This window comes from Xenopus laevis, chromosome 1L (assembly GCF_017654675.1).
Source record: "Xenopus laevis strain J_2021 chromosome 1L, Xenopus_laevis_v10.1, whole genome shotgun sequence".
Lineage (NCBI taxonomy): Eukaryota > Metazoa > Chordata > Amphibia > Anura > Pipidae > Xenopus > Xenopus laevis.
In genome coordinates this window covers 87,571,029-87,638,603 of record NC_054371.1, presented here as the reverse complement: position 1 = coordinate 87,638,603, position 67,575 = coordinate 87,571,029, and the positions used below count along the sequence as shown (strand labels likewise).

The 67,575-nt window shown below is 38.3% G+C and overlaps 2 protein-coding genes across 5 annotated transcripts; one reads left to right on the top strand and one right to left on the bottom strand.

Annotated features, from left to right (window-relative positions):
* The first annotated feature begins 11,748 nt into the window (after positions 1–11,748).
* cnot6l.L (CCR4-NOT transcription complex subunit 6-like L homeolog) lies at positions 11,749–49,139 on the top strand. Of its 4 annotated transcripts, XM_018244614.2 has the most exons (13): positions 11,749–12,224; positions 16,442–16,539; positions 28,052–28,173; positions 29,419–29,605; positions 30,097–30,182; positions 31,750–31,839; positions 33,072–33,140; positions 35,569–35,726; positions 37,600–37,754; positions 38,977–39,128; positions 40,764–40,991; positions 41,778–41,980; positions 43,426–49,139. In XM_018244614.2, exons 2-13 carry the CDS (start codon positions 16,505–16,507, stop codon positions 43,636–43,638), a joined length of 1,698 nt encoding a protein of 565 aa, XP_018100103.1. In that variant the 5' UTR covers positions 11,749–12,224; positions 16,442–16,504; the 3' UTR covers positions 43,639–49,139.
* A 7,475-nt stretch (positions 49,140–56,614) lies between these two features.
* On the bottom strand, positions 56,615–60,687 carry LOC108711250 (C-X-C motif chemokine 13). Its single transcript, XM_018252810.2, has 4 exons — positions 60,541–60,687; positions 58,335–58,464; positions 57,428–57,511; positions 56,615–56,825 (listed from the first exon to the last, which is right to left on the bottom strand). Exons 1-4 carry the CDS (start codon positions 60,602–60,604, stop codon positions 56,795–56,797), a joined length of 309 nt encoding a protein of 102 aa, XP_018108299.1. The 5' UTR covers positions 60,605–60,687; the 3' UTR covers positions 56,615–56,794.
* Between the last annotated feature and the right edge of the window lie 6,888 nt (positions 60,688–67,575).

Sequence of the window (67,575 nt, the reverse complement as noted above, 5' to 3'; positions counted from 1 at the left end):
TTTTCTCCAGAACAGGCACTCTGTACAAGCGATCAGGAAAGCTATATACACAATATATCAATGTAACCTGGAAAAAAGAAGACAAGGTTTATTAATCAACTTAGATGCAGATAAAGCATTTGATAGGATCTCACACACACATAAATGATGACTTCTGAAATGCCAACACTTTGGGATACACATGCTTAATCTTTTCAAAGCCTTATATGACTCACCTCAAACCTTCCTGATATAACTAACTATAAATTTAGAATTCAACAAGGAACCAGGCCGGGTTGCCCCCTCTCCCCTCTATTATTTAACATAGCCTTAGACCCTTTAACACAACATCTCCTTCTTAATAAAACCTTTCAAGGAATCCCTTAAAACAAAAAATAACAGCTTTCGCAGATGATATCTTATTATTTATTCAACATCCCCAAACAGAATTGCCTGCAATTTTAGATACCATCCAACGTTTTAGTACATTCGCAGGCTTCCGAATAAATCTGACTAAATCAGAAGCACTGGATATTGGTGTCGAAGGAACAAATAACAGGAATGACTTTCCATTTACGTTAGCAAGATCACATATAACATATTTTGGGTATTAAACATACAGAATTATACTCTGAACATTCGCCATACTATAGATAATATACAACAAGAACTCAAAAAATGGGAGACAACATTTCTAGGTAGAATTAATTTAATAAAAATTATTGTTTTCCCCAAAATACTATATCAACTGCAGATGCAGCATAAAACCCTCACATTGTAAAAGATTACTCAAAACACGTCGCACCTTTATATGGAAACAAAAAAGACCTAGGATAAGCCTGTTTAAGTTGCAACAAACTAAAGAAATGGGTGGGGTAAATTTCCCAAACATACGTGAATACAATGAGGCAGGTCTCGCAGGTTTCGAAGGTGATTGGATCTACAATAGAAATGTATATACCTCAATAGAACTTGATCAAGTACTGACAGGAGGCCTGTCTCTTAATTTCTTACTCCACTCTTAGCTAAAAGACATTCCTCAAGATATGCATGAACATCCCCTATTCATAGACACATACAAAACTTGGAATACAGTAAGGCACCGATTTAATCTCACATCAGGCAAATCCATCTATCTCACATGGATGGGTAACCCAACATTTCCAATGGGGAAAAATAATAGAACATTACTGAACTGGCAAAAGCAAAACTTGAGATTGATCAAAGATGTTGCTACTGACAAATTCACAATAATTACCAAAGGAAACTTAGCTCAGAAATTCCCATATCTATCTGAGGACTACCTACTCTCTATTCAAATTCTACATTTTGCTACAAAAGCTCTACAACATCTTTCTCGGATCGATAAAAATAACCCAATAAATACATTATGGCCCAGAAGCTGCTAAGATACTCCAATTTCACACAAAGACTATGCAAGCGCTTTGTACTAGTAAATATCAGGAAATGTCTCTACAGATACTACATCAATCGTATCTGACAGCACTTCAGAAACATCATATAGGTACTACAAATACAGACAAATGCCTGAGATGCCAACAACTTAGAGCTGACCTCGTACACTGTCTATGGCTTTGCCCTAGTATCCAAAAATTATGGGGAGAAGTTCAGGGATATTGGAAATCTCTAACACAACAAACTGCACCCTTTACATTAACATGGGCAAATTTTGGAATACCCCCCCCCTACGCACACACACACACACACACAATTAAAATGTACACGTTCGGAGAAACTCTTCGCAGAATGATTAACTGCTGCAACCAGGAAAACTATTTTACATCACTGGCTTTCGTCATCTGCCCCCCCCCCCCCCGCTCTCATTAGTCCATCACATTTTTCATATGGATTGGCTGGCTTCTCACACACATTAAACACCTAACTATTTACTCATTTAGACACACTACCTGGTTTGACACAAAATTACTATCTAACAATCTCACCGTACAGGAAACAGATCTATACATCCAGAACCTTTCTCATTCACGGGAACAGAGCCATCAATCACCCCCCAGGAGTCACCAGATAAACTGGATGTTATATTCAAATTGTTAATTATTTTCAAACTATGATGTAAGGAAATATTGTTGTTTTAATTAATCCCATATTCAAGATATCTACAATAACTCACAATTTGACAGGTTTTCAGATAAATCGCTAAGCTTATATTGACAATGGAATCTTTCCTCTTTGTATAATTTATGTACCTCCCAATTTCCATGTTGTTACTTTGTTATTTATTTGATTTGGAAAAAAAAAAAAAAATCCACTTATACTCTTAATGGGACTGCACTAGGCAAATCCATAATGGAGACAGAGCTTGGCGTGTTTTTATATAATAAACTTGGCTGTAGCAAACAATGCAAGTCAGCAGCATCAAGGGCAAATAAGGTCTTGAGCTTTATTAAAAGGGGCATAGATTCATTGGAGGAGGGGGTCATTCTTCCACTTTATAGAGCACTGTTAAGGCCCCATCTAGAATATGTATATATGTTGGCTACGCACACTACTATTTAAAATTATAGAAGCTTACAAAGCCATGTACGGCGGTGCGTAAGATAGATATAATTAGTTGCAACAACAAAAAGTTTTTAAAGATCTTATTTTCCGCACACTGTAGATTACTTCATGTAATATATTAATCAAAATTAATAAATCCTCAGAGAGCCCAAAAATGTATGATTTAATTTTTTGAGGTTTTTTAATTCCAAATACAAAAACCAGTGAAAAATGCTATACAAATATTAATTTAATAAATACAATTAATTATACCACAATTCATGTATATATGTAACACCATATATTGTTTGTACCATATTTTAAAAAAAAATAATTTAGCTGCTAATCAATTGATTATGCAGATAATGAGGCTTGGAGGAGACAATTAAAAACGCATCATCTGGATCAGCATTCCTTGTTTGTCAAATTGAATTATGTCCATGGTATTAACCTGCTTAAGTAAAAGTCACAATGAAGCGCTTGTTAGTGGTTTTAAACATTGTATGCAGGACATATTCACTTCGGTGCTGATAATAAGAAACAATGTAGCAGAGTGTGGAAATGTATTCAAAACACTTGCAGCCGTAGATACGAAGAGCTGTGCCTTTTGAAATACTTCGCTGAAAATCCAGACAGATAAGTAGTATGACCGGCTCACATAAATTTCAAGTAGTAAGTATAGGGTTGACTGTCAGTCGGCTACACGCCAAGCATACATTACCACCTTATCGGTGTAGTCTCTGTGGCGGTTACGTTGCTTGCAGAGCTATCCTGGCTTGCACTTCCAGCGCCGATCTGAAGAGCCAAAGGTCCCAGTCACTCCTCGTTCCACGTATCTGATTTCCAGATTGTTAAATGCGCTCAAATGATAGCGTTTCTCTCCTCCACATGGCCCTTCCCATCCCGTCTAGAATATACCATACAGTTTTGGTCTCCATCACTCAAACAGGACATTACTCAAACAGGACATTATTGAATTAGAGAGGGTACAGAGAAGGGCAACTAAGCTGGTAAAAGGTATGGAAAATCTTAGCTATGAGGAAAGACTGGCCAAGTTGGGGATGTTCACACTGGAGAAGAGGCGATAAAATCGATACTGACACAATCCTTTAAAAATCATAGGAACGTGTCAGTATCAGGTGCTGCACCCGCAATAGTTCCCCTCAAAGCAACCGCCAGCCCTGCGAACCTGCATTGTCCCGACCCTTTGACACTGCTAAAAGATCTTCTGTGCTATTTCAGTGACACTAATCTGGGGGCGGCACAATCCTTCCATAGGCTAATTACAAATGAAAACAGAACTTCAGCCTATGGAAAGATCACTCCGCCCCCAGCACAGCATCACGGAAGCAAGGCAGAAGATCCATTAGTAGTGTCAGAGGGTCGTCTGCTTTGAGGGGAACTATTCCAAGTGCAGCAACTACTTGATACTGACACATTCCTAGGATTTTTATAGGAACTTGTCAGTATCGCTTTAAGGGGTGATATGATACTATGTACTGTATAAATATATAAGGGGATCATATAATAGTCTCTGTAATACTTTATTTACAAGTAGGTCTTTCCAGCTGACAGAAGAAAGAGGTTCCGGCTAAATATTCGGTAGGGTTTTTTTACAGTGAGAGCTGTGAAGATGTGGAATTCTCTCCCTGAGTCAGCTGTACAGGCTGATAGATTAGATAGCTTTAAGAAGGGGTTGGATGGCTTTTTAGCAAGTGAGCGAATACAGGGTTATGGAAGATAGCTCATAGTACAAGTTGATCCAGGGACTAGTCCGATTGCCATTTTGGAGTCAGGAAGGAATTTTTTTCCCCCTCTGAGGCAAATTGAAAGGCTTTGATCAAAAAGGTTTTTTGCCTTCCTCTGGATCAACTGGCAGTTAGGCAGGTTATATATAGACTTAAAATGTTGAACTTGATGGACGTGTGTCTTTTTTCAGCCTAACTTACTATACTATATTATACCATGCTACTGTGTCAAAGATTTGTTGTCTGATCCTGCTACATGTTTATTTTTCAATAAAATTATAAATAAATTGACCTTTTTCAGTTAAATTTTAGAAGTTTAAAGGTAACTTTACCTACTTGGCTTGAAATAGACCCTGCACAATGTTACACTTATCAAAGTCAGCCTTAGTTGATAGTACAGGTATGGGACCTGATATCCAGAATTCTCGGGACCTGGGATTTTCCGGATAATGGATCTTTCTGTAATTTGGATCTTCTTAAAACAGGCCATACCTACTTGCAAATTCAGGGATAGCAATATACTGTAAGTGAACCAGTACCATAGCTGTCTGCTCATTTAGAGTAGTGTTTATGGAAACAACATAAAAACACCAGATCATAGGCAGGATGTTATGTTACCCCCAAAGGGCTGCCTCTGGACCCTATAGTTGGTGTCTTGGAGCAACTTAAAGAAATGTGAATCACAGTATTCATCCATTGGCAGCTCTAAACAAACCTTGACAGACTTAGAATTTCAGGGATTTTGTATCGACCAATAAACTTAGGTCATAACTAGGGATGCACCAAATACACTATTTTGGATTCGGATGAACCCCTGAATCCTTCATGAAAGATTTGGGCGAATACCGAACTGAATCTGAACCCTAATTTGCATATGCAAATTAGGGGTGGGAAGGGGAAAAATGTTTTACTTGTTTTCTGACAAAAAGTGACGTGATTTCCCTCACCGCCCCTAATTTGCATATGCAAATTAGGGTTTGGATTCGGTTCGGCCTGGCAGAAGGATTCGGCCAAATCCTACTGAAAAAAGCTGAATCCTGGCCGAATCCCAAACCGAATCCTGGATTCGATGCATCCCTAGTCATAACTGGGCAGAGGGAACCTGGAATTGGATATTTTTAGTAGACTGCTAAACCCTGGTACCTAGGAGCAGTACTATGATGTATGTCAATGGCTCTGTTAGAGAAGGTCCTTAGACAGGATAGGAATTACCTAGAATTACCCTAGTTTCTATCCCTTTACTAGACCTGTCAGGTATTTGCCTAATACAGATGGTCCTTGTACTTTTAGAAAAGGTCCTTAGATAGGATAGGAATTAGCTTGTTCATATATGAACTGACTGGTTTCTATCCCTTTACTGGACCTGTCAGGTATTTGCCTAATACAGATGGTCCCTGTACTGTTATAGAAGGTCCATAGACAGGATGGGAATTAGTTTGTATGAACTAACTAGTTTCTATCCCTTTACTGGACCTCATATGAAATAGCAGTAAAACAGTCTATCACAGATGATGGATTTCACACATCTTTTATATGAATAACTAAGTACTATCTCTAAAAATGGCAGAAATATGTCCTTTAATGAGTTGCAAATAGTTTTTTTATCTATTTAACATACCATAAGGTTAATATATTGTGAGGGCCTTTATACGGATGAGAAATAGTTAGCTCTATTAGAACAGACTAGAGTCTATCCTTATTTGGGACCTTACTTTGAAAGTCCTTGTACTGGATGGCATTTAGCTTTGTCATTATAGACTGGACTAATTCCTATACTTTCCTGGTACCTCACCACTAGAGGCATTAGGTCCTTTCTAGGGATAGAAACTAGCTCACTGCCATATGAATCATCTATTTCCTATCCACTAGAGCAGTGGTCCACAACCAGTTGCTCGTGAGCAACATGTTGCTCTCTAATCCCTTGGATGCTGCTCCCAGTGGCCTCAAAGCAGGTGCTTATTTTTGAATTCCAGGCTTGGAGGCAAGTTTTGGTTGTATAAAAACCAGGTGCACTGCCAAACAGAGCCTCAATGTAGGTTGACAATCCACACAGAGCTACCACATGGCCAATCACAGCCCTTATTTGGCACCCCAAGAACATTTTTCACGCCTGTGTTGTTCCCCGACTCCTTTTACTTCTAAATGTTGCTCACGGGTTCAAAAGGTTGGGGATCCCTGCACTAGAGGGTATAGGAACTAGTCGCTACCGTAACATTTACTGCAGCGGATGAGGTAAAATCACATTGGTAAATAAAAGATGAAAGTTTTTTTTTTATTGTTACAGGTGAGGACATTGTTTCATAAAAGCAATAAAGTAAATGGGTAAATACAATAAAAGCAATAATAAAAATGGTAAAACAATTTGAGGCCCTCCTGTAACAATTAATAAAAATTAGAGCTGCTCTGTTGTTTAAAAGATACTAACACCATCCATCAACGTTGCTTTGCATGCTATTTATGTACTGTAGGTATGGAACCTATTATTCACAAGCTTGGGGACCTGGGTTTTTCTTGATAAGGGGTTTTTCTGTAATTTGGATCTCCATACATTAAATCTGCTAAAAAATCATTACAAACATCAAAACATTAATTAAGTATAACATGACTGTTCTGCATCCAATAAGGATTAGTTATATTTTAGTTGGGCTCAAGTACAAGCTATTTATTTTATCATTACAGACCATAAGAAAAACAATTTGAAAATTCTGATCTATTGGCTTGCAATGGAGTCTATGGGAGATGGCCTTCCTAAAATCTGGAGCTTTCTGGATAACAGGTTTCAGGATAACAGATCCCCTACCTGTAGTGTTTAGGCAGTCTTAAAGCATACAATCTGTGGCAGCATGTCTTATTCTTATTTGAGCGGTCTGGATTTAATTCTAGATGGCACCAAATATTTGGTTTAGAATTAGCTAAATCACATTTTAATGAACATTCTTTTTTGACATGTTTTATTACTAAGTCCAGAATATTAGAATTTATTCCTTGGCTTTGAGTGGTTGGGACACAACCAAATAAAGGGCTGTGTAAAGTTCTGCAGTCTAAATTGAAAAGCAGGTTATTCTTCAAGCATTCCTAATACGTTAGTCTTCTACCATTTTTTCATGCAGTGAATGGGTCTAGGGGCAGGCATGTCCAAAGTGCGGCCCTTTTTCAAATTTACACCGGCCCTCAGACTCCATAATGAAATTAATAATAATAAGGCCCCCCAGCACAGTGCGATCAGAAATCCCATAGCAGTAATATTTGTGCACATCAGTGAAATGATCTGCCACTTGGTATATACTGCTGCCTATGTGCTGAAGGTGTTAGCAATAGACACGTACTGGCATGTAGAGATGCGCTGTTTTTGCATACTTCTTTAGACGTACTGACGTTCCAGTACAGTAAACTTAAGAAGTATGGTGTCACTGCGTTCCAGTACGTGTCTATTGCTAACACCTTCAGCACACAGGCAGCAGTATACACCAGGGGGCAGATCATTTCACTAATGTGCCCAAATATTACTGCTACGATTACTCGATTCCTGTAATTTAATGTTAATGGTTCAAAGAATGTCGGACTGAATGGTCGCCCCCACACATTTTCACCTCATCAAATCTGGCCCTCTTTGCAAAAAGTTTGGGCATCCCTGGTCTAGGGTAAACCTATAGGGGTAGCTCCTTTCCTTGAAACATAATTTGCACTGCTTACCAGAGCTGGGCCAAGTAATATTGGCGCACCCCCACTTGCCTGTTATCTCACTGTATTGGCGTGTCAGACTATTAAAATTTAACCCCTCAGTTGTGCTCTAGACACACATCTCTCATGCCTACCCCAGTTTAAATGCTTTAGAAACCAGAATACTACTTATTTTAGTACTATCTTCAACAATATTCACTTCTGGGACTGATAACGCCTCTGGGTCCTTAGTGTGTTTATGTATATGTGATAGGGACTGTTGTTAAAGGGGAACTCCACAAAAACATAACTTAAGATTTTTGAAAAGTAATAATTTCAAGCAACTTTGCATTATACAACAATTGAAAAATATGCAGACTTTTCATGATTTTTAATGGTTTCTGATAGTTCCTTAAGCCTAGCCTTTTGCTGATCTTTCTGACTACTTTGCTGAGCTGGCGGACTACTGTTACTTTGTATCAACTGCATCCTCCAAACCCCACAATTCCCTGCACATGTGATTTCAATAATGAATGGAACATCATAGTGCAATGAATTGTGGGTAATGTAGTTCCTGCATGCTGTCTGTAAGCTGTGGAGAAGTTGTTACAATTTGTAACATCAGTTTTTTAGTCCCTCCTTCCCTGCCAGGATTACAAATGATGCAGAAAGAGAAGAACTGTTACACAGCTGGATTTCAGCATAGAAAATGGCATTGTAGAAACAGGTAACTGTGATGGGTATATTAGGGGTTTCTGTGTTATGTGTGCCTCTTTATCAAATTTAGTTTGGAAGCCGGAGTTGCCACATCCCACTATTCCGATGTGCTTTTGGGGGCCTTCAGAAGGAAAAAAATACTTTAATGATTTATATTCTGAAAATATAACCGAAATATTCGGCTGGCTGCAGTTTTGTTTTGAGATGTATTTTTAAACTATAACAAGCTGTGGGTGCTTCAAACTACATGGTCTCTACAGGAGGCTCAAATGAATGAGTGGCCATGCACAGATATAATTGTACAAAACAAAGTTTCATACAATACTCGATATATATATGGTGGGACACAAGACAACCAATATCGGAAAATTACTTGGATATCGGTCGATTAGCCAAGCTTGAAATTTTTCATTGGCGACTTTGGCCAAATGTTAATGCAGAACTGTCAGATACAGGCAGCATTCTTTTGTTTCTACCTGTATGTCTGATGATTTAGTTCTTAATGTAAGAGAAAATTAGCAATCTTTCCTGTGACCTTTAATTATTGAACGTATATGGCCACCATAACTGTTTCTGCGAACAATCTTTGAAACCAGGATTCTTAGTAGTCAGTCCACTACCTTTAGGCAATTTTCCGCAACTTTATTTTTTACAGTGCTCCAATGGCTTCTAAAAACACTGTGGGGCTCATTTTTCAACACTGGGCAAATTTGCACCAAGGCAGTAACCCAATTCTCTTTTAGAGCACATGCTGAGGAGGGTGGAAATATATATGTTTCCCCTTATCACCGTCCACGTCCTTTTTTTCTGAACCCAGACACTTTATTTCCTGGGAGAACACTGTGATTGGTTGCCATGGGTTACTATCCAGGTGAAAATTCAAACTTTGTCTTAACATGTCAAGCTTCTACAAATATAAATCACTGAATCTCCTACCCTGCCTGCTTTAATACATGATAGTCAGTTGTGGTGGGAATGGCCTCATGTCATTGCAAAATATGCAAGTGAAATGCCTAGTAGCAACTGTACTGGTTTCCAGTGCACATTGTTTGATATAGGTTTTGCTGTGTTCAAACATCTTATCCAGGGCTGGATTTACATAGTGGGCACCCATAGGCCCACTGTTGTTTGTCACCCCTGTTCCCTCCCCTTTATTTGTGCAAATTTTCATCATCTGGACGGGAGCAATGGGGATCGGCCCATGGGAAAATTTAAAAAAACTATTGTATCTCCAGCACATCCCCGGTGTTTTTGAATCAATGTGGGTGTGGTTGGGCAGCATGCCGCCCCCCTAAAATCCCGGGCCTAGGTGGCCTTTCCACAAATCCGGCCTGATCTTATCTATTCTGTAAAACTCCCCCATAACTGGTTTATTGGAATCGTATACAATAAATCATTTTCTATCAAAAAGATGGAGTAATACAATTTTCCATCTTATGAATTGGACATTAACATCAGCAAAGTAAAAAAAAAACAAAATACACCAACTTCAACATAAGTTGGCATAAGTTGAACTCCAGATTTACTAGTGGTGTTCTAGAACAACAAACTTCAAAGTGTATGATGTGTACAAAAACATTGTACAACAGTGTACAAAATGAAGTTGATGCGTTGATGCATTTGCTGTTTGCTAAATGTTTGTGTATTATTAAATAAATTATGAAGCTGGTTATTTGTGGGAAGGCCTGGGCCTAAGGTTGCCCATCCTTATTCTATTTTTTTTGGAACCATTGGAGAAGCACAGCTCTTTTTAGACCACCAACACCGCCTCCATCACCAAAAAGGCTCAGCAGCGTCTTCACTTCCTAAGACGACCGAAACGGGCCAGCCTTCCGCCTTCCACCCTCACAGTGTTCTACAGGGGCACCATAGAGAGCGTCCTGACGAACTGCATCTCCATCTGGTACAGTAGTGCCAGCTCTGCTGACCAGAAAAGTCTAAAGTGGACTGTCAGATCAGCTGGCAACATCATTGGAGCGGCTCTTCCATCACTGCAGGACATCTTCCACAAGCACTGTGCAAGAAAGGGCTCCTGCATTGCACTGGACACCACACACCCTTCACACGGATTGTTCACACTGCTCCCATCCAGCAGATGCTTTCGCAGTATTAAAGCCCGAACAACCAGGCTGCGTGAAAGCTTTTTTCCGCAAGCTATCAGACTCCTCAACTCACTGCCTGCCCTCCCACTACATTCCAGACACACCTGAACTGTGAACTTAACTTTGTGAACTGTTAATTTATTTGCACAATTCTAAAGGTTTACACATGTATATATCCAATTTCTGCCTATATATTGCACATTTCATGTTTACATATTTATTGTGTATTTTTAAGTGCATTTTTGTGATATGTACTAGCTGGAGCCACGTCGTCTCATCTCACTGTATATTCGTATACTGCTAAGATGACAATAAAGTTTACTTTGACTTTAAATCTCCTGTGCCTAATCCTCAGTAAGAACCTGCAAATGCATGCACACTTGCATAGGGGGCAGCACATGGACCCTCTGGGCTAGGGGTGGCTGAAATCTGGGCCTGTAAATTAAAATAATGACTAAATGAACATTGTTTGAAAATGCAAGTATATATTATATATATATATATATATTGATCTTAGCTCCTTTTGCGGAATGCCTTAATTAGCTGGGTTGCCTCAACTAGCCACTAGAAATTCATACTGGTTATTTCTCAAAGGAGCCAACAACAACAACCATCTTGAAAGGTACTTGAAACCATCTTGAAAGTATGACCACTACTGACAGATTAAATTGCTGCTGGTACTACCAATATAGAGCAGCAGTTTGTGCAATTAGGAGCTGACTGCTATCACCTGTGTGATGTTTCGAACGTGCCATTCAAATTGCGCAACAATAAAAACACTTTACAGGGTTACAAAGAAAATGATTGGCTCTTGCCTTTATTTTACAATCCGCCTGCGATCTTGGCACCCTTACACTCCATCACTAGACGCCATGTCTGCTTTAACGCTAACAACTGGAAGAATAGACCGGTAGAATGATGACAGCTCATTCTTATAGTACTATCATTGATCCGTGATCAGAAGCATGTATAAGAAGCCCTACGTGATACTAATAATAGCCGAGGCGGGCCCAGCACCCTGTCCGCTCCTCCTCTTCCTCTGTCGTCATCATCACCACGTCCCTCCTCTTCATGTAAACGCCCCCTTTGTACCCCCTGTGTACACACATCCCACTTCTCACCCTTATTATTCATCTCAATATTTATATCCATCCGCTCACCAGCGGGCTTGCCCCCCTGCCCCAGTGCGCCTCAGCCCCCATCGTGACGCGGCCCGGAGACAAAGGAAGCCCTAGGGAGCGAAAAAGGTGCGAGTTTTTCTTTAACCCCCAGATGCAAAGAAGGGACCCGGGAGATAGGGAGAAATAAGCGCCGCTCGGCCGGGGGGGGTCTTCTCTTTAACCGAGAGGATTAGCATCGGCTTGGCCACCTCTCATCCCTCCTGTTGCCTGTATGTATTTACTGTCAGCCCCTACAACTAGCGAACACCCAGGCCCACACGGAGAGCAACACAAGGCAAGGAGGCTACGGACCCAGGACAACACGGCGCTGAATGCAGGTGAGAGGGGGCTCGGCGCTTTGTCTCTGCATGCCAGTGTGTGCACGTGGAACAGCTGAACCCTGACCAGGCCGTACCAACCATTCTTCTTCGGAGGGGGGCCTTTTTATTTACACAACATCCCCGGCTGGCGAGAAAGTTATTAAGTAGTAAGCATTCAGCTAAAGGATGGAGGGCCGCAATTTGGGCATCCATGTTTGGCGTGCAAGCTGCTGCGCTTTGCAGCCGTGTCTGAACTATTACCGTCGCTTCCTGTAAATGCCAGGGATTGTAGTTCCTTGTAAATACACGCCAGCGCCTTGAAGGCCGATTTGTGCGCCGGGATGACAGTAGGTACTTTCCAGAAAACACCCACCTCTAGTAATCGAGTAGTGGTGAGGTATCTGCTCCCTTCGGTATTGGTACTGAATCCCCATCCCCCCCTCACCCCCTCACCCCCTCACCCCTCACCCCTATTGGCAATGCATCGAGCTGTATTGTGCTGGGGACAGCTTACTGCATGGGACTCAAGTTTCCTTCCTGCTTTCGTCCATTTTCTTATTGTTTTTTCATTTCACTTGGTAAACTTTTGTGAACCTCGAAATCCTATATAAATACAAATTATTTATCCAGTAATTTTTTTTTCTTTGGGTACATCCCCCCCCTTTTCTATTTTTTTTTTTTTTTTTTTTTTTTTTTAACCTTTGCATTAAACTTTGTTTTTAACTTTGCTGTTTTCTATTGTTCCTAGGTTTAACTTAGTCTTTTGCTTTGTGCTGGGTATTTTTTTGTCTTATCTTGAAAATTCTTATTTTTTTTTTTATATAAAACCTATTCTTTAAATAAAATCTCCAGTCCACTTTTATAAGAGGCATGTGTAATTCAGCCATATTTTTTTTTTTTTTTTATTTTATTTTTTTTACAATGTCGTATGCAGCACAAATTATGGCAAGAAATTGATGAATTTTTTGAGACATGCTTTGAAGTTTTGCCATTAATCTTAATTATGTGGCCAAAATCCAATGTGCAACCCATTTGTTGACTTCAGCATTGAATCTACGAACCACATTCTTAGATTCTGTGGAATGTGGATAGTTGTAGTTTAGCAACCATTTGAGGGACTCCATTTGTTTTCACTGCTATGTAACAATTTGCAGTATTTTTAGTATTGCATTTTTAGTAAGTTTCATGGTTTTAATGAAGTGCAATTGTCCCCATTGGTGGAGTAGTCTAGTCTGTTTGTACATTTCATATAGCCATTGCATTTTGGTGTGTTATAATAGCAAACAATATCACCTTTGTTTAATAATGGCATTCAGTGGGCAGAACAGGTTAATAATTAATCTCTCATTAGTGGTGTGCTTTTAGCCCTTTCGCTGAGTGAAAAAAATACAATTATAACCACTGTTGGAGCCCCAAAAAAGTAGGCCCCAAAAGCTTCTTCATTGGTATTTCTATTTACTAATATTCTAGGTTGGTTGTATATTTAATTGCTGGTTATTCAGAGTTAGACGACATTAAAAAAAAAAAAGCAGCAAGAGTGCTCTTTGCTGTTCCCATCATCTACTGCAACAAAATTGAAGTGCACAATGTTGTCTCCTTTAGAATGGTTTTGCTTTTAATGCATTCTCCCAGGGCTGCCATCAGGAACTCCTTTGTTTACATGGTCCTGGAAAAACATCAGTGTTTAGGCCTCTTTATCTGCAATAAACAATACTGAATGTTTTTAGGGCCCCCAACAGGTTTACCACCTGTACCCCCAGATGGCTATTCTGCATAAAAATGTAAATTCAGTTCATATAAATCGCTGGGAAGTTAAATCAGTGTCCACTGCACAGAATGTATTCGGTTTCATGTGGCGTTTTTGTAAATCAAATATTGCTTAATAGGATATCATATTATTGACTTGTCAGGAACCCAGGGGCTTTATAGCTGCCAACTTTGGTTAGGAATGATGCTTTTAATATGGCTCATAAATTATAAATACTTATTTCATAAATAGAAAAGTGTTTTTGTTTTTTTGAGAAAACCTGTTCAAAACATTATCTTGAAGAGCCTGTTGGTGATTGCATAACTTGTGTACGCTTTTGTCTAAATATATATATCACATGGTATATATATGTGGAAGCAGTAGGAAGGAAGGGGATGTGGCAGCAGAAGCAAAAAGCATAGACTCACAGGAGAAAAACAAAATAAGCAATTGCCACTTTTATTTTTCTAATATAAGTGAATTTGACACATCAAGTCTAAAAAATTTTTATTTCCGTGCAAGCTTATTCTCTCTTCTCCTCTGTTCCCAACGCCCCCTCAATCCAGGCCTTTTGTTGCCGCTGAAATTGTTTGTGCAGGTCTGTGGTATCAATCGGGCTGAGCTGTTTGCTTGCGTGTGAGGGAGGTTCTCTAACCTTATAGATTTTTCTGATAAGTGAGATTTTAGAATTTCAGGCAACTGTGGAATTCACAGCTCCAATTCAGCTGTTTTTTTTCCCTTCCCTAGGATGTTGTTAAAATGCTTCTCTCATATTGTTGATGCTCTTTGTTGCGTAGGTTTCCTAAATGAAATCATGTGAAAATGCAAACCTAAGCAACAGGTTAAGAATAAAATGTAAAAATGTCATTTTACCAGCTGCAGCTGTACTACTAATTAAGGAGTCTTGCCTTGGATACTGTTTGTATATGCCCTGTTGTGTTTTTATTAATATATGCTACCACTCCTCCTTTGCTGTATAAAATGGATTAGTACACAGCAGGGTCCATCTACCAAAGATGACTTAAGATTTTCTATAATTTAGTGAGCCACAATCTTTACAGTAATAGCTTCATATGTAGATATGTATGGGACCTGTTATCCAGAATGCGTGGGACCTGGGGTTTTCCTGATAAGGGATCTTTCTGCAGTTTGGATTTCCATGCCTCAAGTCAACTAAAATATGTACAAGGGAATATTATTACAGTAATGGAATTTTTAAAAATGTTAATTTATTGAAATGGAATCTATGGGAGATGGCCTTCTTATAATTAGGAGCTTTCTGGATAAGAAATCTGGCTGACCATGTGGCCCCCCCCCATATGCATGTGCACATACAAGCACGGACCAAAGATGTGTTGAAAAATAAGTAGTGGCTCACTGGAGTGAACCACACGAGATGCAGCCACTTCGGATGTTCTTAGGATGTAAAACCTTTCATCTAGTTTTAGCCAAATCTGAGAAACTTGATCTACAAAGCTACTGGCCATAATCTGATATGAGGGGGGGGGGGCACTGATCTTCCTATGTTCATTGCTGGTCATATGCTAGACAGATTCAGATCCCCACTATTTGAAGCCTATTGGACTGAGCCTAGCTGGGAGACTTAACGGCCTATTTATCATGCTCTGTAAAAAAAGGTGACATACACCACACATCACTAGGCAGCACTGTGTTAAAAAAAACTATGTACAATGTACTTATCATGCTGCGTAATGGTTTACAGCGATTACGTACCTCTTTGTAAAAATCCAACTTGCTGTTTGAAAATGTTATGTGGAAAACACAGCGATAATCCACTACGGGTTTTTCAAATTAAATTTTTCCTGTTGACCTTAATGGATTATATGAGAACTGAAGTGGGTAAAATAGCAGCACCTTGATAAATTCACAATTAATTTTATTTATTTATGTTACACTAATGTTTCGGTCATTAATTGTTTTACTTAGTATGATAAATAGGCCCCTAAAACTGGCCATATACTTACAGATTTTATTCTTTGTACAGTGACGCAGGCTAAATAAATCTTTGCTATTCTCTGGCCATTAATTACAGACCGCAATCGTACAAAAGTTATGTCCCGGAAATAGTAGTGTGTGCGTCACCCATGGTTATCACCACATAGGCAATACATGTTCTGTGCCAGTCAGGGGAGCTACACACATCTATTTGCTTACCCTTACTCCCCCCAATACCCTTAAGTATGCAGCAAGTTGAATATCTGCAAAATGTCAACTGTTGCTGTGGTGCTAGCTATCTTGACTGCTGCATGGGTTTCGGTGGAACTTAAAGCACAGGGTATGCAATAAGTTTTTTCTTATTTACCTAGTAACCTATTAACAGCCAGCAAATATGCTTCATTTTGTCTTCTGCATATCTTTGCACTACGTTAATTCAAAGTTTTATGCTCATTCATCTTTCATTTATTTCCCCTTATTTTCAAATGCCTTCTGCACTTGTCTTATGGATTGTTACTACTGAATGATGAAGAAGCACTGCAGTATTCCCTAACATTAGAGAAGACTTGTCCAGTGCATATGCGTTGACATCTGAATGATATTACTCTGCACCAGTTCGGCAGTGCAAAGGTAATACTAGAACACAACAGTTTACAAGGTGTCTGATGCAGAGAGTTTAATTGTTTTGGTGTTTTTCAATTTAGCTTTTTGTTCAGCAGAGTTTGGAGTTCCAGCATCTGTTTGCAAGGGTCCAATAAAGGCAGAAAAATTAACAGAATAACTAAAGTATCTCTCAGAACAGCAGCTTTTTTGATTCTGGCCAGATAAGTTGCTTCCTTAGAAAAGGATGCTCTTTAAAATACTGAAAGCTGCCTTAGAGCTATCTCTTTAAAAAAAAAAAAAATGATGCCAAAAATGGTCCGTGCTGAAGCATCTAGGTTAGAACTGTATATCCGTGCTAAATTAAATTAAAAGATGGACAAGCATTAGTGCTATACTTTAAAGATACTTTCTCAAGCTGATGAATAATTTACATAAATATTCTTTGGAATAACACGTCCTTCCATCTAATTAAAACCACTCCTTCCTAGGTCACCTCTGTTTTCACCATGTGTAAGTGGGTCAGATAGGTGTTGCCTCTGGGTTCAATGACCTATCATGCTTCAGTTATTTTTGCAGTCACACAGTCTGCTTTGGTAGCGATTGGTACATGGCCAGCATTTAATTCATGTAAACAGTTCTTTTTAATACCTTTTAACAGAGCTGTTGTGCATTCTTTGTTGCACAATGCATTTGAATATTCGCTGCCATTAAGTAAATATGTAGCAATAAACTTTTTACAGAGCCATTTTCAATTGCCTGCACATCAGTATTTGTAGAAGTCAGAGACTTTAGGCCATTGTTCTACAGGAGATTACTGTTCTCATGCTAGCCAAAGTCTGCTTCGTTTTCCAAACTTGCCTGAAATTCCTCATGAGGAAACTTCGGGCGCCTTCGGAAAGCTGAATCGATCAGAGTGCCATCCCACCAGCGATTTACATTCTAGCCGGTGGAAAGGCATTTCGGGGAGATTTGCCGCCCGAAGAGGTGATTTGTTTCTGGGCAACATCTCCCTAAGTAGTGTGTGCCACCACCCTAAAGGTACATAGGGCTACTGCAGCAGCACATTTGTTAGTATCTTGAATACATGACACTCTGGTGTCTTGGCTCTGCAGGAGCAGGCACTTTGTTGCTCTGTGTGCAAACACGCAAAGTGGATTTTGGCACAGAAACATATGATTATGCATTTTTGTGACGAACTCTGCTCTAAGGGGTCTATTTGTCATTCTGTTTAAAAAGTGGAGGTACCCATTACCAGTTATGTTGCTCATAGCAACCATTCACATTTTGTTTTCTAAAGGTGGCCATAGACTCAAAGATCCGCTTGTTTGGCGACATCGCCAAACGAGCGGATCTTTCCCCGATATGCCACTAACTGCATGGCTATATCGGGGGTAATTCACTGTGTGATAAATAGACCCCTAGTGTCTGCACACGTGCCAGTATAAAGGCTGATAATGCAGACACAGGCTCACGCTAAGCACAGTGTATCGGCTGTTTCCCTGCCAGCTTTTATACACAAAGGAACAACCTTGTATGACCGTAACCTGTGTCTGATTCAGCCCACCTAACTATAAATAAATGGCTTGACCATCCAAACCAGTGGGGATTTGGGCAATTTATTTCCACTTTTTGTGTCATTAAACTTGATCTTTGTGGCGCATATTTTTGATTACTGAAGTCACATCCGAGCAAAGCACAGCTATCAAAATGCCCTTCTGCTCCAGCAGCAGCTACAAAATGTGCTCCATATGATACTAATGCTGTCTGGAGGACATTAAGCTGTGATATAAGGCTAAGGAAAAACTTTTCAGATGCTATGCATAGTGTGCGAAACACAGGTGGAGAAAAGGGGAGCATTTGCCCTTAGTCCAGTGATCCCCAACTAGTAGCTTGTGAGCAACATGTTGCTCACCGACCCCTTAGATGTTGCTCTCTGGCCTCAAAGCAGGTGCTTGTTTTTGAACTCCTTGGAGTAAACTTTTGGTTTCATAAAAACCAGGTTTGCTGCCAAACAGCCTCCTGTAGGCTTCAAGTCCACAGTAGGGCTACCAAATAGGCAATTACGGCTTTTATTTGGTATCCGCAGGAACTTTTTTCATGCTTGTGTTGCTTCTACCTTTCTACATTTGAATATGCTCCACGGGTAAAAATGGTTGGGGCCTCTGGGTTCAACTAAGGCTGGCCATGGATTTTCTGAGTGAGTGTGGATTATCTCGACGTTTTTTGTACCATGGCAATGTGTTGATAGGACAGGTTAAGGGTGGTGGCAGACGAGGCTTCCGTGGGTGATTAGTCGCCCAGTGACAAATCGCCTCTTCTTCGGGCAACTAATCTCCACTAAATGCCTTCCCGCCGGCTAGAATGTAAATCGCTGGTGGGATGGCACTCGGATCGCTTTGGCTTTCTGAAGTCGCCCGAAGTTTCCTTGTGATGCAACTTTGGAAAATAAATAGTTTAGCGGAGATTAGTCACCCAGTAGCCTTGTGTGCCACCACCCTAAAAGCTCTATATGGGCTACCGATAGGATATCAATGGGATATTCACTTTATCTGTCGGACATAACTTTTGTACAATTGCTGTTTGTCAATTAATGCCCAAGCATTGTGTGATATGTTCTCTTTACTGCTGTATTTTAATTTGAATGTTAAGTTGGTACGGTCGGAAGATTGACATGAAGATCATATGTCCGATATAAGCTATAATCTGCAAGTCCATGGCTAGTTTGAGTATCGTTGCTGCCTCTTGCTTGTATAAATGCAGCTTTTTAAATAACAGAAGTACCAGTAAACAAATGTTTAATGGCCAAAGATAAGTAATGGTGTTGAAGGGTTATCCATGTTTGAGGGTAGAAAATATTTGTATGTTTGTGTTGTGCAATTCTATATGCAGCACTATTTTTGCAGTTGGAAAAACAAGGCAAGAACATAGCACTCAATAAATATACACACTGAAAAATATACATAGTAACAGATTGTGTCACATGGTAAGATATACAGGAGGAAGGAAGATTTGAAGTTGGGCTCTTGTGAAAATTGCAACATTCATTGAATTCTATATTCCCTTTGAAACACAAATTCGATAAAAGCAACATTGCTTGCAAAAATAGCAACATCTGTTACATATTGTTCTCTACTATTCATGTTTGCAAAATTACAGCATCTGTTTAAATTTTACAATACTGCTAGAGGGGGAAGAAAACTAACTTTAACTCAAAAGAAGAATTCATTCACTTTTTTTTTTTTTTTTTTAAAGTACATCTTGCTAACTAAGGTATGCAAATCTAATCCAAAGCAGTGTGTTACAGCATGAGAGCGAGTCTCCCTCAGTTCTGTTTAGCCTGTCAAAACCGGGTTATGATCAGTTCCCATAGGCGGCACACTTCTACAAGGATTCAGATCAACGCAAATTGGCTGCAACTTTGCATTGCTTGTTACAGTTGTATAGTTTTCAGTGGGAAGGGGATGCAGACGAGCAATATGTGATCCCAAGCATATTGGTAGATGCTAGATTTTGAGAGGGAATGTTGTGTGAACATATTGGTAATCACAATGAAAAGTTAACCCCCAGTTTATTTTTACTATAGAATACAGTCCATGTAACTTATGTATGTTACTTCCAAGTATTTTATTTGTTTTATTATTATTTTACTTGTTTTACTCGGCTGTGATGTTGCTTCATATGATTTAGGAAGGTCATACTTGTTAATCGAGCAAAGCTGGGGATGTGAGCAAAATGTATAATTTTGTACTTTTAAGCCATCACTGCTTTTTGTGCTTAAAATGGCCAAGCCTTCACTTGGAGATATTGTCCTTTTGAGAAGACATTTCAGATCTGCACAAATGAATCCTCATGTGAGATGTTACTCTACAAAGGAAAGCTTTATAAAATAACCTCAAGGGAGCAATATAATAGCAACGTGAGGAAAGAGGGTTGGCGGAGTGCTAGTTTGCAGGCGATTTTCATAGCGAACATATTTGTGTATTCCACTGTCCCCCTTTCTTTGACGGTCTCTTTAAATAGCTGTGATTGTCATTTTTGGTGTTGTCTGAAAGAGTATGCAGTAGTGTGGCGTTCTATGTTTTTTTGGGTATTCCTGTAGGCTCTGCCGCCAGTATTTCTCCAACTGGAAATACCGGATTCCTTATTCCTTCTCAGAATGCTCAGCTTTTACAATAGTGTTTGGAAAAAGTGGTAAAACTTTATTAACAAATACAAGCCTGTATCAGAACGTGTTTTTAGTTACAACAGGCCAAGGTGTTCCAGAGAATCATTTTGCAAGTACCAGAAACAGATATTTACTTTCCCTGGGTCAGAACTTGTGGTGCCCTGCTCTACACCTGGCTGATAACCTGGTGGGGACTTAGAGTTCACATTAAGCCCCCTCATAGGTGATGTATAGACACTATACTCTATACTCAAACATATTTATCATCTATTCCAGACATGACTCTATTAGATGGGAATTTCTGGCCAGGGGCAAGTCATACAGCAGCGATATTTGGGTTCTATGAAATCAGTAAAAAAATCTAGAGCCACTAAATATAATCTCATTTCTCTCCTATGTTCCTATAAGGATTAATGGTTATATTTTTGGTCTGGTCCATACACTCGGGCCGTCAAAAAAACCCAAAACACTTTGTCCTGCTAAGGGTGAATCCCCTTATGCATTCTTGAGGGTGGGGGAGTGACCAGTTGCCTGATGCCTGGAAAACACAAATGGTCAGCTCTTCTGCGTTTTTGGGATTTACCCATTTCCATGGGGGTTTATCCCATTTGTTTCCATTAGTCTCCAGGACCAGGGAACTCTATAAAATTAAAGGGAAAAGCTACACTTCAAATATATAAACGGTTTGAATTTTTCAATGTATGTCTTTTTGTAACATCTTTTGTTAATTTGCACTGCAACTTTTTAAAATATTGAATATAGCATCTTTTTACAATATTGAATATAGCATTTAATAAGTTTGTCTTGGCTCTAAACGACCTTGCCCCGAAAGTGAGTACCTGTGAGCCTTAACTCTCTGCATGCTGAATGGAAATGCTAGTCTTTGTGTATGCGAGTTAATCCTTTAGTGTCTGTGGATCTGTGTATAACAAATGAAGGCATCTCTCCTGAGATTGGTGGCAGCTAGTTTTTGTGGGTCTTGGCTGTTGTTTGGCGTACTTTTGTGTTGGTCTAACCTGTGTGTGAGATAGTGACCCCAATAGCCAAACCTTGTCACGTGCAGCCAGAAGTACTTTAATTTTGACGATACACGTTGCATATTTTTGTTGTATACATTCTCCTTTCAACAACTTTCTACCTGTTGGGGTAAGGCCACACTGGGCGTTTTGGGGAGATTTAGTCGCCTGGCGACTAATCGCCTCGTTTTTGCGGCGACCAATCTCCCCGAATGCCTTCCCTCACTCTGTGCTGGCTAAAATTAAAAAATCACCGGCGCTAATCACACGCGGCGATTTGTTTTCCGAAGTTGCCTCCCGAGGAAACTTTGGTCTACCTTGGAAAACGAATCGCTACGTGTGATTAGCGCCGCGATTTTTCATTTTAGCCAGTGCAGAGTGAGGGAAGGTGTTCAGGGAGATTGGTTGCCGCAAAAACGAGGTGATTAGTTGCCAGGCGACTAAATCTCACATTGTAAAATCCACCCATTCGTTAGAAGTGTATATCCGTATCAGTCCAATTTACATGCACAGATTACCAAAACAAGTTTATTTGAAAAATCTGAAATAACCTTGAAAGAATGAACAAACATCTCATGACATCTTGGGTTTAGCATGGTGCTGTCAGGTGCTCCAGAAAGCTGTTTAAATACCCTCTGGCTTCATGTTAAATTACTGTCTTACTTTTTTTTTTCTGTTGCAGGGATTCTGGTGTAGTGGCTGCCTCACGTATATCTAGTGAAACATATTTTCTTTTGTGGAATAATAAGCAAGCAGTATTTCCCATTTATATTTAACTATAGTATAAATGTCCCTGCCATTAAAATGTTTTCATTTCATTCTTTCCCCCTAAAATAACCGAAGTGTTTTTGGGAACATTTACATTATGAATGTTAATTTCAAAAGTAAAATGATTTCCCTGTTCAGTTGTGTACATGGCATACATGTATTTCAACTTAATGTTATAAAACTTTACAAAATGTAGAACTTCATGTCTGTTCTGAGTAGGTAAAAATATGGATCCACTTGATAAGTGTTAGTCGGAACTCGCTCATTCTCAGATTCATATACTCAGTGCATGTTTAGTGAGGAAGTTTTGAAAAACGACAGCAGGATGAAAAATATCTTTCTGGAAACATTGTATGGAATGTTATAGATTATGAATTACATTTTGGTAAAAGTCCGGTTCAGACCTGTTCATACTTATACAAACATGCTTCTAACAGGCAGAGATACTGTAATTGCAGCTCTTACTATATAGCTTTTTCCTTTTGGCACAGTTTATGGACTTAAATATAGAGGTGCCATCATCGTATAACAATTGACAATGGAATTAATTGTTGGTGTGTTTCATTTTGTTATGGTAAAATTAAAGGGAAACTGTCATGTAAAAAAAAATGGTTCAAATAAAATAAGTGAGAATCACCACTGTTGCTAAGTTGTGTCCTTATTATCTGCAAAAGCTTCTGTGTTCTCCTAAAGCAGTGATTCTCAACCAGAGACTTTTTTTCCATGCTTGTGTTGCTCCCCAGATCTTTTTGTATGTGACTCACGGGTAATAAAGGTTGGGGACCCCTGTCCTAAAGTAATCATATGGCCTTGTATATAAACTTCTTGTAAGGTGGTTGCTTCAGTTTACTAAAAATTATGCAAAGTTGCTTATACAGCATTTGCCGCAACCGGTAAAAATTATTTTCTTATGGATTTATTTTATTAATGAAGTAATCTGTCCTTTATTTACTTGAGGTAAAGCAGGACACTATTTGGACTGTTATTGACTCCAGCGGTGTGTTGGCATTTTTATAACATTTCTTCTGCTGTTTACTAGGCATTTGGCTTGTTTTGCTTAAAGTAAAATTAGGTCATGTAATTTTATAAGAAATCAGGCTGGCTTATATTTTGAATCTGCTGCAAGTCTATAATTCTCATAACTTAACATAATTAATTTATTTTTACTATTGATGCAACTTTTTTTGGAACCAGCAAATTAGATATTGTTGACTTGGCATTAGAGGCAGGGATCAAAAATGTAAACCTTGTTTGTGTAAGACAAAACAGAGCAGAGTGAGCCAAAACAGAGATTTTCATATGGCTTCAAGCAGTGGCTTCATCATGCATTGTTTCCCTCCAAGTTAAGGATTCAAGGTTTGATAGAAAAGTTGACACTCTTGGTTACAAACAGCACACATGCAATAAAAGCTTGCGCATTTCATGCCATCTTTCCCAGGCACTTTGTCAGAGCATGATCAAGTGCCAAGGAAATATTGCAGGAAAAGCATAAGCCTTTATTTCACAGGTGCTGTCAGGTAACTTTGCTGCATAGACTGATGCCATATTTCTCTGCAGTTATGACTTTTCAGCCAGGTTAATAGAATACAGGTAGGTACTTGATTCAACATATATTAAAAAGCTGTAGCAGGCGTATATCTGTGCATCTATCTGCAAACGCCAAAACTTTCTAGGGATGGTAAAACCTTTTTAGATCAACAGCAAAGAGGTTGTTTGTGTTTGCCATTTAAAATAGTGAATTTTGATGGACAGGATTTTGCATAGACTATAACTTTGCAGTATTTCACTAGGGTCATTCCACCTAGTCTAGACTACCACAGAACATCCACAGGGTCAAGGATGAAAGCGTGCCTAATCTCATTAACCTATAGTAACCAGTCATTGGATTTTTTCTCCAGTGCAATCACAATAATAAAAGCAAAACTGTGCTGTGGTTGCTGGAGCTTGCAGCTCTGGGACAAACCTGAAACTTTGCCTTTGTGTTTATGTGCATAATTCTCCAAACCCTAATCTCCTTTATACATGTTGCACATTTCACATCTGTTGTTTTATTTGATTTTTCATTCCTGAACTGCCATAAAATACTTTAATTTGTAAGTTTATTATTCTTTAGCAAATATGTTAGCCTGGTTTATGCCCCTGCTCCTCCTTTCCTTGGATAGATTAATGTTATATTGGTGACTGACTGCTTAGATATACATGCACATTTTTTTAGTGGATAATATTGATGTTTTTCTCTAGCTGCTGAGCCATAGTGAAGACCTCCATCCAGCTGTATTTGTGCATTAAAGCAAACAATGCTGCTTACTAAAATAGGCATTGTGTGATAGTGTTGCTCTTGTCTTGATACCATTCATATAGGCTAGCTATAGTGTACACTAGTTGTGTTGCATGTTTCATTCTTGCCTGTATCCAGTAGTTAACTGTTTCTGTGTGTTCACACACAGCGGAGCTGAAGTCAGTGTGTGCCCGCAGACATGCTGATCAAATCAATGGAGTAAGGGCACTGAGCAGATCTGCTTCTCTCAGCCTACAGCCACTGGCAACAGCCTGTGTGCCCATAGCCTAAGGGCAAGGTCACGTGGCGTTTTTACGTTGCGTTTTTAAAAACACACTGTCAATAGTAAATACGCCAATGAATCCACACACGCATGATAATATGCTTTTTTTTTTTTTTTTTTTTCAGCCTGTAATTGTTTTTTTTCTCATCCCCCACAATTCCACTCACAAAAAAAAGCCAAGTGAAAAACAATTTATATGCAGAATGTAGTCGTACTGCTTGTCAACATGCAACGTGTTTACATCACCAGCATACCTGGTGTGACCGCATACAGGCTGATCTTATTCAAATCAATGGAGCAGGGGCACTGAGCAGATCTGCTTCTCTCAGCCTGCAAAATTACTGAAAAAAGCCCGTGTCCATAGCCTGCACCAGTGGAGTTTAAATCCAGTGTTTCAAACATTTGAATCCTTTTTAGTAGGGAACTTTTTTTTGAATTTTTGAAGAACATAAGAGTATCTGCATACAGCTACTGCCCAGGTCAAATCAAACTGAACTTAAAATGTTTTAGTAACAGGCTTTTTGTGTGTTAGTAAGCAGCATTTTGTGTGTAGTCTACATGTATGTGGGCCAGCTCACTGTGAAGTAAATGAAGAACAGTCCAGGGTTAGGTGGTCAATTTTGGAAGGCTTCATCATAGAGCTAACAGATTAGTGGACATGTAAATTAGCAGCCTGCGACAAAGTTATGTTAAAAGTGTGTTGTTTGAACTTGAGTATGTCTATGCTTTTTAGTGTCTAATAAGAATAAAATGAGGATTGTGCACCACACCCCTTTTACATAATAGACAGCATTTATTGTGCTTGCACATGCATTTTCACTTTAACAGCTTTAGAAGTAACTTAAGCTCTGATTACATTTGAGGTGCTCAATCTGTTCTCTCAGTAATTCACTTTCTGGTTCCTTTGATGTTGATTGCCTATGGTGCCTGCTGGAATTCCTTTTAAACATTAAAGTCTAATGTGTGAGTCCTTGTGTCTGTCTTACATGTTCTGGATAGGCGTTTCACAGTTGAGAACAGGAGATATAAAATAAACTAAGGAATCTGACACAAAGTGTGACTTTAGTATAGTTCTAGCACAAAGGCAAGTCTGTATTAACATTTTTATTTTTAACTGTCCTAGGCTCAGCAGGTTTTCAAGTTGTTTCAGTATTACTACAGTTCTCTATTTAAACCTATGCATTGTGGCGTATGGATGCAATCCATCTGAAACACAAATGCTTTGAGTAATATTCTGCTTAAGAGCTACCTGTTCCATTGATCAGTTTGATTTCTAAACTTGGCACACTTGCTCCAGTGCAGTAACCACACTAGATATTTACTGGATGTATCCCGAAAAATGTGAAAGCAGACATTTTCTGGCCAGTCACTCTGCGAACATGCACTCCAGCTTAAGCTGTACTTTTCACTGAAGATACACAGATGTGGAAGAGAGTGGATCTGTTGTCTCTGTCTGTAGGAAAAAATGCAGTCTGAGCAGCACAGCCATTGTTTCTTATGCCCTTGGCCTTCATGATCTTCATAGCTACTATATCTGATAACCGTATTTTTTTTACTGTAACTAAAAATATTATGTGGATTTATAGCTTTAATTTTCGTTTTGTTTTCTCTAGCAAATATCTTTGAAGTAGTTGCGTTGTACATTTATACAGCATCGCATTCATAGGAAACTACTGTAAGCCATAGTAACAAATATTTGCAGCAATAGAGAACAGACCTGTATTGAGGCCTAAAGCTAAAATATTCCGTTTTTTTTTTTTTTTTTTAAAAAAGCTTACTTTTTAGCATTCCTTTTCCACCCCTGCCTTTGCTGGTATTGTCTAAATTGTTCTTGGCCAAAAAAAAACACATCTATCTCAAATCCTGTGACATGCGATTATAACAATTCATGCTACTGTCTCTACCTATATGGTTGGCCTCACAATAGTAAAAGGCATCAGTGAACCTTGCTTCTATTAGATAATTTGTTTTGTAAAATTATTCTTACAAGGCAGGGGTCCCCAACCTTTTTTAAGGGTGGTGGCGATTGTGGGGAGATTAGTTGCCGAGCTACAAATCTCTACTTCTTCGGGTTGATCACCCCAAATGCCTTCCAGCCGACTAGAATCGCCAGCCACTTCGAAAAGCCAAAGTGATCAGAGTGCTATCCTGGCAATTTACATTCTGGCCGGCAGGAAGGCATTTGGGGAGATTAGTCGCCCAAAGAAGAAGAGATTAATCTCCCCACAATTTAACTGTAAAAAGAGTTAGTTATTGGTAGTTATTTAAATGTTGTAAAGTACACACCAATGAAAAAGGGGAAGCAAGTTGGTGGCTAGCAATAAAGAGGCATATGAAAATGGAAACTAGCAAGTCAGGGACAATTGTCTTAATTGCGCCAGGTTGTGGTTGATGGTGGAATGTGAGGTGATGGTGGACTGTGAGGTATCCTTTAGTACTTTTTAAAGTTCTGTTGCCTGCTGAGGTATGTGGTTCAGTTTGTCATCTAAACATGCATGTTTAATTTCTCTATGTCTGGTGGGTCCTATCTGTCATAGGACTATGACTTTGTTAGATTGGGTCTCTGCAGGATGCTCTCTATCTTAAATATGTATCGTTCAGATAGGGAACTGTTATTGGACTGTGTGCTGTTGCTAGATAATGCAACTTTTATTGGATAAAAAAAAAAAAAAATGGTTTGTTTTGAAACAAACTGTACACACACATTGTTATAAACTCCTTATAGAAATTATGAATCCTTTTCCTTTGAAATCCTTTGTACTGATGCACGAAAGTAAGGAAAATAATTTTAAGAACGGGGGCAGTGGAATACTTTTAGACACAGGAACCACCGAAACAAATGTGAAGGCCTTCTGTCCATACCTGTTGTTCTAAATAAGCTATAAATATTAATAAAAAAAATTATCGAATTGCAGTGCAAAACTAACCATAAACTAAACAAATTCCTGCTATGTTAGGCTGCTGCTGTTTACCTGTGGTGGGAGGGATGATGCTCTGGTGTCCAATCAATTGTGACTGTTTTCTTGCAGACTAACAGGGATGCCAAAAGAAAAATATGACCCTCCTGATCCTCGCAGAATTTATACCATCATGTCAGCAGAGGAGGTGGCCAATGGAAAAAAGTCACACTGGGACGAGTTGGAGATTTCTGGTGAGCATTTCAGTGCTATGATCAGAATTGTTAGGAAAGTGTGTGTCAGGCCATGTACTCAATGTGTTTTGTCAAAATAAATCTGTGTTTTCACCCAAGTTTTATGGAAAAATGGACTTATAAATGTTTACTAATAGTGGGTAGTAGAAGGGTGAATTGCAAAAAAAACCAAAAAACAAAACTTTTTAGTGAAATAATAAATTGGGGTATTTTTCATTTTTGAATTCGCTATTCTCCCTTTTTCCCAGATATTGGGAGCTTACAGTCTTATTTATATGGTAAATAAACATAATAAAATGCAGTGATTGTAGTGTTCATTGTTACAAAATATATGCATTGGTTTAAAAATGCCACCTATCTAAATGGCAGGTATGAAGAATAAATGTATTATCTAAAAGTATAAAATGAGACTAAAGATGGCCATACACGGGCCTTTTAGAAAGTTGACAACTTAGTGCCAGTCAACGGCCCTGCCTGGATGATATCTGGCTGAAAATTGATATTGATCGGTAAGGTTTACGTTAATGCAGTCTTCATCTCAACCGCCTGAAGAGCTCTGCTTATGAATCAACCATTGGCATAATGGCCAGATAAACCTATCCATACGATCTTGCTCACCTTAAGGTGTGCATTTAGGTGAAAGCATCAACTCATTTTGTGATCTTCACATATATGGCCTGCTTAACATACCGTAACTAAAAGAACCCTATCATGTAGGTGAAAAATATAATTTTGCCTGTGCTTGGAATAGAGGATAAAATTTGTGTTGGAAAACCTGCCTTATACCTGTACCTTGAAAAAGTTTAAGCTGCTTTTCTGATTGTATGGGACCTATTATCCAGAATGCTCGGGTCTTGGATCTTTTACCTTGTCTACTGGAAAATCATGTAAACCTAAAAAAAACCCAATTGACTGTTTTTGCCTCTAATAACGATTTATAATATCTTTATACAAGGTACTGTTTTGTTATTACAGATAAATAGGAAATCATTTTTAAAAATGTTGATTATTTGGATAAAATGATTCTAAACTAAACTTCCTGGCTAAAAGGGTTTCCGGATAATGGATTCCATACCTGTATATGGTAGGATAAAACCATATCCTAGGTAGGATAAAAGTAGTAAAGTGGGCTAGACAAAACAGGCAAGTGTCTACCTACCTCCATAGTGATTTAAAGTGGTCCAAGAAGTGGAGACCTCATGACTATTCTGATGGTATTCAATTCTTTTTCTTTTTAAATTTTAGGTAGGGTGCGGAGCTTGAGTACGTCGCTGTGGACCTTGACGCACTTAACAGTGTTGCACCTCAGCGATAATAATCTCTCTCGTATTCCACCTGATATCGCCAAGCTCCATAATCTGGTTTATCTGGACCTTTCATCCAATAAACTCAGAAGTTTACCAGCAGAGCTAGGGAACGTAGTGTCTCTCAGGTGAGTTTTTGATTAACAGAAATGTGATGCCAAAAGCAGAGAATCCTTACATCCAGTCAAGTCCCTTAAAACAGTGGTGATTGGCATTAGGACCCAAATGCAAAACTTAATAGCCAGTAAAAAATTAAATGTTCCAATAAGTGAGAATTGAGACCTGGTGCCTGCACTGTGCATTCTTGTACATTGGAAAACTGAATCTGTTTCTGTTGGAGCAGTCAGTCCATTCATGAGAAGGTCAAAACTTGTTTTCAATTCATTGCTAGTGGCATCACCGTGGTCAGTGTCTTCTATTTAAACGTATCTTTAAAATACCCCAAAATCCCTAGTACCTTTATAATAAAAATATTTTGATTGCAGCAGGTTGCTCTGCATATAACTGGGGGGAGGGGGTTATCTGAACTTTTCATTTCTTGCATAGTTGGTATTTTGGCTGCCAGTTATTAGTTTTACTGTGCAAAATATCTAACTTTTCCCCAAAATTTGGTTTTTAGGGAATTGCTTTTAAATAACAATCTGTTACGGGTTTTACCTTTTGAACTGGGGCGACTGTTCAGGCTTCAGACCTTGGGGTTGAAAGGTGAGTGAAATTTTAGTGTAGACAAAGATATTCTTTGTGATCTGTTTTAAAAAATGTGTGGACTGTTTTAGCTTTCTCTATTTTAGCAGAATTACATTTGGGTTCTAAACCGTATTAGAGAGTTCAAAAACCTATAGAGGGGGAAAAAAAGCTCTATTTGTAGGGCTAATCAAAAAAGACCCTCGCCTGCCCAAGAGTCTAGTGCAATAGTACAATTGGTATGCTTGGGTGGCGATATCTTTTAAAAGAGGTATATTTGAAATTAATGTAGCATTTATTTTTTTCTCACACACATGAATTCTGTACTTATTGGACTGTACTTGCTTTAACCCCTTCAGACATTTACACAGCAGTAAATGTGAAACAGAAAGCAATTCTTGCATATTAAGTCAACTAAAAGAGTGCATACAAACAGGGGACAGTATGATATTAAATTTTGCCATATTCAGATAGATAAAAGTATGTGGCTGGACACAAACACACTGTGGGGCTCATTTATAAACCATTTGCAAAATTGTACCTGCGTAGCAACCCATAGCAACCAATTGATGATATTTTCAGCCAGCTGCAGGTTGAGCACTGAAAGCAATCATCTGTTTGCCATGGGTTACTGCCCAGGTACAAATGTGCCCACTGTTTATAAATGAGTCACTTTAAGCCTTTCACTCCATAACTATTTTTGGTTGAAACATGGCTCTCTAATTAGTGTGGTGTTCCAGCAAAATATAATTGCACCAAAAGTTGGTTTCCAACATCAACCATGCTCTAAATATAACTTTAGTCCATACATTTATAAGCCAATAATCAAGGCACTTGCTTCAGTTTGTGTGTTTACCACTAGCACTAGATTCAATATATTATTGATCCCGTGTAAATGCCTTCCTCTGAATCCTTCTGTGTGTGCATTTACCAAATATTTAACACTGGTGCACCAGCCACTTTTTCAGCCCAAATCTTGGTAATATCTTTCAGACTCTTAGGGAATCTTTTACTTGTGGCTAGGGATGCATAGAATACTGGATTTGCATATGCAAATGACAGAAAAGTAGTTTATGTATACTTCACTAATCCTTTTTAGGGATTCGGTTCGGGATTCTGCCGAATCCTTGTGCCTGGCCGAACTGAATCCTGATTTGCATATGTAAATTAGGGACAGGTAGGGAAATCACATGACTTTTTGTCACAAAAGAAGAATTTTTTTCTATGTTTTCCTTTCCTGCCCCTAGTTTTCATATGCAAATTTGGTTCGGTATTCGGCCGAATCTTTCACCAAGGATTCATTGATTTGGCTGAATCCCAAATAGTGGATTCGGTGCATCCCTAATCCTTTTGGTATAAAAAAAATAATAAACTACACTGCTGTTCTTACGGTTTATGTTGGCAATACAGACCATTGCACGTTTCAATAAATTTATTAAGCTAACAAGTTCAAGTTTTGGCAATAGGCCTACCATTGTGTCATTTATAAAAAGCTGAGCCCACCCTTGTAAGGAAAAACCAAACTGCATCATGCACTAGCTATACACGGTTTTAATGGAGATTTTTTTTTGGGATTTGAATTCTGCAGGCAATCCTTTATCACAGGACATTCTTAGCCTGTACCAGGAACCAGACGGGATGCGAAAGCTACTGAATTACATGCTTGACAATCTATCAGGTATGTACCTGGAGTACATACAAAAAAATCTATTTGAATATGTTAATGTATGTATTGTTTGCTAAGTAGATTGAAGCACTCTTACTATCCAGTAAAAATAGAGCTAATTTCAAAGTTGCTAGAATAAAACTGGGTTAATATTCAGAAAATACATCAGTGCTGTAATCCACCATTCTCTTAAACTATAGTTTGACTTAGTTTTATTAACCCCTTTAGGTATTCTAAACTGACCAACATTTCAACCCCATTTCAAAATTCTCACAAGGATTCTGTAATATGTTTTTGTCATTGGTATGCACCATTTCTAAATAAAAATGTCTTTCAGAGTTATTTTAGATTTTATTTTTACTCATCTCTTAGCTATAATTACACTTTAGGTCAAAGTTAACCTGGTCACACAGAACATATTTCCTTTTCCTATAGAATTTTGAGCACTTTAGGATTAAATTCTATAACACATGAGGGTAAGTGTGTATCTATATCCTTTAAGGGTAGGGACACACTGGGCGATTTGGGGAGATTTAGTCGCCTGGCGACTAATCGCAGCGACTTTTCTCCCCGAATGCCTCCCCTCACTCTGCGCCTGGATAAAATGAAAAGTCGCCGGCGCTAATCACACACGGTGATTCGTTTTCCGAAATCGCCCGAAGTTGCCTCACGAGGAAACTTCGGGCGACTTCGGAAAACGAATCGCCGCATGTGATTAGCGCAGGCGATTTTTCATTTTAGCCAGGCGCAGAGCGAGGGGAGGCATTTGGGGAAGATTGGTCGTGGAAAGTCGCGGCGATTAGTCGCCAGGCGACTAAATCTCCCCAAATCGCCCAGTGTGTCCCTACCCTTAAACATACTTTTGAGGAAAGTGATAGATGTAGGAAGAGTCAGCAACAGAGATTCTCTCCAGTATGTGACTGTTTAGGATCACCTCCAAATCAAAATGTAAAAATCACCCTTGTTCATTTGCCATGGCAGACAATGTCTGATTTCTTTTTTGGTCAAGCCAGGGTTACCAAGGGCTGGTAAACTTAAAAGGATCATGTTAAAAAATAGCTGACTGGTTTTATCCATATTTTTATATACTTGGCTTCCTGGACAGTGTATAAGACTAGTTTTAAATTGTTTATGTGCCCATCTTTTTGACTGCAACCACAAAGTAATTAACTGCCAACTTTAAATGTTTACTTTTATTCTGCGTTATTTCATATTCAAATAAAATATGGTTTTGTGTATTGCAGTTCATCCAGAACAGCTTCCTCACAGGCCGTGGATTACATTAAAAGAACGAGACCAAATTCTACCCTCCGGTATCTTCTGCTTCTTTTATTCCCCCCATACAGTTTTGTGTGAAATTACTTAATTGTGCAATAGGAAATTTTATATTTTAGTTTGTCCACTCAGGTGTCTTAATGTAGTCTTTTGTACTAACTTCATTTGCTTTAAGTATTATACTTCTGATAAAAAAATATTTAGAAAAGGCTTGCTTCATATATAAGGTACAGTTAGGCCCATAAATCTTTGGACAGAGACTAATTTTCGTTCTGTAGATTACCACAATGAATTTTAAATGAATCAACTGAACTGCAGACTTTAAGCTTTAATTCAGTGGGTTGGACAAAAATATGCCAGGAACTAAACCCTTTTTTTAACACAATCACTTCATTTCAGGGCTCAAAAGTAATTGGACCATTGACTCAAAGGCTATTTCATGGGCAGGTGTGGGCAATTCCTTTGTTATTATCAATTAAGCAGATAAAAACCCTGGAGTTGATTTGACAGGTGTGCTTGTATGTGGTTGATTTTGCTATGAACAGACAACATGTGGTAAAATAAGCTCTCCATGCAGCTCAAACAAGCCATCCTTAAGTTGCAAAAACAGAAAAAACCCATCCGAGAAATTGCTACGATATTAGGAGTGGCAAAATCTACAGTTTGGTGCACCCTGAAAAAGAAAGAAAGCACTGGTGAACTCGGCAACGCAAAAAGACCCGGACATCCACGGCAGAAAACAGTGGTGGATGATTGCAGAATCATTTCCACGGTGAAGAGAAACTGCTTCACAACAGCCAAACAAGTGAACAACACTGTCCAGGAGGTAGGCATATCGATATCCAAGTCTACCATAAAGAGAAGACTGCATGAAAGTAAATACAGAGGGTGCACTCAGAGCCGGGCCATCCCAGCCAGGCGCCCTAGGCAACCTGGCTGATCATGGCGCCGGCTCAGTGCGTGCTCTGGTGCTCATGTGCGTAACCTCGTTATAGTGCGCATGCCCGAAACTGCACTACGTGCGCGCATGCGCGAAACTATGTGCACGAAAGCGCAATTAAGAAAAAATATCCACGCCAGTCGGGGAGAGACAGGACCGGACATTGGGGTGGGCGACAGAGCAGGTACGTGCCTGGCGCCCCCCCCAGCTTTGTGCCCTAGGCACGTGCCTACTCTGCCTACCCCTGCGTGCACTGCAAGGTACAAACCATTCATAAACCTCAAGAATAGAAAGGCTAGATTAGACTTTGCTTTAAAACATCTAAAAAAAAAAAAAGCCAGCACAGTTCTGCAAAAACATTCTTTGGACAGATGAAACCAAGATCAACTTCTACCAGAATGAAGAAAAAAGTATGGAGAAGGCATGGAACAACTCATGATCCAAAGCATACCACGTAATCTGTAAAACATCGCAGAGGCATTTTGATGGCTTGGGCGTGCACGACTGCCAGTGGCCCTGGGACACTAGTGTTTATCGATGATGTGACACATTACAGAAGCAGCCGAATTAATTCGGAGGTGTTCAGAGATACTGTCTGCTCAAATCCAGCTAAATGCAGTCAAATTGATTGGTAGGTTTAATAATGACCAAAAACACGCAGCCAAAGTAACCCAGGAGTGGAATTTTTTTGAATGGCCAAGTCAGTCATCTGATCTGAACCCGATTGAGCATGCATTTCACTTGTCGAAGACTAAACTTCGGACAGAAAGGACCACAAACAGCAACTGAAAGGCGCCGCAGTAAAGGCCTGGCAGAGCATTAAAAGGAGGAAACCCAGAATCTGGTGATGTCCATGAGTTCAAGACTTCAGGCTGTCATTGCCAGCAGAGGGTTTTCAACAAAGAAATTAACATTTTATTTTCAGTTTTTTAATTTGTCTAACTTTTGAACCCCTGAAATGAAGTGATTTTGTTAAAAAAAGGCTTTAGTTCCTCGCATTTTTATGCAATCTTTTTGTTCAACCCACTGAATTAAATCTGAAAGTCTGCAGTTCAACTGCATCTGAGTTTTCATTTAAAATTCGTTGTGGTAATGTACAGAACCAAAATTTAGAAGAAAGTTGTCTCTGTGTAAAAATGTATGGGCCTAACGGTATACTATACATAGAACCAGTGTAGACTGAGACAGCTTTCAGTTGCAACTCGCTTGTGAAATATACTTGAATAGTGTATGGAATATTAATTTATACTATTTTTATACCACTGTAACTTTTTATTCTGAAAAGTTTAAACTTTGAAGATATGTGTACATTAATACTTTAAACCATATTCATTTTTAACTGTCTCAGACCCATGCACAATTGTGCAAGTGTAATCTCTGAAACACTTTCACATTGGCAGATGGTGCACAACTTGATATATAACAGTTTTCACTTGTAGGTCAATTCAGCTTCATTTGCAAGAGAAGTGATTGCCAGCATTTAAGTTTTTAACCTCAAATCAAGACATTGTTTTATTCTTTTGCAGTTTCCTTCACAGTAATGTGCTACAATGTGCTGTGTGATAAATATGCTACCCGGCAGCTGTATGGCTATTGCCCATCATGGGCATTAAACTGGGAGTATCGAAAGAAAGGCATCATGGATGAGATTATCAGTTGCGATGCAGACATCATCAGTCTTCAGGTAAAGGAGCATGAGCATTATTTAATTATGTGCACACGGGATGCCAGATTCATAGAGTAGATTCCTTAAATTTATTTATTCCTATGCTAAAGATGTTTAAACTCCATAATAACATTACCCTATTTAACGTAACCCAGGCAATGCATGGAGTCTACTTTAATTTGGTATGCATTTATTTCAAGGTAAAAGCTTAGAAACCAATTTTATTTCAGCTTTTACCACATCTAACTTTTTGGTAAAAAAGCTTAGATACACCAAGTTAGCTAACTGTATTTTTAAATATAGTTCATGGAGGAAGAAGGGTAAGGATTTTAAGATAAAGAACGCCGAACTCTGAAAAACACCCTCACATCATGGTGGTGGAACCATGATGTGAGGGTGTTTTTAAAAAGTTCATCGGTCACTTTTTTTTATTAAAATAAATGGCATCATGAGAGTGGAGGTTTATGTAGAAATTCATAAGCAACAACTCAAGACATCAGCCAATACAAGAAATGGCTTGTAGAAGCTTCTGATGTACCAGTTTATCTTGGTTAAATCGCAATGGACCTATGGTTGTATTTAAGGATCTACCTCCATGCCACTTCTTGCTTGCCCTTAATACCAGTGGAAAAGCAAAAAAAAAACAAAATTGTGGACTCACACAAGTACATTTTCTCTTTAGGGACAATTTACAAAAAGCTTAGACCCCCACAAGCATTTATACAAACAACTATTCACAATTATATAAATCTTGGGACCACATAGACAGGAAGGAAGGAAGCTCATATTAACTTGCAGGGATAAACCAACCATTTTTTAAAACAGTTTAGATAACTCACAGGACAGCAACAAAAATAATTTGTGAAGGAGATGGGAGTGATTACTAAAGTATCAACATCCACCATTAATAGTCCTTCATCACCATGGCCTGAAAGGCAAGGTATAATCTCGTGCTAAAGTCTGCCTTTTTCATGTCTGGCTAGAATTTTGTGAGTGATTACCAGGGCATAGACCTAGCATCTGATTGAGAACTCACTGGTCGGATGAAACAAAAATACAATTGTTTAGCCTTAACTGTAAACACCTTGGAGGAAGAAGGGTAAGACTTTTAACACCATCTGAACTGTTAAGCATGGGGGTGGCACCATCATGTGGGAGTATTTTAATGGAAAAGGGACTGGTGAACTTATGAAAATAGATTGCATCGTGAGAGGAAGTTTATGTAGAAATCCAGAAGCAACACCTCAAGATGCCAGCTAGAAACATTTAAGAAAAATGGTCATAGCTTGAAAGCAAGTGTTAATGTTTGACCCCAGGTAGTCTGGTATACTAATATACTAAATAAAAAGCTCAAATCTGTCACTAAGCTATTAATTTGAAATAAAGTAGATATCATATTTGACTTAAAATAGTCAATGTATGATAAGTTGTAAAAAATTGAGTTTGAACATCTTTAGGTATATCCATACTTTTAGAACTCAACTTTATATGCAACTAGAAGGATAACTGAAGCCAAAGATTAACCATAGGTCTTCAGCACAAGCCCCCCTTCTTCCCAACAACTCAAAAGGCCTCCCATTGGCAGTTGCCATGTGTGACTGCTTGACTTCCTGTCTGCTTTCAGCTAACTAACTAAACATCTAGATCAAATCTGCTTGGAAGAATTTCCAAAATTCTTCTGTAACAGCGTGCACATACATACCCAAGATTAAATAATGTGTTCACGCTTTGAAGCTCATGTAATTGCAGAAACTTTTTACTAAGTTAAGTACAGGGATGCCCAAATGTAAAGATCCTAGCAGCCTAGTCTTGCCCAAAGGAGGAAGGCCTATGGTATAGTTCTAGCGTACAATGCCCCTTTATGACCCTTTTCTTTGTTTTTTATTCCTAGGAAGTTGAAACCGAGCAATACTTCACTCTTTTTATGCCAGCATTAGAGGAACGTGGATATGATGGATTTTTCTCTCCAAAGTCACGTGCCAAAATCATGTCCGATCAAGAGAAAAAGCACGTGGATGGTTGTGCAATATTCTTCAGAACAGAAAAGTGAGTACTTGCTGCCAGTTTGATGCTGCCGATAGGTTTGGCTAGGTGCATACCCACAGGTAATTATATATGGCAGATACGTTACTAGTTAATAAAGACTTTAGCAGTGTAGTGTCCTTGCACGTAATGCAAATTGAATGCAGAGCCTATATATAAATAGTATGTATGCAATTTTTTTTAATTTTTAAATCAACAGACTTTCGTGCCAGTGAAAAAAATCTGCACTTTTTTTCATTGTAATTTAAATCACTCTTTACTTGTCCTGTTTTGATGAGTGTATCTGTTACGTGCTGTTAGTTGTATAACAATAGTACCTGAAAGCTTTTTAAAATGATGCCGATGCGTTCCTGAGCTGCAACACACAATCTATGCTTCATGTACCAGTGGTAGATTGCAGATGCAAGTTGGTGTACAGCAGCAGAAGATTGAAAATTCTATAACAAACAATATTATGTTGTAGAAATGTTGCTTCATGATTTAAAGGGGTGATTCACCATTAACTTTAGTATTTTATAGAATGGCTAATTCTAAGTAACTTTTCAATTCACCTTCTTTCTTTTCATTGCTTAGTTTTTGAATTATTTGCCTTCTTTTAAATTTTTCCAGCTCTCAGATGGGGGTTACTGAACCCATCTAAAAACAAATGCTCTATAAGGCTACAAATGTATTGCTATTGCTACTTTTAGTTACTAATCTTTCTATTCAGGCCCTCTCATATTCATAGTCCAGTCTTATTCAAATCAGTGCCTGGTTGCTAGTGTAATTTGGACCCTAGCAACCTGCTGAAATTGCAAACAATTTTGCAGAGCTGGCAAATAAAAATAAAAAAAAAGCGAATTCAAAAACAGCAAATAATAAAGAATGAAAACCAATTCTCTCTACTTCATAGTAAAATTGAATTTGCAGGTGAACCCCTTTAAGTCTTTCAATACTCTGACGAAAAAGTGGTACACTCTTTGATGAATTTATAAAGCTGTTAGGCACAGTAATTTGCAGTGAGTTTTTATGATTCTTGAGTTTTTTCTTACAATTAAAAACATACTTTATTAATGAATAATACATTAGCTGAATAATAAATTTTGTTGTAAGCTTCACTAGGGCAGGGATTGATGTGAATCTCTCAAGTATCTCTCCAAATCTCAGAGGTTGACCATTTGTTTAGATAATTTTTTTAAAAAAAATAAATTGGCGTTTGGATATTGACTGTTATTTATTGTTTTAGATTCAGTCTAGTGCAAAAGCACACAGTGGAATTTAATCAGATTGCAATGGCAAACTCTGAGGGGTCCGAAGCTATGCTGAACAGAGTGATGACAAAGGACAACATTGGTGTCTCTGTTTTGTTGGAGGTGCATAAAGATTTTTCTGGTGCTGGTGAGTTTTTAATAAATATTACAGGATTTATAGATCTAGATTAAACAGGTTTACCTATATATACAGTTTTGTAACCTCCATTGTTGTTGACAAGAGTGCCAAAAATAAGGATCACCGTATCCAATGTGTTGCCAAACATACTAATCTTTACATAACCTTTACATTGAGCATCCTGGTTCCTGTAACCAAACTCTAAATCCAGAGATGTTTTCTGAACTGGGCTACTTGTAGGGAACTGCTACTGAATGAAACTTTTAGTTAATCACCGTTGTGGTTTTTGGATTCACTTTTTTTGTAAATGGCACAGCTCTTTATTTTTATTCTGGTTAATCTAATAATTGGCTTTAGCAACCAGACAAATTGTTTAATGAACAAAAGGCAAAAAAAAGGACAGACACATGCTGCAATTCAGGGAGATTAGTCGCCCAGCAACCAATCTCCTCTTCTTCGGGGTGACTAATCTCCCCGAACTGCCTTCCCGAAAAATCGGCAGTGGAATGGCACTCGGAGCACTTTGTTTTACAAAGTCGCCCAAAGTTTCCTCGTGAGGCAACTTTGGGCGACTTCGGAAAAAGAAGTGATCAGAGTGCCATCCTGCCGGCATTTTCATTCTAGCCGGCGGGGAGGCAGTCGCCGGGCGACTAATCTCCCCAAATTGCGTTGTGTGTCGCTTACCTAAGGCTTGAAATTAAAACAATTAAGAAGTAATAAATAAACAAATACCTTTTGGCTTGCTTTTGTTTCTTACTCTACCAACCAGATAGCAACGTTGAATTGCTAAATAGCAAAAATACAAAACCTACACGATAGAAAAAATACAAAGCGTTGTGTGTCGCTTACCTAAGGCTTGAAATTAAAACAATTAAGAAGTAATAAATAAACAAATACCTTTTGGCTTGCTTGTGTTTCTTACTCTACCAACCAGATAGCAACGTTGAATTGCTAAATAGCAAAAATACAAAACCTACACGATAGAAAAAATACAAAGCATACACTATCTTAAGTTTAAAGTTAGTCCACCTCACTTTATAATATTAGTTGCTATTTTTGCAGATTAATCAGTATAGGTGTGGGATCAGTTATCTGGAATTCCGTTATCCAGAAAGCTCTGAATTACAGAATGGCTATCTCCCATAGAGTCCATTTTTATCAAAATCAAATTTTGAAGAAAAAAAATGTTTTCTGTAATAAAAAGGTACCTTGTACTTAATCCAAACTGATATAATGAATGCTTACGGGAGGCAAAAACAGCCTATTGTGTTTATTAATGTTTACATAAGTTTCTAGTAGACATAAGGTATGAAAATCTAAATTACGGAAATATCCGTTATCCGTAAAACCCCAGATCTCGAGCATTCTGGATGACAGGTCCCATACCTGTACAAACAGTTATTTCGGGTGTGGGTTGGATTCCCAAATATTTGAATGGATCAGGAATTGATCTAGCCTATATACCTATAACTGTAGGCCAGTGATTTTTGCACTAGATTTTTTTGCATAGGCTGAGAGCCAATGATTTAGGTGTATATTACAAATCTTTTCCAGTTAATTTTCTTAGTAAAAATATTTGTTCCTCATTTCTTGAAGGCATTTCTCATGTAACATAAGTTTTCTGTTCTGTATGCTTCTATCCAGGCATGAAACCCCATCACTCATCGGAAAAACAGCTGCTTATGGTGGCAAATGCTCACATGCACTGGGACCCTGAGTATTCAGATGTGAAGCTCATCCAGACCATGATGTTTGTCTCTGAACTGAAAAGCATTATTGAGAAGGCAGCATGTAGGCCAGGGAGTCCCACTCCAGATCCTAATTCCATCCCCTTTGTGTTGTGTGCTGATCTCAACTCTTTGCTAGATTCAGGTGAATAATCTGGAACATTTTACAATCTTCATGTAGTAGTATATTACTGATTGCAAAGCACTTGGCTTGTTCTAATTTCAAAGGAGTACATTTAAATTTAATTCATATGCTGACAATTTGTAACCCAAAAAATACTAAAAGGGTACCTATTCAGAGATCAACTTAAATGGTAATATAAAAGGAAACTTCAGAAAACAGGCAGGTAATCTGTGGAGCAAATTACAATGTAGCATTTACTGCAATTTTTTTTTAAATAGCTGGCATCACTTTAAGTGTTACCATCTTTTGATCTATCTGATATCAGAAATCTACAACATGCAGTACTTTTTGTAAGCACATGAGGATTGAGCATTGAAAGCTAGAAAGTTTTAAAATGCGACTAACTTGGTCCTTGGCTAATCGCTCCTGTCAGACAAGTCCATGTTCTAATAATTGTGTTTTCTCCCTCTAGTGGCCAGCAGAGATCTCTTCACCCTGTAGTGCACTTCTATTCCACTTTTCCTAACCATACTCTAAATCAGTTTCTACCTTCTTGCCTGTATCTTTAATGTATGTTTTGCAGATTATTTAACTATTAAGATCTATTTCAAATGTTTTGTGTCTTTGGAATATCAATTGATGAGTCTGTAAGATAAAAGTAAAGTCACCTAATCTTTTTATAAAAAAATATGCTAATTTGAACATAGTGTGCAGAAGGTACCACTTGCTTTCTATGTAGCAAGAAAGAAAATGAGGAGACTCAAACCATTTGCAGAGTGCTTGATTTTCTCAATTTGGCAACCATAGGTGTGGTGGAGTATCTGACAAATGGAGGGGTAGCCGACAATCACAAGGATTTCAAAGAGCTCCGATACAATGAGTGTCTCACTAACTTCAACTGCAATGGGAAGAATGGGACCCCAGATGGAAGAATCACACATGGCTTCCAGCTGAGGAGTGCCTATGAAAACAACTTGATGCCTTACACAAATTACACCTTTGATTTCAAAGTAAGTACAGAATCCATTATTCTTAAAGAAAAAGTTTTGTTGATTTATAAATATTTTTATATCATTACAGTATTTATCTTATTGTTAAATGATGGCATACACACACCTATGATAATTCATGATAAATCATGATAATTTATGGATCTCTCTGTCCTGGGAATTTCTGAACAATTTATAAGCTAGGTAGGATGTAGGAGTCAGTCATACAAGCCTGATTTTATCTGAGGTTATTTGATTCTATACATAGCAGCAATCCCCTTATCTCTTCTGCAAGCTTACTGGCAGGGAATCTGTTGCATTCAATGGCAAGGTAGTTTGCTTCTTTTAAAACTTCTTGTTCAACGCTTTGCTAAACTGACAAGACCAACATTCCTATTAACAATAGATGCTTAGATTAATATCTCCATATGTATTTTAACTGTCTAGTGTCAAACATAAAATTCTTGCTGATGGCACAGAAGAGTGACCAATGGACCTTTCAGCAAAATGCGTTGAACGGAAGATTTGTTCACTACTGTTTCACTGGATGGCAGTGTTGGACAAAGTGTCCTATTTGCCATTAGTACCTCCCTGAATGGAATGTGTGTGAAATCTCATTGGGTAACAGTTATTGGGGCAAATTCACTAACCGGCAAAAATTCACCAGTGCCGGCTTCGCCCACATCGCAACACTTGCCAGGCGTAAATTCACCTGGACAACGATAATTCACGAAAATCCGAAGTTGTGCACAGGGTACTGAACGCTGGCGAAATTACGCTTTGCAGTTCGAAGTTACGCTAGTGTTGGCTAATTGGCATACGGCGTGCAAAGTACAATGGCCATATATGTTGCAGCAAATACATAACACTACACAAGGCCAGGGAACCTTAATAAAATTATATAAAGTTGTTATAATGCCCTACACATGTGCCCACAGTATAGTTTAGGTGCCATATGTTGGCAAATGTAGGGGGGAAGCAGAGTACCCCCAAAAAAAGTTACGATCAGTCTATCACCCTTTAAAGCTCTTTTAAATAGAATGGATTGAAAAGAATTGCATTCAGCCGTATTTATTGTGCAGTGTATCTGTCAGAACTTCATAAGGCCAACTTTATCTGTAAAAGCAACTACTGTAACAAACTAGCTTAATTCTTTTTTTGCCGCTGTTAAATTGCCATGACAAAAGGGTTATTTTGTTGAAATATTTGAATTATAAATATATTTAAATTTTTTTTTTTTTTTTTAAATTCTACCAAAGAGCAAACACTTATCTCATAGGAATGAATTGCTCTGGAATGAGGAAAAAATTGTTATGAAACTTTGTCACCTACAGTAAAAATTCCTTGTAAATCGCTTAGTTGTCAAAAAAATGGTTTGATTAGGAGAAAAAAAAAAACACGATTAAAAAAAGTGCATTTAGCCCATTATGTGTCAATTAACTAATTTTCCCCCTCTCCTTTGCCAGGGTGTTATTGACTACATCTTCTATTCCAAGACACATATGGACGTTCTTGGCATCCTGGGGCCTTTAGATCCACAATGGATGATGGATAACAACATCACTGGCTGCCCGCACCCCCACATCCCTTCTGACCACTTCTCACTGTTAACGCAGCTGGAACTCCACCCTCCATTACTGCCTATCATTAACGGGGTGCACTTGCCAAGCAGGAGGTAGTGCTGGCTTAGGGCTGAGCACCTGTTCTCATGGACCTGTACAGCTGTTAAAATGAGTCTGTAGGAGTGAAGTATGGCCAACCTTAAGCTGCTTTCTCACAGCTACTTCCCTTCTGGCAATGCAGTGATTCTGCGTGTCATGTCAGGGAGGAAATATTTTGGCATTAGGGCTGGTACAGAATCTGTCCTCCCTCCGCCCCTTTTGTGTTTGATTCTTTTAATGTGCTTACTGTTTTATTTCCTAGCGCCCGTTCTCCTTGCAAACAACACAGCTTGCAAGAACTTCTATGAATGTGATTTCCAATTCATTATTTTTTTTTTTTCCTTTTCATCTTTGATTTGCTGAATCCTGTGAAGGATTACATTAAACTACTTGGGCAATAGAGAGCATTTCAGGCCGCAGAATCTCTCTAATGTCCAATCCATTGATGAACTTTCTTCCCTGTTCCCTTTTAGTTGCCGTTACCATGTCATACAAATACAGGTCATGTGATAATTGCTTTTATTCCGTTCTTGAGAGTAGCCTAGGTTTTGTTTTTTTTTTTTGTTGCACGTACTCCCACGCAGTGTATTTGACAGGAAATGGTAATGCAGAGGTTGAATTAGACAGTATCCTATTTTGAGCTTTTTCAGTTACTTTTCCATTTCCCAAGGAGACATGGAGAGCCACAATGTATAGCATTTCCATGTGTCTCCTCTAAATTACACAGCTGATTTTACCCCTGTCTTACTCTTTCCCTCATCATTTGTGAGGTTCATTTTCATCCTTAAGAGACTTCACCTTCTAAAGCAGTCTGGCATAATGTTCCACTTGGCTGGGTAGAATGATTTCTGCATTCTATAGTTATTTGATGCTGAAGGCAGCTTGGATTTGTAATAGCAGCAACTAGTGGCAGAATTTTGTCATTGTCACACCACGCATTCCAGTTTGCATTAATCCAGAATATTCACATGTTGCTAAATACAGTATGGGAACTCGCAGTATTTTTAATACCATTTTTTTTGTTTATGTCCTCTGGCAATGTAAGGCCAAACAAAGCTTGGGAGGCTAACCCCGTAACCAAAGATACAATTTTTGTAAACAAAGTGTATAAACCAACATGTCATAAACACTTTTCCTTGACACTTTTCATTGCATTCAGACCTTTGCACTCTAATTAAAACAACTTACAAATTTTTTTTCCTCAGAGCCAAATCACATATGATGTATGATCACCAAATATTATGGACGTTAGCGTAACAGTTGTTGGAAAGAGAAGGAATGTATGCTGGAATTCTAGGTGCATTCAATTGAGAGAACTTAGATTTTTATCCAGAGGCGAAAGGTCTGTACCATCTGCTATATCCCGCTACAGCATAGCCCTTATTTTAAATGCCAACAAGCCTTTTTGTAGTAGTTTCCATAAACTAGCCTAGGCCTAGTTCCTAAAGTTGGTGTTTGCATATGTTATATCCATGCACAGATCTAAAGTGATTTTAATGTTGCCAGATCTTTATTGCTTTTCACTCCCTGTTTTGAATTATAGGTTAGTGCAAGGTTGTATTAAAAAAAAAAATTAAAGCAGTTGCTGGGACGCCTGGTTATGAAGGGGTTAAGCAGTTATGGTGCTGTTTTCCCATTTATTAAGAACTGCACCAGCTAAAGGCCCTTAGATGCAAAACTCTCTGTACTTCTTTGATGTTCTGCTTTTTTTGCTGCTACAGGATGTTTTTATGAAATCTATATATATTTAATATATTTTGGGGGATTTTTGTTGTAACTTTTTTTAAAGAAAACGTTTGCACTTTATTGCTTCGTGCCTCACAGTGTCAAAACTTCTCAAAAGGAAAAGATTATTTTTCAATCTGAGGCCAATTCATCTTGTCATAGCTTGGGCAGGTCTTATCTAGTATGATTTGTGACCTCTTTGGGGCTGATGGGGAAAAAAAAATTTGTCTACTAACAAGATCTCTTTATGGTATATATTTGGGCAGCTCTGGAAGATCCCTGGTGCCATATATCTTAGAGAATCTTGGTTTTCCCTAAACTTTTCCACCTTAAATGCAGCTTAAAACACTACTAAGGATTGTGTTCTCTAACTATCCAAATACCTAGTTTATTTAATTCGGAAGTTTATTTGTATGCGCCTCTTAAATGTAGACCAAGGAAGTGAAATTAATTTTAGATCTAGTCCTGAGAAATGTATAGTGGTAAAGCTAACACACCTACTAAAGTAACCAAGCTAGACATGCCTCAAACCTGCATCCCAGCAAGGCTCTTCCTTGATATACAGAGAGCTTAGACAGTTCCCAGTTTAGTTCATGATGTCCTGGAACAGGGCCATTCCAAAATTGCTGACATATCTAGCTATGTCCTGCAGAATTGTATTGCCCCTTAAAACTTCTAACACACAATACTGTAGCAAATAAGTCCAGACTTTGTTTTGCTAATACAATCAATGGTGAAATGACTTTGCCACGAAAAAATGGTACTTGTACCTTTTAGCTCCTGGGTGGAATAAAATGGCAGCTATAACATTTGATAAAATCTTTTCTTTATTTGGCCTTCGTGAAATCTCTTAAGGCTTTTTAGCTTTTAATAGTATAACCCCCTCCCCCCCAAAACAGTATTTGCCTTTTGAGAAAATTGCACATGTGAGCATTGCTTGTACTGTAGATATAATTGGCTATATTTGTTGCTTTTTAACCCCTTCACCACCAGCAGTCCACAACTAATTCATATGATCCTTAAAATACTAAAGGGAAGAATCATGTAGCATTGACTTTTATTTCTTTTTTTTGCTCTTGCTCTCTGGTAGGTCCAGCGGCACATTTATCTACCCTGTTGTTTAATTCAGTTAATTTCTTTGAAAATCTAAGTTTGTTATTCCTTTTAAAGCTGGTAATCTTGCATACATAGAGATGATGTGAAATAAAACTTCCTTTTTATATTGACGTGAATGAATTGATGAACGCTATAGTGGTCATACCTCATGAGATTAAATAGTATTTTTTTAAGAAATTAATTGTTTGTTGTATAAAGAGGGGAAAAGTCAGTTTGTGACATGTCTGGGACCTGTTTAGTTTTTTCCTTCCCTGGTTGTTCTGCTTGAATGTATAGGGATTTATCTTCACAAATATATACCAGTAAGCCAACAGTACAAATTGAATCAAAACAGTGAAAAGATTTTTTTTTTTTGCTTTGTGTCGACCTTTTATCTTTATGAATCTGTGCCATATGCATGATGCAACAGTACCTTTGCCAAGAACCATACTAGAGAAATGAATGGTCCTTAGGTGCAGGTTTAACTCATTTCATGCTACTTGCACAGACCATACTCCAGTCACTGTTAAAGGAGCACTACTGCTAAACTGCAACTTGCGCTTGTATGAAATTTCATTGGTGTTATGAAGAATAGAGGGAAACTAACCGAAGAAGAAACTACAATTTAACCGCAAGATGTTGTTTAGTATTTGTGCTGTTTTAAAAAAAACAAAAACTTTCATTTGTTCTTTCTTTATTGCGCTTGGTTTTGCATCCAAAATATTTGCACAGGCTTGTTTGTTTTGAAAATCAATAATGCCTAAATTTTTTTCTAGTGATATTTTCCATACAAAGATTAAAATAAAGCTGATTTTTTTTTTTTTTTAACTCCTCCTCCCAAACTTTGTTTAGTGTCCCTGTAATCTTCTATGTTGGCAACAAACGTTTGCTTCAAAGACTTCATGCACTCAATTGCATTGTAGAACTTCCATATGGCATCCTTTTTATTGTGAGAAGTCCATTAATGTCTAATATTTCCAAGTACGTAAGCGGATAATATTGGACGGTGGTTGGAAAGCTTTTGTGTCTTTCCCCTTTCACCTGTACAGTTGAGACTTCAAAGAGCCAGTTTCTCTATTTCAAAGCAAATCTAAAGGCATCCAATGAAATCAGGATGGGATTTAAAGGGACATTTCCATACTAATGCCTATTACGTTGTAATGTCATGTTTCCAAGGGATTACATAATGAAATGTGAACCTAACTGAAAGACATACAAATTATTCAAAGGAAGACTGCAATATATATTTTGTCAAGCGAACAGGTTTGGAAATGTTTGTAGTTGTGTGATATTTGCTGTCCTGCGGCTGCCTCAGGGCCAGACTTCTTACTGGAATAAGGTATTCAAATGTTTCTCACATGTTTTTGTTTCACAATTATCTGGTGTCAAGTTTTTAACCAGCAGCACTGCCGAAGGAAGCAGATCAATAAAATTAAAAAAAAAAAAAAAAAAGTAAAATCCTGGCCCTATTCAAGGGTGGTGATTTTTTTTAATGAAAGTGATTTTATGTAATAAAAGAAACTGTATGAGATAGCTATTTTCTATTTCTGTGTGTATTAAACTGGTGAAAAAAAAAATTGTCAATTCTCTAACAACGTATATTCTTGACTGGCACAAAATCTTGCGATATGTCCACATTTTTATACACATGACATAACCTCTTTCTCTCCATGAGCAAGTAATTTACCTTTAAAGCTTATCTTAGTTGAAGGAAAAACCATCTACAGGTTTATTTTCCTTATGTGGCCACATATATTTGAACCAGCTCAGATTCCATTCTCTGTGAGCATTTAATCCTGCAGCCATGAAGTTTGTTTACGGCTCGTTTTTTTGTTGTAATCGGTTCTTTTATAGTAACGTTTGTATTGCCTGCTTTGCTTTCTTGGTATGAACTGCAAATAGGACTTCAATACCTTGCTGGAAGCAAATGGAGGAAAAGAACTGTATGTTGAGGAGTGAATAAACAACCATTATAACGCAAATGTATGTACACCACTGTGCCCCTTTAAATCCAGCAACTTTCTAAGGCTGATGAACCATTGGTTCCCATAACACTTCTGCCAGCAAAGTGCTCTGATCAGTCATTTTGTGAAAACTAGAGCACTATAGGCTGTCCGGTATCCCCCCATAAAGATGCATGTATTCAGAATCACACAGCAGCAACACAAATTCTTGACATCCACTTTTTTTTTTTTTTTTTCATCCTAAACTCTTAAGGCCCTGCTGCAACATTTTCTTAAAAATAAACATTGTTGGAAGGTAAAAATGCAAGGGCAGGGTTAAGAACCATTCTTATTGATTCTCCCCCCTCCCCTTTATTTTGAACTAGTTACCATGATGAAGTGAAAAGTGTTTACAAGTAATGCATAGACTAGTCTGTAAAGAGGTAGATCTTTACACACAAGGCCAAAACTGCACACTGGCTAGTGATAATTGTGACCACCACATTTCCAAGTATGTTGAACTGCTGTCTTACTGCATCTTGCTCCATGTTTTTTTTATGGTCTGTTTATTGTCCTTTGTCCACAACAGTAGTGACGTTTAGGATTGTTTAAAGCTTTATGGGAACTATTTTATCAGCATTCTTAATGTTTCATTGCAATTAAAATGTGTCTGCACCAGTATGACTGCTTTCTATTTTGCTCACTTTCATATACCATGAGCTTGCCCAAATTAAACAAATACAAAGCTCCACTTTACCGTTTGTTTCCATTGTTTTTTTCTGTCATACTGCCAAAGTTCGGTCTTATTTGTGCTCTCATTTTAGAGTGGCTTAATTCAAAATGGCCTATTATCATAGGGGAGAAAATATAACCTTGCACAACCCCATTCCCGATATATCATGTCTTTTTGCTTGCAGTCTCCTAAGTAAAAAGCTAACCTTTGTGATCAACATAAATGTGTGAGTTTTTTTCTTTCTCTTTGGAAATCTTATAGCCAAAATAATTAAAAGCTCATGTCACTTGATTTAAATGCATCCTATAGAAAGAAGTGAAGGGTATACCTGTTGACCAGGATGCCTTCCACAGATTCTCCAGCTTTAATTGCCCCACATAGGGCTGCACTCCTGACATTGGGGAAGCTATTTCATTGCTGCTCAAACATCACTATAAGAGGCCCATTTTTCAAAGGTTGAATTATGAATTCATATGGATTTTTTTTTTAAATTCAAATATACTCTCAATTCGACTGGGAGGTTAAGAACAATTTAGAATGGGTAATATTCAATCCAAAGGTTCCGACCCTAAAATTCGATTCGTAAAAATCAGATTTTTTTTCCCCCCAAAAAAAAAACAAAAAAAAACCTCGAATGTCAGGAACGTTATCAACATCTCCAAAAAGCTCAGCGGACCTCCGCCATTGACTTGTACATGAACTCTGCAGGTCTTAGGTGGCGATTATTCAAATTAAAACTGTTTCCATGGTCGAGGTTTCACATTCGAATAGGGGGATTAAAATTTGAATGTGTGAATTTTTATACTTGAAAAAATCATGTTGACTGTTCGACCCTTGATAAATCTTCCCCTAAATGTACTTTTACAATATTTCCTGTAAGACCCATTTATCTGCAAACAGTTGTTTTTACCTCTCAATTTTTTAGTGGTGCTGAGGAACTTTCTCTTCCTATCCTCAAGTGAAAGATGTAGAAACATGTCTCGAAAGTACCCGCCACAGTCAAAGTATTAAAGGGGACCCGTCACCCCCAAAAATATATTTAAAATCCTTTTTTATCACATAAGTCAAGCAAAATTAACTTTTTTACACTGTATAAATTATTTGAATCTTGTTTCCTTCAATCTGGGAATTCATAATTACAGCAAGCAGGCAGGAGCCATTTTGTGTACATTGTTATTAAGACAAGCCTTGTATCATCTCAAAATCTTATTTGTGCACCAGAATGGGGGACCCGATGTCCATCCCCATGCCCTGGCTACACAATTAAATAGTGAAGAGAACGAGGGAATGTGTGGAGAGCAGTGACATCTAGGAAGTGCTGAATGGAAAGTGAAAGTAATTGTCTGCCCCGCCTCTACGCCTAGGCATAGAGGAGGGGCAGCCAATATTTGATTGACAGCTGAGATTTTTAAACTAGCTCACAACAGCTATAAATGCTTTAATAAAAAAAAGAAATTGGATTTCATGTTTAATTTGAAAAGGACTTTTATTATACAGCTTTTTGTGTCTGGATGACAGGTCCACTTTAAGAAGCCAGTGCCCAAAGGAATAACGGATCTGTTTAAAGGAATATTCAGCTTCTTTTTCTATCCAGCAGCATGTTACCAATTCAGTTTGTTGTATAGCTGAACATTATTTGTGCATTTCAGTGCAGCTGGTGAAAATAATCCGCTTTGAACTTTCATATTTTAGGAATTAGTTATCAGGACACAGTGGGGTAATAAGCGTAAGAAAGGCACCACATATAACAATAGCAGCCTGTAAATAGCTGTTCTATAAAAAAGAAGGGATTTGTATATTTGCATTTCTTTCACAGCCATTAGCCATTTTTTTCTGCATTCAAAACGAAAAATCAAGTGATATGATGCTTTTTTTTTTTTACCTTAATTCTTAAATCTATAATTCCTCTTAACCATTTTCCCATAAATGTTATGCTAATGTATATGTACCTTTTTACCAGCAAAGCATCTGTTCTGTATGCCGTATTATTGCCTACAAGAGATTAATTACCCAGTGGTGATGTGTTCCATTGTGTTAGTCTCAGGCCTGGTATTTTAGAAATCTTTCCAGTTCAGCTGTAAAATGTTACATAAAACATCACAAAATTGTGTGTGTATATAATTTGTTTGCTACCACAGTTGTAGAAAAATAATTTCTGTTAATATGCATCCCCCTAATTTAGAATAGCCCACATACCTTCTATAACTATTGCCAAACTACAAGAAGCAGCATTCCCTACCATGACATCTAACGGTAATTATGTGGTGGTGGTAGCTATGCCATATTTGGGCCCTAGCTTTAACTGCCAGAACTGCATTCCAATGCAGGTATGGGACCTGTTATCCAGAATGCTTGGGACCTGGGATTTTCCAGAGAACGGATATTTCCGTAATTTGAATCTTCACTCTTTAATACTAGAAAATCATGTAAACATTAAACATATAAGAAAATTCACTGGCACCCAAGATGTGTTCGCAGGGAGAGCCTTTGCAGTTTTAATAATGTCCGCATTATTAAAACTGCAAGGGCTCGCCCTGTGAACGCATGTCCTGTGTGCCAGTGAATTTTCTTATACGCTGTATTGGAGGTTGCTGTACTTTCTATCATTGTGCGCCAATCGAAGTTTGGGTATTTATGGTGTGCGTTTGCGTCTCATTCTTTGGTGATCATTAAACCCAATAGACTGGTTTTGCTTTCAATAAGGATTAATTATATCATAGTTTGAAACAAGTACAAGTTCCTGTCTTATTATTACAGAGAGAAAAAGAATAATTTTTTAAAATTTGGGATATCTGTATAAAATGGGAGTCTGTACCCTTTCCGTAGTTCGGAATCTTCTGGATAACTTGTTTCCGGATAACTGATCCTATACCTGTATTATTCCTTTATCTCAAAGGTGAGGGATGCTGCTATTCTACAGCTTGGAGACATGATTTCTGTCCTAGAAATAATCCATACTCTAAACTTCATTCCCAAGGCTAATATATTTTCTTTATTGTGCTAATATATTTTCTTTATTGTGCACATTTCTATGTATTTGTTTCTATGCAGCAGGCTGGTTGAACCTGAAGACTGGTGGTCACTGCCTGCTTTGCAAGACATTGTGGAGGTGTGTTTGGTTACACAGGCCATATATATACCATTGAAGTATGATAGCACATATCCTGTGGCCTGGGACCTTGCACAGCACCTAAATGTTGCAATGTCTGTTAACATTCACTTTTAACAATATAGACAAATACAAGATTCCTCTGCACTCAACCCATTATCAATATATTTAAGACAGAGACATTTTGTGCATACTGCTACTGAAAAATGCCTTACCCTTTAAACAAAACAGTTTTGTTTTGTTTAAAGGGTAAGGCATTTTTCAGTAGCAGTATGCACAAAATGTCTCTGTCTTAAATATATTGATAATGGGTTGAGTGCAGAGGAATCTTGTATTTGTCTATATGTATTTTGTGGTCACACCCTCATTGCACCCCCGCCTAATGTTTTTAAAAACTAGTGGTGAGCACAACTTTCCCTTGTTCACTTTTAACAACAAATAAGGGTGTTAAAGTATAGATATGTTGGTCCAATGAAAGCTGCTTTAACATGCAAAATATGGGGACATTGTACTGTTTTCTTGTTTTGAATATTCAATATACAGCTCTGGTGATTTTATTAACATGCCACCTTTCAGAAATATTAAAATAATGGTGCCTGAGCTTACCATACACAAGTTTTATTTTTGCTTTTTGATAGTCCTGCTATGTATAGCATTGTTCAAAGGTATTAAAACTGAAATTGTACCATTGATCGTGTGGCTACTAGAAGTTTAATGTTATCCAAATATGCAAAACTCATCCTTTGCAATGGTTCTATGTTGCAAAGCATTTTGGAATGTAAATTGTAATGGGGGGGGAAACTATCACCAGCCATTTTAACGTTTTTTGTATTTACTGCAATTTAATACACTGAGCATCTGGATTGCACAGCTCAGCTATTTTTGGCAATATATGTATAGATTTAAAAAAAAAATGCTGTGTGCTCTGGAGACTCTCTAGTATTATAAATAAATGTGAACAATACAAAATCCAACCTGAGAGTTGCACTGTTAATCCTGCTTTCTAGACTTGTGGCAGCTGAAGAGGGGACGAGATGCGGAAGAACCTCAAACTACTATTTCTGATGACAAAATACTTTATCTTTTCTGGAGATCGGGTACTGCTCGCACATAATGTATAGGGCTAAATAATTGCTTGTTTCCTTGTGTACTTTTTTACCCCCATCTATGTAGGCAATAAATGGCCATTTTGCAACTGCATATATTTGTCTGTCTTTTTCTAATTGTTAGAACAGCTAATTGTACAAATGCAAGACTCGAGTTGGCGCTAACATCATTTGCTACACAATGTACAGAAACCTCTAGGGAAGGAGAAACAAACTAGGGCAAAGTGTTTGATCTAGATTTGTCAGCAGAAAACATTCCATAGACCTCCATGGAACTTTATCTGCTGATGCTTATGAATCGGTCACTTTACCCTGATTCTTCCTTTGATAAATATTACTTCTTTTTTTTTTTTTTAATATGATCTCTAGAGATATTGAGACCTATTCATCAGGGTGACCGTTCTCCACAAAGATTTTACCTGTTTATGGGTAGAACTCCACGGTGCGGCTCAAGAAATCGCAGGTAAGAACTACATTTATCCAACTGTCGTCTGATGCTGCATTTTCATGACAGTTGGATAAATGTAGTTCTTAACTGCGATTTCTCCTTCACTTCCTGTATCTACAGAACATCCGACACATTGCATGCATTTCATCGCATGGCGATGTGCCGGCTTGAGTCGCTCCAAGTTCTACCCTATATTGGGCTCATGTGCAACACCTGTAGTAGCACTTAAGTATATGTGCTTCATAATTTAAATACATTTCTGAAGCTACTTATGTTTGCCATATGCTATGAAGCACAAACTATAATGGAATGCAACACTGTGATGACAGTTGTAAGTTAAAGGATGCATGGAGTTTCTGAAATTGCTGAATTTCTTACTTATTTAGTGGAAAGGGGGTGATTTTTCCCTCTTATAGTGATGGGTCAGTCTGAACCCAACCCTAATCCTACTACTTCCCAACTCGCACCTAACCCAGCCCAAAGTCATCTTTTATTTAATGATCTATGTCTGACTCAAATGCCCTCTGATGACTCATGTGTGGCAGTGTCGGACTGGGATACTAGAGGCCCACCCAAAAACTTAGGGGATACTAGGGGCCCACCAATTAATCTTAGACCAGGGGCCCACTCTACCTCTCCTTTTTTCCCTCTCCTCACTCAACCTCTATTCTCCTAGTCTCTTTTCTTTAAATACTATACTCTATTTTTCCAACTATTTAGCCTCTTTGTTCTCATAGAAATCGGGAATGGCCATGAAATAGGTCAAATGTTTAGCAGCATGAGGGCCCACTGACACCTGGGCCCACCAGGAGTTTTCCTGATATCCTGGTGGGCCAGTCCGACACAGATGGATGGGATCAATACTCTTGCATCACCAAAGGGGAGGGGTCACTTGAAACTTGACCCACCCAAATGAGCACCTGTGGCCTGAACCAGCCCAACCTACAGCTTTCAGGTCAACCTGCTTATCGATAATTTCTGGTTTCTAGGACAAAGTTGCTAACTGCCATATTTGAGTTTATTTCAGTGAAGGACAATAGGGCAAATTTAAGATTACCATGTGCACTGGGGTGTGATGAAATGCATAACATCCACTGTAAAAGTAAAAATGTGAATTCAAACTGTTGGAAGTTTAGTGAATATTAAGGTTTCACAAAAAGTAATTAACTCAGATCCTGTGTATATATCTAAAATCCCTTCCATAGACATAAAACGTCTGCTGTTTGCCAAAAAAGAAATAGAAATATTCCAGGAGTACCAGGAAATGGGTTCCAATTTATTCTGTTAATCTTCAATTAAAGGAAAACTATACCCAAACAATGTAGGTCTCTATTAAAAGATACTGAGTAAAACAGCTCATGTGTAAAACCCTGCTTCATGTAAATTAACCATTATCATAATAATATACTTTTTTAGTAGTATGTGCCATTGGGTAATCATAAATAGAAAATTGCCATTTTAAAAAAATAAGGGCTGCCCCCTGAGATCGTAAGATTCACTGTGCACGCATACAAACCACATGTAAGTTCACATGAGCCGATTAACAGACAGAGTTCTGCCTTTTGCTTCCTCACTTCTTCCTGTTACAGTTAGTGTTGTAGTATTTCTGGTCAGGTGATCTCTGAGGCAGCACAGATAGAGTCATGAAATGGTGGTTCAAGGCAAGAGATGTAAAAGGGCAATATTTATGTAAATATATACCAGTTTGGTAAGATTCTTTAATATGTCATTCAATTTGATATAAACTATCTGTTGCTTAAGTATTCATTTTGGGGGTATAGTTTTCCTTTAACTATGTTCTGTGTATACAGGATAATCAGTTGATGGAACTCTGAGATGACTTCTCATTTTCAGGTAGGGGTTCTTGTAGTACACATTTTAAGGGACAACTGACATCACTAAGTGCAGTTTAAAAGGATATATTTTATTAGGTATTGTGCGGAGAGATTATGCAATGCTTTTAAAAGCGATAATACACAATAAGCAACCCCTGTCACAGGGTAGTTTTCAGTACAGGTTAATTATGACTCTTCTAAAAACAGAACTTAAATGATCAATCTATACATTCTAATAGTGCTTAACAATAAGAAAGTCAAATTCAAAGTGAAAACAGCTAATTCAGAGAAATGTAATTATATTGCTGGAAAAGCTATCGCAGCAACCACAAAAAAAACTAGTGGAGCTAATGTGTGTGAATTTGTTGTGCGATCTGGAAACCCATTATCCAGAAAGATCTGAAATACACTGCAACCTAATAGTGTCCAATTTAAATGTATTTTTATCTGAAATAATACAGAAACCTGTCCTTGATATTGACATCAATCCAAGTTGATACAAGTTACCTTAAAGGGACAGTGACACTTTGCAGGCTCCATCTCTGTGTATCTGCAGTGAAAAATACAGCTTCCACATGAGTGCAGGTACACATTTTTGGGCCAATCTCCACTCCATGTACCTGCATGAGGAACCAATACTTTTCACTACAGAGATGCAGAAAGAAGCTGATTCTTATCTGGACTGTGCTGCTCTGGTCTGGACTGGGATTCAAAATAGGCCCTTGCATTTATAGCAACTATAGTAACTATTTATAGAATAGTTATTGCTAATAAAGAAAATCTCAAAACCAAATTTGTAACTATCACATTAAGACATAATGCTCCCAATTACAGACCCCTTGTCCAGAAACATCAGATTCTAAGCAATAGATCCCATCCCTGGGTACATATATAAATGTTTGCGAAAATGGAAAAACCCCACAGCACTGTTTGAGAGTAGAACAATGTTACATAGGATTATTAAGGGAAAAAAATGAATTGTGGAACAGTAGTCGCATACGTAGAAATGTCATAAAAAACAAGATACGAGTTTGCTAAGATAAACAAGAATAATCAGTGAAAATTTTAGAGAATAATTCTTTCTTTAGGATGAGTTTTAAATCAATCGAACTCCCAAGATTGGGAGTATATCTTGAGTAACAGCGGTGTCGGATTCCTCTGCTCCAGATCCCTTCCAATTTTAAGTATTATTTTCACTTTTCTCATTGTGTCTGTACAGAGAAAAGTACAATATTTACAGTTACTGAATACTGCACAAATGACCAATTATACACAAGCATGTACCCTTCTGACATATTAAACAAGTGCTTTTATACATCTCCCAACCTCACTAAGGTGCTGCCTCCCTGCTAGGGTTGCCACCTTTTCTTGAAAAAAATACCGGTCTTCCTATATTTTTATGCATTTCCTCTATTAATAACATTGGGATCAGGCTTCATTATTACCGGCCAGGCCGGTAAAATACCGGTCAGGTGGCAACCCTACTCCCTGCTTAGAATGGTTAATTTCTTTTATACTCTATACCAGCAAAAATGTTCTATTCCAGGTCTGTCATTGCAAGCAGAGTACCGGTTATGTATTATAATAACAAGTGCTTAAAGCAAACTCTATATTTCCATTTAGAGTTTGTCATGTTGGGTCTGATACAATTATGTTTAGTTAAGGGTGGGGAGTTAGACAAAGTTTAACAACCTATCTTCAGTCATCTGAAGAAACACTAATAAAAATAATTTTGTTAATCCATGTTGAAGATAAATGTATGATCTGAGGGTGCATATACATAACAAATCATACAAAAATTAAGATTACAAACTTTTTGTGTGAATTGGATATCATCACTTGAAGCCATCTTGCCTCAGGATCTACACAGATAATGTGTTTGGTTCTTAGGAAGACCCTAACAAAAAAAAAAAACACATTCAGAGATTTAAGTTCAGTAGATATACAGTATGTTTGCGTTATAAGTTAGTAAGGGTATGATTAGAAAATACAGCTTTATTTCTGGAAGGTTGATACTGCAATCGTTTGATACTTAGAACCTTGCTATGATCCTGTGGGGACTCAGACCATAACCAAATGAAAGTTCAAAGGGGTTTAAATTGAAAAGACACCACTTTAGATAATATCTGCTGTTATGCATCTAATGCTTGTTCAAAATAGCAATGTTCTACTTTTGGTTGAAGCAGAGTTGGTGATCAGATTGGAGGGGAATATGCTTAAACTAAAAGCAGGCAGGGCAGCAGGTCAAGAAGTATTCAAGTAGGGTGTCAATACTACATGGCCCAGCTCTGCTATGTAACATCACAAAGCCAAACTTACACATATATCAAATATAGGCTATATTGCAAGAAAGCAGTATTTTCACTTGCATGTTAAGTTTTTGGACAGTTTTAAGGAGAATTTATATTATATAAGAGCCCGTGCTTACTTCTTGCTCTTACGTTGCATTTGCCAGCCAGATTACCCGATGAGCATTTTCTGAACAAATATCACAAAATAGTTTTACTCTTCCCATATGATCTGCTGTAGTTTAGGTAAAGGGTCATAATTGTCTGTTAGCAGCATTTCCAATTTAAACAAATATATAAATAGCAGATTGATATGTTTTAAAATTATTGTAGATTAATAAGTGTGTATTTTTTTTAAGCTTCTCTTTTGTAAATCAAGCACCTGCCAGCTTTTCAGTAAACAAGTTTGCAAAATTTAAAAAAACAACTTACAGGACCTCCTTCTTTCTGCAGTTAAATCTTTCAGGATACACTTGAATACGAAAAAAGGAAGATGGCCTTTTATTGGTCTGTTTCAAACATCTACATTTTTTTCCAGTCTTAAGGCTCTCCCAAGGAAATCCTGTGAATATTTGAAAATAATCATCTAAATTTAGAATTCTGAGCATGATGTTTTTGCTGCAGGGATGGAGAGAGCAATTAGATGATCAGTACAAAACACACCCATACTAAATGTTATAAATTTACTAAAGGTCCCCATAGACGCGACGATTCTTCAACGACCGATTTTAGAGAAGTCCGACCAATTCTTCGAAATTATCGTGCGGTTAGTGGGATTCGAATGATCGTACATCTTACGATTTTTCGGACGACATCTGTCAGGAAATTGATCAACCAGGTCAAAAAATCTTTGTCGATCCCAGTGCAATCTATCTATGTTTGCAGGGCCAAGCAGGCAGCTACCCTTTGTTTTCCTGGCAAATTGGTATTTTTAGTTGATGGTCAATTCGTACAATCGTACGATCGTTCCAAGAAAATCGTGGTCTCACGATGAGGATCAGATCTTTTAAAAATCTCAACATCTATGGCCAGCTTTAGTCTCTCAGTGTCCTGATAGATCAAGCTCCACTTAGGAGGTTTCAGAAGGCAGGAGAGGTAAGGACTTAGATCATCCAGCAGAACTAGGCATAGGTAGCAGTCTATGGTGCAACCATTTATAATGTGTAGATCCTGAAAATATGTTTATTACTGTTACTGTTTATTACTGTACAGCAGCACAAAATCTGATCTCTTGATAAATTATAGGGTCGCACGGAATCCAGTTACGTTTCAAGGATCAGTGTTCGGCCATCCTAAATTGGAATTGACATGTGACTTTAAAGCTCTGGATAAATAAAAGTGACAATTTATATTGAGCAGTGAAACGATTTGTACCTTTTTTTCAAGTTTAGTATGCAAATAAGTGTTCACATATTTTTTCCATATTCTGCAGAATCTTTTGTGGAGGATTTGGTATTAAAGAGTCCCCTGCTCAATAGAGCTTACAATCTAAAAATAGCAAAAGTTCCTTACTGTGCTGCACACAAGCCCATTACAAATGTTACAATGATGTCAATGGTATCAAAAGCACAAAGGATCCCATGAAGCTGAAGGGAAAATGGTTGAAAATACCCAAAAGTACCTGAGACTGGTGTGTTTTTCAGCAAGAGGAGCATCAGCCACTGCCAAAGGTTAGCAATTATATTCACTAATGGTGCAAAAAAAAGGCCCACTCTTCCCAGTACTTTGCACTTCCCTTGTCCTTGGACAGTGCACTATTGTTTATTTATTGTTTTAAGGGGTTGTTCACCTTTGACATAACTTTTAGTATGATGTAGAGAGTGACATTCTGAGATAATTTGCAATTGGTTTTCATTTTTTATTATTGAAGGTTTTTGAGTTATTTAGCTTTTAATTCAGCAGTTCTTCAATTTGCATTTTAAGCAATCTGGTAACTAGGGCCAAAATTACCCTAGCAACCATGCATTGATATGAATAAGACTGGAATATGAATAGGAGAGAGTCTGAATAGAAGGATCAGCAATAAAAAGTAACAATGACAACACATTTGTAGCCTTCCAGAGCAAGCAACGCCCATTTAAAAGCAGCAAAGAATCAGTAGAAAAAGGCAAATAACTATAAAACTATAAAAAATGAAAAAAAGAAAACCAATTGAAAAGTTGCTTAGAATTGGTCGTTCTATGACATACTAATAGTTACTTTAAAGGTGAACCACCCCTTTCATGTATTTTAAACTCTTACTTCTCCGCTGCACTCTTTCCTCCTCCCTTCCTTAAAGGAATAAGGAATCTTTTTTTGTAATCGGATCACCGATAAAAAAATAAAAATCATTTAAACATTAAGTAAACCCAATAGGATTGTTTTGCCTATATGGATTCATGCTGCTTAGTTTTTATTACAGAGAAAAAGGAAATCATTTCTAAAGTTAGTATTATTTGCTTTTTTTTTGTTGCTTAAAATACTCTATAGGTGATCTGTAACTGCATAGATAGATTTTTTTACAACATAAATTCACAACAACGTTACTTAGACTACAGCTTTTAGCATTTCTGGGATGGCAGCAGTTCTAGATCAACAAGAGCAGATGGGGCACAGGTTGGACCCTCCTAAATCATAACTTCTATTTTAATGAACTTACCTGTTATTAAAGAGCAGCCTTCCATTAATAGTGCTAAGCACAGCAGGACAGCAATGTACTTCATTGTACCTTGAATACAGGTTGTATTATCTCTGAAGGTTTCTAGTCTGCCTCTCCTTTATAAGCAGCTAGAAAGGAGAAGTGAAGTCATTTAGAAATGTTTATTTAAAGCTCCTGTAAAAACTGTGACACATTGATAAACTATAAAGCACTTTGTCACACAATTTAAAGGTTAATGCTAGTTGCACAAACAACCAGGTACACCAGAAATGTAAATATGATGCCTACTACCCTACTCATCTCTTTGATTGTTCTATTTTTTCAATGTTATTTTATTTTCTTGCCTTCTTTCTACTTCAAGTGCCTTGCATTCTCTACTTTCATTTTCTCTCTCTTTCGCTACCCATCTTTTACAACTCTTCTCCTTCTTCTGTTTATAGATTTTCTTTTCCATTTTCAATTTCTCCTTGGCTTTATCTCTCTCTCACACAAACCTCTCATCTTTTCCCATTCTATTCTGTCTTCTGGTCTCTTCTACTCTCCTTTAATCTTTCCGTATAATCCTTCCTTATGTTCTCTTCCGTTTTACTTTCTCTTAAAGTGTTCTTTACTATCTTACTCATCATATGCTTTACCTTCCTCCTATTATCATCTCCTTTCTTGCAGCTCTATACTATTTCTATTGACTGATTTCTACTTCTCTTAATAAAACCTCCCTCAAAGATTGGCGTACAATATACATTACTAGTAATATCTAAGCACCTGTATACCCTTGGTTACCTATATAATAAATTAAACTTTTTTTAAGAAAGATGAAAAAATCTCCACAGTCCCCTTCCAGAAACTTGCCGAGTAAATCTGGCGGCAGATCTGGAGGTGGGGGTGAGGGGTATAGGGTGCATTGTAGCTGGGCATGGCAGAAGTGGTGTCACGCATAACCAGAAGTGACGTGATGCACAGCCGTACACGGGATGTCACTTCCACAAGCTGGAGGCACACTTAAGTCCGGTGCCTAGGGTGGCATCTGACCTAAATACTATGGATGCACCGAATCCAATATTTGTGATTTGGCCGAATACCGATGAATCCGAATCCTGCTGAAAAAGGCTGAATCCTGGCCGATTCCCAAACCGAATCCTGGATTTTGATTCACCCCCTACTAAATACAGCTCTGTTGGTGAGCACAGGATCTAGTAGGCCTATGGGGTTTCCTATCCGCCAATTCTTATTTTCACAATGTACATATATGAAAACATATTTACTATCAATCCCTATTTGCTGTGAGAGTGGGCCCTAATCTGATGCTAAAAGGCATGCTATTCTACCCTCCACTTATGCCAATAGGGACTTTCTTCCTTTATATTGTTACTTAGTGCAGACATTTACAAGTACATGGTAGCCTTACCTTCCTGCTATTTCCAGGAATAAATAAAACACTTGCAAAACAATAAGCAATGCTTGGTTTAATCTGGCAACATTTTCTCCTTTATAAAATGGAACATTATTAAAGCTGACCATTCTCATGGTGGGCTGTATTCAGCTGGTTAGAAAATGTAACCGCTTCAATTTATTACAGCAGGGGCCAGTAAAAATGCCATTGATCACAAGCCAAAATGTAACGGTTGGCACCCTAAACCCAGAACCCATGCCAAGCACCCTGGTCTCGGCTTGTGCTTCTGCCTGTAGCAGCCGCCTTTGGCTTCGGGAGGAGCCCTCAGCTACTCAGATGCTGCCAGGTCTTAAAACGAGAGGTGCAAGGTGAAGGGTTCTGGACAAACAAAGGGGCACAACTGAAAGCAAGAGTCTTTGGCTGAAGGTCACAGTACAAAACGTTAGGCAGAATCATAGTCAGATCAGGCCCGGTCGAGGCAGGCAGAGAATAAGCGCAGTCAGGCAGGCAAGGCTCAAACCAGGAAGTCAATCAGAGGGTTAAGCAGAATTGGAGTCGGTAATCAGGCAGGGGTCAGGATATAGAGAGTAGAGTCGTCAAAAGCCAGGCAGATGTCACAACAGGAATCAATCAGAATCAGGAACAGGATCAAACAGATAGCACAAGGCTCAAAAGAATCACAGGATAAACCTATCACGGGCAATGAGTGAATGAATGGGATCCCTTTAAATACCCTTTTGAATTTTGCGCCATTCCGTCACTAATACCAACGAGACGCTCGCGCGCCCTAAGTAGCCCCAATGGCGGCCGAAGAGGAGCAACGTGGCGGGCGTCCCTGCCGATGGTGTGGCGGGTATACACAAATACACTGACCAGGTACATGACTGATTCTCATTTTTCATATTTATGATGGCAGATACTATATAATTTAAATACGTGGATGGAAAATTGGATTTCCCCATTTCATACCTAGTTGCTATGGATTTTCACTGTAGATAATATAAATATAAATAAATGAGGCAAATACAATGACAATTGTGTTATATAAGATGCAGGCACTCTTGTCTGGTTTTCTTCCCATTTCTAATCTCTTTTAGTTACTTTTCTGATGTTAGTCTGTTACTATTTATATGAAGGGCTGAAACTGAATTAGATTTTGTATGAAAAACATAGAAAACTCACTTTGACTTGCTTTGAATGAAGAACAATTGGCTTAGGTGACTTTGTCAGTGACAAAGCAATTGTTTGGAAGTCTCTATTAGGGTAGCATGTAATGTTAATGCTTCACATCTCCACAGCTTGGCAGGAAAGGCGAAGTGCCTTTCTGGTTTGCCAATATAGAGCTATCCATACCAGTACCTATAAAATCCATTTTGTATGATATCTGCTAGGGATATCGGTTAGTTCACGGATAAAACTGGTTTTAAAATGTAATCTGCCATTCACCATGTTGGCCAGTGCCTGGTGCATCGGCAGAGAAGGAAGTTAAGAGAAGCATATTTTAGCATCCTGCTGTTCTGAATGGCATCTACTGTGTATAATAGAAATGTCATGAATGTTTCTCATACATTATCTGTCCGTTTAGCCCATGGGCCAATTGGTGTGATAGTGTATAGCCTTGCTCCCCAACCAGTGGCTCGTGAGCAACATGTTGCTCCCGACGACTTGGATGTTGCTCCCAGTGGCCTCAAAGCAGATACTTATATTTCAATTCCAGGCTTTTGGTTGCACAAAAACCAGATGTACTGCCAAACAGAGCCTCCTTTAGGCTGCCAGTCCACATAAGGCTACCAAATGGGCAATCACAGCACTTATTTTGTACCAACCAAGAACATTTTTAATGCTTGCGTTGCTCCTCATCCCACCACAACCAATCTTAATAAGGGACTGCCCCCCCCCCGTGTCCATGGGTAAAGAACATTATATAGAGAGTTTTTCAGTACTTCCTGACAATATTACCCTCTTTACCGATATAAATTTATATAAATATATCTATCTATCATATATATATATATATATATATATATATATATATATATATATATATATATATATATATATATATATAGTGATTGCGTATTTGATGTACTGTATATGCCCTTCTAATGTACAAACTAAAATATGTTGATGCTTTATAAATACATGTTAATAATTGTTTTATTTACACATATTTAAAAAAAACACAAAAGATCAGCTAAATAGAAATTCAGATAAGTTTCAATTAGCAGATATAGACATAAGTTAGTAAGTTATTGTACATTTTTTGACTTGCCAGTATTGTGCCAGAGAGTTGGATGAAATTGTTATCAAATAGTGTTGCTTGCAGTTATTTTCAGTGGGGCCCGGCACACATCAATTCCTGCCATGACCTTCATGCCCCACTCCTTGCCTGCATGTAGGAGAGCAACTGGGAAGGATGCCTATCTTTACAACTATGGAGGAAGCAGACCTCCCCATCCCCTGAGCCCCTGCAACTCCAGTGTTTGCACTATTGGGAGCTGCAGCATTTTCATAAAACATTTTAATAAAAGCATTTTTAATTAAATTCCAAAATATTAGCGCTGGTCATTTGAACTCCAGAAAGCCAAAATAGTCTCCTAAATTTGCTCAGACTAAACCCCTTCCCAATTTATTTTAAACGATTACCCCAATGTATAGCCCCCTGCCCCCTCCATAACTATATCACTCCTACTTTCCTCAAGTAAACTAGTCCCTCATATATGCTCCCAAACTGCAGCAGGGTTGATGTAACCTGATGCATGGTCCTGGCCCAGCATACATGTTCCTACCTTTAAATTACCATTTAGGACTATTGTTTGCATCCTCTCCAAGTCATTGCACAACCCCATAGAATATGTTGGTGCCTTATAAAGAAAATAATTACATTACATCCAGTAAGAGAAATGAAGATTATAACATTCGGAATACTTCCTACAATAACATGCAGAAAATGGAAGCAAGAATACTGCTGAGCAAATTATGTTGAATTAAAGGACTAATTCACAATGAATTACTAGGACACATATATTTTTTTTAGTAAAGCCTTATGTTTACCCTATTGTGAGGAATAGAATAGATTGTTATGCGAATAATGCTATTTCACAGTGCTACTTCCTATTTAGCTGATCAGAAGGGGATAGTACATGGTGTCAGGGAGCCTGAGGTGGGCCATCTCAGAGACGTATCCAGCAGGATTAGTTAGGTGAGATAGTGGTAAATAGTGGATAGATTTGTTGAGGCTCACTGCAGGTGGTGAGAGTTAGAGGTAGAGAGCGGTTGAGGCTCCAACGAGGAGAGAGAGGTATTAGTGTCCTGGCAGTACATCTCCAAGTTAGGGACCCATTGGAAGAGGGACTAGGTTAGTTAGGGCCTAGAGTGACCTTTGATTGAACCCTCTGCTGAAAGTCTGTAAGAAGGTACAGTGTTCCTGAAGAACAAAAGGAGCAGTGAAATAATCAGGAGTGTAGGACCCAGTGGCCTGGGGACCCTTAACTGCCCAGGTGTGTTGTTGGAGAACTTTTTTATGAGAAGGTAAGTAGGGACCCTGATTCTGGGATGGCAGTAGATGTGATTTGCTAAAGCATTTGATACAGTGCCACACAAAAGGTTACTGGTTAAATTAAGGAATGTTGGCTTGGAACATAGTATTTGTACCTGGATAGAGAACTAGCTAAAAGATAGACTACAAAGAGTGGTGGTAAATGGAACATTTTCTAATTGGACCAGTGTTGTTAGTGGAGTACCGCAGGGCTCTGTACTAGGTCCCTTGCTTTACAACTTGTTTATTAATGACATGGAGGTGGGCATTGAAAGTACTGTTTCTATTTTTGCAGATGATACTAAATTGTGCAGAACTATAGGTTCCATGCAGGATGCTGCCACTTTGCAGAGTGATTTGTCTAAGTTGGGAAACTGGGCAGCAAACTGGAAAATGAGGTTCAATGTTGATAAATGCAAGGCTTTGACAAAAATAATATAAATGCAAGTTATACACTAAGGGGCAGATTTATCAAAGGTTGAAGTTCGAAGTTAAAAAAACTTCGAACTTCGAATTCAAAAAGACCAACCGAATGGAGGTCGAAGTGGGCCACATTCGTCCTACTTCAAATCGTACCATCATACTTCGATCTCCAAATTGCCTCCATACAGGTTCTAGGAGGTCCCCCATAGGCTAAAACAGCACTTTGGCAGCTTTTAGGTGGCAAATGGTCGAAGTTGAAGTTTTAAAGAGAAATTCGACCTTCGAATTTCAAAGTTTTTTCAAATTCGAATCGAAGTTGGACTATTCCCTAGTCGAAGTACACAAAAAATAGCTTGAAATTCAAAGTTTTTCAATTCGAAACTTCACCTTGACCTTTGATAAATCTGCCCCTAAATGGCAGTGTGTTGGGAGTTTCCTTAAATGAGAAGGATATAGGGTTTTTGTAATAATCAGTTGTCTAATTCTGGGCAGTGTCATTCTGTTGCTAGTAAAGCAAATAAAGTTCTGTCTTGCATAAAAAAGACAAATACAAGAGGTCCTCTGCACTCAACCCATTATCAATATATTTAAGACAGAGACATTTTCTGCATACTGCTACTGACAAGCTATTGTTTGTCCATATATTGCAATATATTTAAGCTGGCCAACTATGTCAAAGTCATCCCATATCTGGCCAGTCCTACGCTTAATCTTCATCTGATTCATTAAGAATTCAATTGCTTAATTATACATTTTACAAAGGGACTACGTTTTACCTGCAACTTACTAGCTGCTTTCAAAGTAAAACTCCCAAACTTGGCTGTCCTTTTATTAGACACCAGTGGGATCACCTGACTATAGCTGGGAAGGGTGGGAGCTACAACATGGAACTGGTCACTGCTCCTGTATATGCACAAAATGTCTCTGTCTTAAATATATTGATAATGGGTTGAGTGCAGAGGACTCTTGTATTTGTCTATATGTATTTTGTGGTCACAGCCTCATTGCACCCCCGCCTAATGGTTTTAAAAATTAGTGGTGAGCACAACTTTCCCTTGTTTGCATAAAAAAGGGCATTAACTCAAGCGATGAAAACATAATTATGCCTCTTTATAGGTCCCTGGTGAGGCCTCATCTGGAGTATGCAGTGCAGTTTTGGACTGCATATTTACAAACCTACTAGCTTTTTCTGTCTTGGCAACCCCATTACCCCAGTCAATGTCTGGATAATTGAAGTCACTGATAAAAATAACCTAGTTGCAAAGATGCTTCTATTTGTAAAAGTAGCTGGGTTTCATACTCATTACTTATACAAGGTTGTTAATAGCATCAGGGCCGCCATCAGGGGGGGACAGGGGGGACAAGCGTACCGGGCCCGGGCATGAAGGGGGGCCCGGCAGCGCTGCATTTTGTTGAAGATCCGGGCCCCCCTTACGAGCGCCCGAGCCGTACGTCATTCCTCTTCAGTGCCGAATGCGGAAGTGCCGAAAAGCCGAAGCCGATGCGCCGAAAAGACCCGAAGTCACGGAAAAAGCCGAAGTCACGAAGCGCCGAAAAGACCCGAAGTCACGAAAACAGCCGAAGCCGAAGTCCTGAAGCAGCGCAAAGACCCGAAGTCACGAAAACAGCCGAAATTAAAGTCCTGAAGCGGTGAAAAGACCCGAAGTCACGAAAGGAGGCGAAG

Bases quoted from the DNA above. Each gene is read 5' to 3' on its own strand.
- cnot6l.L (XM_018244614.2), top strand. From the start codon at position 16,505: ATGATATTACTCTGCACCAGTTCGGCAGTGCAAAG. The intron at 29,606-30,096 runs GTGAGTTTTTGA...TTTGGTTTTTAG, and splicing joins GGGAACGTAGTGTCTCTCAG to GGAATTGCTTTTAAATAACA. The intron at 41,981-43,425 runs GTAAGTACAGAA...CTCCTTTGCCAG, and splicing joins ATTACACCTTTGATTTCAAA to GGTGTTATTGACTACATCTT.
- LOC108711250 (XM_018252810.2), bottom strand. From the start codon at position 60,604: ATGAAGTACATTGCTGTCCTGCTGTGCTTAGCACTATTAATGGAAGGC. The intron at 57,512-58,334 runs GTAAGTTGTTTT...TTTTTTTGTTAG, and splicing joins TGCAGAAAGAAGGAGGTCCT to GGTCTTCCTAAGAACCAAAC. The intron at 56,826-57,427 runs GTTTGTAATCTT...TTCTCTGTACAG, and splicing joins ATATCCAATTCACACAAAAA to ACACAATGAGAAAAGTGAAA.